The 72,089-nt window shown below is 36.8% G+C and overlaps 1 protein-coding gene across 1 annotated transcript; it reads left to right on the top strand.

The window, feature by feature from the left end:
- Positions 1 to 65,113: 65,113 nt before the first annotated feature.
- Positions 65,114 to 68,924, top strand: LOC141609190 (RNA polymerase II C-terminal domain phosphatase-like 4). The gene is made up of 3 exons (XM_074428351.1): positions 65,114 to 66,426; positions 68,279 to 68,628; positions 68,761 to 68,924. Exons 1-3 carry the CDS (start codon positions 65,257 to 65,259, stop codon positions 68,780 to 68,782), a joined length of 1,542 nt encoding a protein of 513 aa, XP_074284452.1. The 5' UTR covers positions 65,114 to 65,256; the 3' UTR covers positions 68,783 to 68,924.
- Positions 68,925 to 72,089: the final 3,165 nt, after the last annotated feature.

The raw sequence follows: 72,089 nt of genomic DNA, 5'->3' as shown, positions 1-72,089 counted from the left end.
ACAAGGATTAAGAGAATTATACCTATGGAGATTCCAAAATAATAATGCAACGAATAATAGAAGTATTTGGTGATTGATGGAAGGTTGTCAATCTCCCAATAAACCCAAATGATCTTATAATTACCCAATAATAAACTTGAATTACTCAATAATAAACTTGAACAATAATTAAGGAAAGATTAATGTGTAATTTTATGGAAAGATTAAAGGATAATCTATTCTAATGTACTCCTAATCTAATCTAAGAGAATTTCCTACTATGAGAACTTTATTAAGAGAGCTTTACAAATGGGGTATATATAGTAGTACATCATTAGGTTAAGCAAGTGTAAAATAGTAAATAATAATGCTAATTGTTGAGTAGGGAAAAGCTCCTCTCAAAGAAAGATACTAGTCTCCTTTTTGCTAGTCTTTCAGAAATATGCGCATCCCGAGTGGGCTGGAGGAGAGACGGTTGCACTGGAAAAGGATCCGAGCGGATTTGTGTCGTGACGCTCGGATCACAAGGCCTCAAGACGAGCGTCTTGAGCATGGGACGCTTGGATCACAAGGCTTGAAGTCGAGCGTCCTGGAGGGGGGGACGAGTGTCTTGAGTCTTGGGACGAGCGGATTGGCGGACAGCTTCTTTGTTTTTGCTCGGATTGTAAAAAGGACGTCATTTTCTCATCCGGACTCCTATTGGAGTGATTCAAAATCCTAGATTACTTTATTTTTCGACGCCGTTTCATCTACCATACTTTCAGAGCCAAATGAGCAACTCTTGATATGGGTTTCGAGCAATTTCTTCTTGTAATGTCTTCCTTCTCGTCATCCTTGCTTTTAACCCTATGATCCTTCTATATACTCTTTATTCCTACATCCTTGGTCATCATTCTTGCCTCCTCTTCATACTTAGTCCATCAAATATCGTCAAAAAGCTTCCAAATATGCATGAAAGATGGGAATTTCCGCCATATTATCTTCCTTCCTACAAAACATACAAAATGCACTAGGAAAGCAAAATAGAAAGCATTTGACGGATTAAATGGCTATGGAATGTTATAATAGTATGCAAAATAGGCTCAATTAGGGGACTATATGTATGCAAAAAATGTTCACATCAAATATCCCCAAACCGAACCTTTACTCGTCCCGAGTAAAGAGGTGACTAAAACTAGACCTTTATGTAAACTAACCTACTAATATAGCCGATGTGAGACAATTAGCGGGTCTCACTCTGCCCCTTCAACTCACAACAAGACAACCATGAGGTAGGATGCCTTCTTGCAAGGCAAGGTGGGGCTTGCCAAAATGGCGACACATCCAAGCATTAAAGCACACAAATTCAAGTAATGGATGCATCTACAAAAGAATAACCACTTTCCTCATCTAAGTGGCGGAAATTATCTAAAGGGGAAGCAATTCAAGGGTACACACTCCTTCATAGATATGGTTTCTTCAAACTACTAAACCTAGAAGGATACCAATAAATCACCTCGAAGTTGTGTCAAGTTAGGGTACCTTTATCCTCAAACGTTAAATGCTTTCGTCAAGAGTAGACTCCCTATGGTGTTAGAAATACTGGAGGATTGCGGAATTCCCCTTCTTTCCTGGACAAGAAGAAGGGTCGTCCCCTCTCTACCGTGCACAAAAGTGGATACGATGGAAAAGGGATCAATAGAATTTTGAGTTTCATGTGGGAGTTTGCTTTTGTTGTTGTTTCCCCCCCAATTTCTTGTGGCATTTGACATTTGAGAACGCTTTCTTGCCATTTCTTTTGATGTTTGACATTTCAATACTTGACAACTTTCAACTTTTTGCATTTTGTTTTAAACATTTTCAAAGTCACCCTATTTGTAGTGAGGGTGCTTATATTTGAAGCATAGGAGTTTTCATTTTTGTTACTCCTCTTTCTTTTGATGCAATTGCAAACTTTTTCAACTTTTCATTTCAATTCTTGAACTCAAATTTTGAATAATTTTTGTGTCCATTCCCTTTTTTATGACAAAATATGGTAGAACATGGATGATGGTTGCATGGTTTAAAGGGTCACCTAGGAATAAACGGTAGCCAAGGAGTTATCACACCACAAGGTACTCTTCACTAGGCTTTAATCCATGGGTCAAAGGATACTAGCATGACATATCCTAGGGTGTTTTACAAGTATTCTAACAAGCAAAGTCTTAAGAAGAAAAAGTATCTACATGGCCCTATATATACTTGTCAAGCTTCCCAAATAGATGGTTTTACAAAAATTTTCCTAAATGTAACTATATGCCATGATGCAACTAACATTTATACATCCTAATGCATATGCTTCTACCAACTAGTATGCCAAATAATCTAAATGCAATCCTATAATCATATTTTTTATACCGCATCAATCAAAATAAAGCCACATAGTCATTAACATAAAGAGGAAAAAGGAGTTTGGAAAGATCATACCATGCGGTCTTCTATATCCTCATGTCTCGGATGTGGTGCAGTCGATCAATGTGAAAAAGATATGGACAAGCACAATATATACAAAACAATATATACAAGACTTACAAAGGAAATGAACATGTTTTTGGATTTTTGAATGTTTCAAATTTTTATGGTTTTTATGATTAATGAAATAAAAAGACATGTTTTTGTATTTTTCAAAAATTTTCAATTGTTATCATTTTTGGAATATAAATTCCCATCCCCCACTTTATTTTGGACATTGTCCTCAATATACATGTAGGAGTAGGAATGAAAAAGAAAGTACATGTTTTTTGGATTTTTGAATAAATGCAATGATATGAATGAATGCATGCTCTAACTAAATGCAATTCTATATGACATATATAACAAATGAATGCAATCTAAACTATATGATGCATGATTTCTAGTGAACTATGGTCACCTATGATCAAACCTCCCCAAACCGATTTAAGCACTATTTCTAGTGTAGAAAAGAATAGGATTGGTCACTAGTGACTATGCATGAATCCTAGTCTATCTGCAACTATCTACATGAATCATGTGAGATATAATACAATGCAAACTATACTATATGAACTAACTAATGCAAATGCAATATAATACAAATGCAGGCTAAATGTATATGTATATAACTAAATGCAAGTGTAAATGTAATGCAAAGTCAAAGTAAAGGATATCTTACAAATGGTGGTCTGAGGGAGGACTCCACCAAACTCATTACTTGTTGCCATGGTTATTGATGTTGTCCATGTTACTCAATGCTCGCAATAACCGGTTAAAGGCTTGAGCACAATCCTCAAATAAGCAAAGATAGAACCATGGCCACTTCAAAATGCAATAGAGCCAATCCTCCACAAGGGGCTTTTCATTGAAATTTCTCCCCTGCACCTTGGCCTTTTCATCATAACCTTTTTGGCTCTCCAAATTAGCAAGCTTAAAATTCTTGTCATCGGGAGGCTTCCATTCTCTCTCGTCTTCCTCAAATATGTCGATAGCATTTGGATTTATCAATCCTTCAAGAGTAGAAGGAGAATTCTCATAACAATGATGATGATGTAGCTTTGGAATTGAGATTGTGGGTGCCAAGTCTCCACAAGTAAGCTCATTTGCAATTTTGTTTTTGAGTTTTTCCACCAAGTACCCTTTATCTGATGATTTGAGTTTTTGGAGAAGATCCACCATATCATCTCCAAAAATCATAGGTTCCATGGTGGGTGCAAAAAGGTCTTTATGGTCAATAGGAGATAGGAATTCATCTTCTTCATGGAAGCATACCTCAAACTTCTCAAGGATGGGCTCCTCAAGTGAGGCAATCTCACAACTCCATTCCTCTTCTTCATTCCATGAGTCATTGCAAGACACATATTCCGCACAAGCTTCTTCCATGGGCTTGTCATCATCACTATCTCCATATGAATCATAAACGGGGGCTTCATTCCTCCTCATCAACTCTTTATCCAACACCTCAATGTTCACATCAAAGGACACACCCTCATACTCACAAAGGTTGAGAGTATTTGGCTTACTCAACCTCATGTCCTCTTCATCAAATACCATACTTTCATACTCACAAGAGCTCAAGGAGATTGGCTCTTCCCACTTCACATCTTCTTCATCACAGGTCATTGCCTCAAATTCACATTCATGTTCAATGCTCAAGGATTGGTAGGGAGTGTTCGTTTGGGTTGTTGCTTGGGTTGCTTTCATTTGGGCAATTTGAATTGCGAACTCCTCACCATGGATAACAATGCTTTGGAGAACATTGTTTCTATTTTGGCTCTCCTCTAGCACTTGTTTGAAGAAGTTTTGTTGATCTCCCATCATTTGGAGAATCACATTTTGAATGGGTTCATTTTCTTGTTGTGGGTGGGTGTGAAAGTGGTTGTATTGTGGCAATTGAAATTCATTATAAAGTGGGTATTGGGTGGGTGGTTGTTGTGGATATTGGATGTAGTGATTTTGGTGGGAAAATTTGGGGTAGTAGTTAGGATTTTCTTTGCATGAATAGTAAGGTAGGTTTGTGTTGACTTGCTCCTCAAACTCCCCATACCCATAGTCATACTCAAAAGATCCACCACATACTCCATATGTCAAGTCTTGAGCCATCATAGCTAAGACAAGGAAACAACTACAACCAAGGAAAATACACAAAAATGGTAAGAACAATCCTTGAGGAACAAGTTCCTCAAGGTGAAGGCAAAACTAAAATAGAAAAACAAGTAAGAACTTAATCACATAGCACCATCCTCGGCAACGGCGCCATTTTGATATGGGTGATGTCGTCGGGTCTCCCAATCAAACACATTTATAATTCTCAACAAACAACTAGTTAGTGGTAAGTCGATGTCGATCCATGGGATGGTGTGCTTTGGGTTCTAAGTCTATCTATCTCAATTTAGCAAATGTCACAATTTGTTTGGGTTTGTAGTTGTGTTCTAGACTAATGCAAGCAATAAAGTAAAACAAGCAATAAAACGAAGGATGTAAATGAATGATTAAAAGTGCTAGGATATCATGGGTTCATATGGGATACATGGGATACATGGGAGTTGATCATACAAACATGTTCACAAAGTTGCAAGCAATTAATGTTGTAAAGGAACCGAGTTGGTTTATGTCTTACGGTTCTTAGGAAGAGTTGGGTCCCGGAGCCGAATCGATTAGATTGTACAACACCTACAAGTCGACTTACTTTTCTCCTAATCACTTCTATGCATGGTCTAACAAGACTCGAGTTGGTTTATATCTTACAAGTCAAGTTGAGTAGATAAGAGATGAGTAAAAATACAAGGATTCATAGGCTTAGAATTTCATCAAACATAACATGTGCATAGGTTGACATTACAACAAGCAAGCAAACTAATTATGAAAACATATTAGATTAAGCATGAATCATTCCCCATGTTGGTTTCCCCTAATTACCCATTAATCCTAACTAAGAGACTACTCACTCATTATCAAGTTTAACATGCTAACAAGGTTGTCAATCATATTAACAAGGCAAAACATGATGAACAAGTAAGAAAGATTAACAATAATTAAAACAAGGATTAAGAGAATTATACCTATGGAGATTCCAAAATAATAATGCAAAGAATAATAGAAGTACTTGATGATTGATGGAAGGTTGTCAATCTCCCAATAAACCCAAATGATCTTCTAATTACCCAATAATAAACTTGTATTACTCAATAATAAACTTGAACAATAATTAAGGAAAGATTAATGTGTAATTTTGTGGAAAGATTAAAGGATAATCTATTCTAATCTACTCCTAATCTAATCTAAGAGAATTTCCTACTATGAGAACTTTATTAAGAGAGCTTTACAAATGGGGTATATATAGTAGTATATCATTAGGTTAAGCAAGGGTAAAATAGTAAATAACAATGCTAATTATTGAGTAGGGAAATGCTCCTCTCAAAGAAAGATGCTAGTCGCCTTTTTGCTAGTCTTTCAGAAATATGCGCATCCTGAGTGGGCTGGAGGAGAGATGGTTGCACTGGAAAGGGATCCGAGCGGATTGGTCTTGGGACGATCGGATCACAAGGCCTGAAGACGAGCGTCTTCAGCACGGAACGCTCGGATCACAAGGCTTCAAGTCGAGCGTCTTGGAGGGGGGGACGAGTGTCTTGTCTCAGGGGACAAGCGTCTTGAGTCTCGGGACGAGCGGATTGGTGGACAGCTTCTTTGTTTTAGCTCGGATTGTAAAACGGACGTCATTTTCTGATCCGGACTCCTATTGGAGTTATTCAAAAGCCTAGATCACTTGATTTTTCGACGCCGTTTCATCTAGCATACTTTTAGAGCCAAAGAAGCAACTATTTGTATGGGTTTCAAGCAATTTCTTCTTGTAATGTCTTCCTTCTCGTCATCCTTGCTTTTAACCCTATGATCCTTCTATATACTCTTTATTCCTACATCCTTGGTCATCATTCTTACCTCCTCTTCATACTTAGTCCATCAAATATCATCAAAAAACTTCCAAATATGCATGAAATACGGGAATTTCCGCCTTATTATCTTCCTTCCTACAAAACATACGAAATGCACTAGGAAAGCAAAATAGAAAGCATTTGACGGATAAAATGGCTATGGAATGTTATAATAGTATGCAAAATAGGCTCAATTAGGGGACTAAATGTGTGCAAAAAATGTTCACATCACAACCACCAGAAGCAGCCTGAACACCATAGAGGAAAACAGGCCACTATTACAAGACAGTCTGACCCTGACTGAAGAATTAAGAGATGCAACCAAGATCAGGATAGCCTCCTACCAGCAAACAGTAGCTAGAAGCTACAACAAAAATGTAAACATCAGGGTGTTTAGGGAGGGTGACTTCGTCCTAAGGAAAGTATACCCTAACACCAGGGACAAAAATGCCGGCAAGCTAGCTCTCATATGGGAAGGACCATACCTGATCGACTCAATAGTAGGACAGGGAGCCTACAGGTTACTAACCCTGGACGGAGAAATGATCCCCATATCTTGTAACATTTCCCACCTAAAGCTATTTCGTGTCTAAACCAAAACCAAGTAAAATTATTAACTCTATATGTGCCTGACCAAATTTTATAGCAAACCCGGAAACAAAATCATGTAACCTTCATAAAGTATGTTTTCCTGCTACTTGCTATCTTTCTTGAATATTTGCCTATTTTTCTTGCTGCAAAGTCTATTACGCCTACCTATTTAAATCTTAGTATCTTGAATCCTGAAAACTTGTTTTACGCCTTTCTTCCATTAATTATGCATTACACACAAGCTTAAACAAATATTCAGGACTGAGGGCCACTCCAGCCAACCTGAATAGCATCCCCAAAACTGCTCTACAATAATTAGGCACCTGCCTGCCTGACCCAAAAAACACATACAAAAAACTGAGCTCAGTACAAAAAATAAAAAACAAGTACAATGGTGGAATAGACCAGACCACTTGTCTAAAAAGCCCTCCTGACAGGCTGAGGGCCATAAGCTCTCCTGACTAGCAACCACTCCTCTTACTAAGAAGCCCTCCTGACAGGCGAAAAAGCCATCATTCCCTAATAAGGATTGCGGACCATAAGCCCTCCTGACAGGCATCCTCCTAACAAAATATTTCAAAATGTATTTTTTACAGGTACAAATTGCTCAAATCAGGCCACTCAAAGAAATCGGAAGAAAAGATTTATTCAAAAGCACAAATACTGGCCAGGGAACATCCCTCCTGGGTGGACCAAAATATCCAAAAAAAAATTGTTTGTCCAGGGAACATCCCCTCCTGGATGGGCCAAAACAACTACTTCAAATATCTACTTCAAAAACAAACCAAAAACAACTAGCCTGCCTTGGAAGCAACAGTAGAGCCGATCCCTTCATCAACAGGCTCCTCATCCTCATCTTCTTCATCATCCTCCCCTTTACCAGCTTCACCACTCTTTTCCTTGGACGGAGGAGAATCTACCTCCTCATCAGCATGCAGCTTGCAAAGCTCAGGGTAATTGGCGTTGAGGTTAGCTATCTCATGGTCAGGATCCCAGAAAGGCCTGATTTCAACAGGCTCCTTCATAGCATCTACACGACCCCTACCAAAGAAATAGAGAGCAGCATCCTTATACCTACCCTGCACCAAGTCCCTCTCAACAGCCAACTCCTCATTTACCCTTTGTTGTCCATGCATAGCCTGCTTCTCAGCCTTCAACTCTTCATGAATAGTGTCAAATTTGGCCTAGAGAGCTTTCAGGGCATTTTGAGCAGAACCCAGCTTGGACGACTCCACCACCAACCGAGCCTTCCCTGCCTCATTATCCTCCTTCAAAGAATGATTCTCACTTTTTGCCGCTTCCAAATCAGTTTTAAGCCTGACAACCTCTTTCTTCAGGCACTACACTTCCCAATCCAAGGTATCTTTGAGGTTGGTTACAGAATCTAGCTGGTAGGCACCCTTCAACATATCGTTTACATTCTGCCAAAATATCATCATTCAGGCAAAGCAAAACAAAAAAAACAAAAAAAAACACTCAAAACAAAACCCGACAAAAAAATTACCTCTTGTAGCATAGTGATCAGATTCGCAGCATGATCCATGGTACGAAACATAGAAGCCAAAGCACGAGCAGAAGAATCCTCAGCCTGGTATTTATAATAAGGGTTGTCAACCATAAAAGATTGAGCCTTGATTTTTTCCTTGGCAAACTGAACTTCATCAAGCCGGGCTCTAACCCCTGTAACCTCATGGACCCCATCTGAAGCCTCATCAACCCTATTCCTCTTTTCAGCCCGACCAACCTCATCCACAACCTTTTCAGAAGACGCCAGCTATACCTCCTGAATAGGCGCCTGAACCTCCACAGCACTATCACTCCTTGTAGCCTCACTACTCTTGGATTTCTCCCCTCTAATTTGGGAAACACCTGCCTTCACCAGGGATAAACCAAAACTAGTTATCCTAGCAAAAGCCCTAGTAGCTGCACGATGAGGTTCTACATCAGCAATATAAACACATGTTCAAACAAAAAACCTGCAAAGCAAAGGCAGCAAAACTTACTGCCTGGTGAAGAAGCCCCTGAAGCTTTAGCACCCTTCACTGGTTTGTAGGTGCTCAGTTTAGCTTTCTTGAAATGAGGCATAGGTTCTTGCCCCAGACAGGCAGGCCATGTCCTTTCCTCTTCAGGCAATGCCATGAAAGTTGCAATTCGGCCAGCCGATCCCTCAGCATCAAGATCATTTGCCTAGTCAGTCACTATAAAGACAAAATTAAGTGAGCATTTTTTCAAAATAGTATGAGTCATCTCTAACCAGAATACAATGCAGGAAAAGAAAAATTACCTCCCTCAACAGTAGGGTAATTAAGATAATCCAGATCAGGGGCAATGGTGTCAGCCCTGATGAACATGTAGGTCTATGCCCATCCTTTATCATCTCCTGAATCGAAGTTGGTAATAAAATGAGCCATCTTCGACCTGACTCGAAGATTAAACCGACCAGGGGAATGACTCTTCAAATGATAAACATTCTTAAAGTCTTCCAGAGTGATAACCAACTTATGCTTAGTACACCAATGCTCAATTGAATGGACGATTTTCCAAACCATTGGCATGAGTTGAAATGGAGGAACCCTGATAGCTCTAATAACCTCAGCCATGAGTGGAGAAAGTGGAAGCTGACATTCACCCTTGAACGCCCATTCAAAAATGAAAAACCAGCCTAGACTACCCCAATTAACCCTGACTGAGCCACTCTCAGGACTCCAAACATCAGCTTCAGCAAGAAGAAGACCCATACCCTTCAGATAATGTTCAAAGGTTGACTTCAACTTATTAGCCTCATGAAAAGAGGCAGACAAAGCCTTCACATGGGTATATTCAACCCCCTTATATGACAGAGACAAAATCTATGGGGGAACAGTTATCTCCACAACTTCATCCTCAGGTATAACGTCTGGGACATCAACAACAGGAGCTTTCTCAACCTCAGCAGCAGCAGCTTTGGATGCAGCCGTCTTTCTTCTCCCCAAGCCATATTTTTAGAGACTTAATAGAAGACTGATTTTCTTTTGCAAAGAGAATTTTGGAGAAAGAAGAGTTTGAAGATTGGGAATATGAAAGCAAAGGCAAACGAGAGGAGATAATTATAGCCGGAAAAATAAACGGGCAAAAGCAAGTGGACAAACCTAATCATAACTCTCCTAGAGTTTTGTGAATTTACCCCATTAATGGCAAACTAGCCGTTATAGAAGTTGAACCAAACACAAACTCTATTCCGGTAAAGTAATCCCATACGTTTCTTTTGCCTGGCCCGGATTTTTATCATCTTATTCCTGGCCAGACCCATTAGGGAAGAAGATAAGAGGCAAATGTTGGGCCCAGAATTGCACTGACCCATCAGGGTAAGGTCAGGCAATACTTAAGATTAAGCCTGCGCAGGAAATATCTAAAGCAAAGCAATTGAAGCGCCTGGTCAGGCATCAAGCAGAAGGGAAACACAAGGCAAGGCAGCCAATAAGCCTGGCCTGAGAAGACACTATGTCAGGCATAGGAATACCATCACCAAAGCCAATCAAGCCACGATCAGAATGTTGGAATATGTGTCCTCTGACAATAATGCGATCACAACTGTTGATCATGATGATCACATGTTTAAGTCTCATTTTAAAGAATACAATTGGGAAGTAATATTTTACTGTCAACTGGTCCACGCATATCGGTAATGATTGGCTAACTAGAGTTTGACATTACTGTCGTGAGACGGTGGTGACCAGTTGATCCCCTTAGGTCATACCTAAAGGGTAACATTCTTAATTGATCATTTAATTGATCGTATGACGATACGGGTCAATTAAATTACTTAAAATTGACGGACGATTTTGGAAGTAATATTTATGTGTCTCATTGTAATTTGATTAAATAAGATACGGTCTAAGTAAACGAATTGATTTATTACTTAGATGAAATTATTGTTTAAGGAAACAGTTGCATTTGAATGAATAAATTATTATAAATACAAGATGTTGTGATTTATATTTGGTAAAATATTTTGGTACAAGTAATTATGAATTACTAAGTCGATTTTGTATATGACATACTTTTATTAATGCGTTGATTTTTAATATGTTAAAAATACATAACAAATTTCATATGACAAATTGACAAATTGACAAAAATAAAATGGAGTCCATTTTATCTATATGTACCGAAATTAAGGGGAGGATTAGGAATATATTGTGTTGATTATGTTAGTGGTAAACATAATCATTTCCTTCTAAACCTAGCCATGCAACCTTACTTAATCTTGTGAAGACCACCTTGTGCATGCATTGGCCCCTTCCTCCACATGCCACCCGGTTTTTCAAAGAGGAGAACACAATGGTTTTTCTCATTATTTTTACCTATTATACACTACCTAAAGAGTTTAGTGTATTATTCATTTTCATTCATCTAAAAATTAGAATTTTAGAGAGAAAAAAAATCTTCCTTCTCCTCCCTCTCTCTTAACCGAATTATTGAGAGTCCAAATAATATTTTTGGGTCAATTTTTATACAAAATTAATATTGTTCTAGTAATAATAATATTAATTTTATTAAGTTGTTATCTTGGGTATAAAACCTTGGGAGGGATTCTCTACTTGAATCCTTGTTCATCCAATTAAGGAGAGCTTAAGAACAAGAGAGTAGGAGAACTCTCTTGTGCCCTTTGATCCGAAATATCAATGTAAGAATGAAGATTTCTTCCTTATTTTACTTATAGTTTGCATGCATAAGATCATCTTTTAATTTTATGACTAAATTAAAATCAATACATATATGAATATGTCAAGTAAAGAGATATAGATTTCTAACAAGCGGTATCAAGAGCTTTGGTTGTTTGCATGCAAATCGGTTATAGTTTTTCCGAGTCATACGATTAACATATAAAACTTGTAAATTTGTGTTATTATGATATATAACGAAATAACTTTATGCATGTTAAATTTTCTGGTCCTAAAATGTATTTAGGATATTTTGGTTAATTTATGGATTTTTATTGTTCATCTTATATTATAATGGCATTAAAAATATGATTTTATGATTAAAATGTCATTTTCGGACTAATATTAGCTAAACTTGGTATTTTGCAGAGATTTTTGGATATGTTATCACATGTCTTATTTTGAGAGGACCTGTAAATTTTTAGAATTTTTGGAGTTTTTTTGCTCGAAATATGGATTTTTCATGATAAAAATCGGATTTAAATGAAAAATAGGTTAATATGAGATAAATTTCGAATATGGTCATAGAAATTTATTATGTTGTTATATGAAATTTTACAAGATGTGTGTAAAATAATAGGCTATATTGAAGTCTTTATGCATGATTTATGATTTTTTGATGAAAAATAGCATAAATAGTGACTTAATTAGTGAATAATTACTAAAACATACTCCATGACTAAGGAAAAACGTCACATGTTGCACTTTATTATCTTTTTCAGATCTAAAATTGAAATGTTGATGAATATATATTTTTCTCATGTTTTATGATTTTAGTTGATAAATCCCATATACCGCAACATAGTTTTTCCGATAAATTTTCGAAATTTTAACCTAAGTTTTTGAACATTATGATTGTCATGGTATTTTTCCAGAATGTTCATAAGTTTAAATTTCAAATTTCAAATTTCAAATTTATTTGAAATTTTTGTGATTTATTTGAAGTTTATAGCATTTTATTGTAATTTTGGGTCCATTAATGAACAATTTTAAGAAATATGAGTTAATTATAGTCAAATAGTTAGTGGAGACTAATTTTGATTCCTAAGAGGTTAGGGTAATTAACTTATGCATAAATATGAATTTATGTAATTTATTGTGATTTTAAAAGGTTGAATCACGCAAATCCATAAAAACCGTTAAATATACGATATTGGCTACTTAAAGGCGATTTAACATAAAATTGGGCATGTTCATACATATAATAATGTTGCATTTTATTTATGATTGTCATAATTTTATTTTATGTAATTTTTGAATTATGTAATTTTACTTAGTATGGCCTTAGTTTTTAATTGGTATTACCCGAAATGTATGGGAATATCGATTCGGTTGTAATTTATTGTGATCTCGTATCACCGTTTTGTAATTTAATAGATTTATTTTATTTTATTTTAATTACAAATGTATAATAGGAAGTTATGTAATTTGTTATGTAATTTAATTATTCCGGAGTTCCTTGAAGACGGTGTCATTCAAAAAGGCGATACATAAAGACGGTGTTACCTCGAGATGCGTGCCAAAACCGAAGTTCAAGGGACCAATGGAGTTAGTTTCCGAATATGTAATAGTTAATTAGATTTTCTATTTTAGGAAGGCCATACTAGGATTTATTTTATGCTTTGCATTTTATTTATATGTCGCATGCATCGCTAAATCGTCATAACTAAAACATGCATCTTTCTTTAATCGAGTTTATCGATCGTGTCAATTAGAATTATCGTAGTTCACCGCTTTAGTTCACTTAAAACGTGATAGATAATAAATTGACATGACCTCTCGCTAAAATAATCAATTGAGACATAGTCTTACCAAAAAGTAGAAACCATGAAAACCTATTTCGTGAGGGAGTGCACTCGGCCCTACCGGGGTACAAACCTTGTTACGTAGGGGAAGTGGGTGATAAATGTATATCCACCGAATTCATGTTGATGAGGTTTCATCGGCCCTACCGTGCCCAAGTTGATGTGGATTTGGATCATGGACACATTTATTCGAAATTTGGATTGAGCTCAACGGAAGTATTCGTGACCATAGTCGCATGTGTTCCGGGCTAAAGATAAAGGTTAATGTAATTTTATCGACCAAGAGTTCTAGATAGAATCGATTAAAGCGTTAATCCACCGAGTTATATTGATAAGGGTTTCATCGGCCCTACCGTGCCCGAGTTAATATGAATTTGGATCTTGGAATCATTTATCTAGTTGGGTAGAGGTCACTAGAAAAATGCAATAAAACTTGTTTAATTTAAAAATTTTACGAGTATTATTATTATGAAAACGACATTTGTTTTACTCCTTCTATTCTGTTTTGTAGACCACTTCTATTTCACATAATCAATGGCTACTCCAAACCCAAACGCCACACCTCTCGCTAATACTTCATGGCTCCGATCCTTCATGGATCGTTGTAAACTTGAAAAGAATGGGTCAAATTTCTCCTATTGGGATGCCCAACTCAAACTAGCCGCCCAAGGTGACGACAAGCTTCGTTACCTTACCGAGGCCTCTCCACCCGAACCTAATACTAGGTCGACCGCCGCCACTAGGGAAGCATATGAGGCTTACCATAAGGAGTCCGCTGCAATGAAAAGTGTATTGATCTTTGCGATGGAGGCGGATCTCCAAAGGAGAGCCTTTAAAATGGGCACCGCTAATGAAATCTACTCCAAGCTTGTGACAATGTTTTCACAAACTCCGCGGATCGTCCAATATGAGGCGGCCGCGGCATTCTTTGATCTCGACTTCAAAGAGGGCCAAAAGGTTAGCCCTCATGTGCTCAAATTAATGGAGCTAGTCGAGACCTTGAAGATTCAAAAGGTTGAAATCCCCAAAGAACTCATTGTAGATAGGATTCTACACTCCTTATCCAAGGTCAAGGCGTATGTTCAATTCCGGGTGAATTTTAACATGCAAGACAAGGACGTGTCTCTTGAAGAATTGCACAAGTTACTTGTGCAAGCCGAAAGAGACATGGGGTTAAATGTTAACCCACCTAAGGATGTGCTTAACATTAGCACCAAAAGCAAGGGGAAGTTCAAGAAGAATGGGAAGAAGAGTAAGAAGCAAGCTCCCACTTTCACCAAAGCTAGGACTTATGAAGCTAGCACTTCTAAAATCAAGAAGGGTCCTCTTGATAAATGCCATTATTGTAATGGTGTTGGACATTGGAAAAGAAATTGTTCCAAATACCTTGGTGATATTAAGGCTGGAAAGATCACTCCAGTAGGTAAATGACTATCCTTTCTTTTATGTTTCTATTTTAACTATGGTAGTGTGATACAAAGTTGTGATAATGTATCCCCTTTTTATTGTAAATAGGGCCTCCACCAAGCAAGGACAAGGGAAAAGAAAAGCAAGCTTGAGAAACCATCGAGAAGCTAGGAGTAGCTTCCATGAAGCTTGTCTTTTTATTGTCTTATTTTAATTTATGTTTCGGATTTTAGAACCTTTTGATTTCCGTGTTCGACATGGAAATGTATTTTGGATAAGGGTGGCTTGGTTTGCAACCCAAGTCACCCGTTTTATCGTTTTTATCCTTGTTCTAAAATTCGTCTTTATCCGCTTGCTCATAGAAACATATGATCATTCACTTAAAGTGATCTAATAGACAACTATAATGATGCGATTCATTATATGTCCACAAGCTTAAGGCTTGTGTATGATCATTTATAAATTGATATTGAGTTAATGTACTCTCTTAAAGGAATGTCAATCACCAAGTACACTTACAAAATCTAAAACAATTAGTCAACCTATGAGATAGTTCTCCTTATACTTCAAAATCATTATTTATGTCTCATATACTATCTTTGAATTTCTAGTGTATTTATTCTAAAGATAGACTGGGAGAAAAATGAGGACACAACACCAAGATAAATTTGTGTACTTGTGTAAATGAGATCTACACAAGGGAGAATGATTTGAATAAAGGTATATCTATTTATATAGTATAACCAATAGATAAGATCTATGGTCTCGAATAGATCTACATGACAAAAGAGACCAAGTGAAGAAATCAAAAGAATATGTTCTCAAGATAACTACACGAGGAGACCAAAAGAAAGTTTTGGAAGAAAAATGACTAATGTAAAGTCTTAACTGACTAGTTTATGATATTTTTGACCAATAGTTTCAATATTGATATTTACTTAAGAGCCTAAATGAATCAAAGTAACATCCTAGAAAATAAACGAGATTTATGACTAGAGGTTGCAAGGATTGATATACCGATATCTTCAATAGCTAAGTTAAGTATTAACCACGCAAATGTCATTACTTAACCTCATTATGAAAATGAATTGGTTAAACCTCCTTCCGAAAAGGGTATTTTGAAGGACGTGTATTAGATATCATTCATATTTAAATAATGACATTGCTACGCATCATTATGATATGAATGAGTTAGAGATTAAAATCTCTTTCCATAAGGTTAAGATGAGACCACTTCAAAATAGGCATTTTGAAAGGATATGATGGGAACATATATGGTTTTATCTCAATAACTTAGCAAAGCAATAAATTTCAATTCTTGAAATGTTTCAATTGAGTAGTCAATTGCGAAACATGTGGAATTAAGTGGGAGTTGGAAATTATCATGTGAAGACATGGAATTTAGTGGGAGCAATCATCTTGTAAAAGTTTATAACTCATTACTCATTGAGAATGACGAGCTAATACTTTCTTTCACAAAGAAGTATTTGAGTTTTCAATTCTGGATGAAAATGGACTATGATGAATCCAATCACATCATGAGATGTTGGATAGGTATTGCGACATACACATCGAATCAACGAGAAATATAGGTTATTCATGTAAATGAAAATGGAATTGCCATAAGCAGTCATGGTCGTTCATTGAACCTAAGAATGGTTGATCTCATGATTATTAGTTACTAATGTTTCCGCCATTAGAATAATCATGCACATGTCCAATAATGAATCATATGCATAAGAGCATGATGAATCATTGGCAAGCCATACAAGAAACGTCATGAATTCTCGAGGAGAATCCGATGAGCGATTTCAGTGTTTGACAAAATACTCTGTTGTGTGTCAAGAGGTTGCACATATTGCAGTTCGAACACATGTAAGGATTTATGAAAATCCTAAGCTTTTTAAGCTAAAAGGAGAAATAGGAAGTTTGGAAAAATACTTAGTTGAATAAGAAGTTACTCAAAACTAATTTTTCCTAATATGCTAGGACTTGTGAGTAGTGCTAGGCTAATCATCTTGACAATTGTTGCAAGACTCTACAAAACATATACCTAGTGCATTGTGTGTGGATGGAGTACTTGATCAGTACAAGTTATATCATTCACCACAAATTCGTTTATTATGTGATAATCGACAAGGAAGTTCTTTCAAGATAAAGAACCGAAACCGAGGTTGGGAACCTAGATGTGTACTTGGTAAGGTTCATGCTATGAGAGATAACATGAATGTAAAGGAAAATGCGATTAAGAAGTTTGAACACATGGACACATGGTATGTTAAACTTCTATTGCAATCAACAAGTGTTAATACACTTACGATATGCATCACAAGGTTGTAATACGTATTGACTACCTGAATGTGATGTTGACATTTGTCGTTTGAGTTATTATTAACTCACCTTATACTTTGTTACATCCAAACGGGTTATAGAGACAATTGAACTCCGTTAAAGTGAACACGGATTAACATTGTATTCGCCCATAGTTACTTACAGGAGGTGACATCTCGAAGTAACTAGAGTGTGATGCGATTGATGGCAAGTTCAAGTGCCATAGAGTCATGTGAGATGACTAGTCGATCACATAGGCAGACTGTTAGGAACACCTTGTCGGGCCTTATGACCGCTTATAGAGTTCTGGCAAATTTATATAGCCTGGTCGTGGCGAGAGCTACTATAGTATTCTAATGAGTCGATTCTTTTGACTAAAGACTGTTCACCTAAGATGGCACAGTTTTAGATTAACTTTGATTTGTGTTACTACGACCTTCGTAAATGGGGTCAAATGGGCATATTTTGGGTTATGATGGTTGTGGCTAGTCGAAGGGAATGAGTGCGATAGGAATTGTCCACCCTTGGTCAGGGTTATAACAATATCTCAAGGCCACTCGAGGAGCAATGAACTGGAAATGCGTGGCCACGCTCGGAATTTATCCATGGTGGATAAATCCGGACAATCAGTTATTCTCCAGATCGAGGAAACCACTCTCGATATGATCACTTCCAAGTACGACCTGAAAGACACCTTGCATTGAGTGGGAGATAGTAATGGGACAAGAGAATTGGTGACGCACACTTGTCGAGGACAAGTGGGAGATTGTTGGAATATGTGTCCTCTGACAATAATGCGATCACAACTGTTGATCATGATGATCACATGTTTAAGTCTCATTTTAAAGAATACAATTGGGAAGTAATATTTTACTGTCAACTGGTCCACACATATCGGTAATGATTGGCTGACTAGAGTTTGACATTACTGTCGTGAAACGGTGGTGACCAGTTGATCCCTTTAGGTCATACCTAAAGGCTAACATTCTTAATTGATCATTTAATTGATCGTATGACGATACGGGTCAATTAAATTACTTAAAATTGATGGACGATTTTGGAAGTAATAGTTACGTGTCTCATTGTAATTTGATTAAATAAGATACGGTCTAAGTAATCGAATTGTTTTATTACTTAGATGAAATTATTGTTTAAGGAAACAATTGCATTTGAATGAATAAATTATTATAAATACAAGATGTTGTGATTTATATTTGGTAAAATATTTTGGTACAAGTAATTATGAATTACTAAGTCGATTTTGTATATGACATACTTTTATTAATGCGTTGATTTTTAATATGTTAAAAATACATAACAAATTTCATGTGACAAATTGACAAAAATAAAATGGAGTCCATTTTATCTATATGTACCAAAATTAAGGGGAGGATTAGGAATATATTGTGTTGATTATGTTAGTGGTAAACATAATCATTTCCTTCTAAACCTAGTCATGCAACCCTTCTTAATCTTGTGAAGACCACCTTGTGCATGCATTGGTCCCTTCCTCCCCATGCCACCCGGTTTTTCAAAGAGGAGAACACAATGGTTTTTCTCATTATTTTTACCTATTGTACACTACCTAAATAGTTTAGTGTATTATTCATTTTCATTCATCTAAAAATTAGAAGTTTAGAGAGATAAAAAATCTTCCTTCTCCTCCCTCTCTCTTAACCGAATTATTGAGAGTCCAAATAATATTTTTGGGTCAATTTTTATAAAAAATTAATATTGTTCTAGTAATAATAATATTAATTTTATTAAGTTGTTATCTTGGGTATAAAACCTTGGGAGGGATTCTCTACTTGAATCCTTGTTCATCCAATTAAGGAGAGCTCAAGAACAAGAGAGTAGGAGAACTCTCTTGTGCCCTTTGATCCGAAATATCAATGTAAGAATGAAGATTTCTTCCTTATTTTACTTATAGTTTGCATGCATAAGATCATCTTTTAATTTTATGACTAAATTAAAATCAATACATATATGAATATGTCAAGTAAAGAGATATAGATTTCTAACACATAATATGAAAACAAAGTCCCTACAAACTAGGAAGACCTATTCAAAGGAAGAATATAAAGGAAAGAATCAACAGCAACGGCTGGAATGAAGAACGGGTCAATCAACTACTTCCGGGTAAATAGGGCATGAGTCCGATTTACCAGGAAACCCTAAAACAACTTGAAGAGACCGTTTTAAAGCTATTATAAATAGAAGGGAAGACTACATAAGAAGGAGATATACTCACTCACTCGTACTCTCATACTACTACTCTAATTCTTGTATTCAACATATAATTGAGCATTATTCCTAGCCTGTCATGCCCGACATACAAATTCCCTATCAGGTTACCTAAAATCATAGTAATAATCCCTCCTAGCTTGGTGCCCGTGGTTTTTTCCCTTATTCCCAGGGTTTTTCCACATATAAACCATTGTGTCATTATTTTCTATTTTATTTACTTATTTAGCAATACTAGTCAGACAATTCAATTGAGTTAGATCAGTCCCTTTAAACTTCCCTGGCAGGACATTTTCATTCAGCGAAATCCCTGCTAAAACAGAGATCAAATGTAATTATGTTTTAAAATTTCTCATTCAAGGGGGAAACCTCTAAAATCGGAATTGGACTTAAGGGAGATGGATCCAGGTTCAAGGTCGCTGTTTTTTAAGAAAAACAATTTATTTATTGTGACAACATTAAAAAAAAAAGCTGACACAACTCCGTATTTTAAGCTATCGCCATTATGGATTAAATAACACAAACTCTTAATGCCCTGCTCGAGTTACAAGCTGGTTCTCCTACTTGGAGGGGCCACGGATATGCACCAATAGGCGAAGCAACTTTAAATTCTATTTTGTCTTGTCTTTTTCGTTAGTGTCATTGTATTTCTATTAGTCATTGCCCTAGGAATCTTAATAGGATTGCTTACGACTTAGCAAAACGTGCTATCTTCTAAGTAATTTTATACGTGCCTAATGTATAGTCTTTTTAGCCTATTTCAGCACGTATTTCCATGCATTTTTGTACTGTTTATATAGTATTATACCCCGAATTGGCTACTTTGGTTTGTTTTGTCCGTTTTGTAGAAATGAACGCGAAAGTAGTGGAATCGTACCCTTTTCTGTCCTTTTTGCATGCATTTAGAGGAGACGGGATTTTCCAGAGTGAGATACTGCATTGGGAAGCGTGAAGGCATGGACTACGAGGCAGTCGGGCGTGGATTTGAGCTGAATTGAATACAAAAGACTCGATCGAGTAGTTTTACCACTCGATCGAGTGGTTTTCATGGCCCCAGTTGGTCGATCGAGTACTTTTCTACTCGATCCAGAAGTGTTGAAAGAGAGGTTACTCGATCGAGTAACTATTCTACTCGATCGAGTAGATTATGCTGAGTTTTGATCGATCGAGTGGTTTTATTCCACTCGATCAAGTGGTTTCTGTTTTCATAGGCTTTAATTAGCCCGTGAGTTGTTTTATTTCGAAAAACTTAATTATTTCCCTATTTAATCACGTATTAGCTAGGTTATTGGGGATCTGATCATTCATTACTTAGCTTTTATTTATCATTGAAGACTACGTTACTTTTGGCTCTACACTGTAACTTTGTTTTGGGATTTATTTCGCTCGGATTTGATTGTTCTTTACGTCGGATTCGCACGATTGTAATCTCCTTCTCCTTTCTTAATAATAAACTTCATTTTGTTTGCTTCAATCCCTTGTTTTACTTCGTTTATTCTTTTGCCCTAATTTACTCTTTATGCAATTTAATCATCGCTTTAATATGTTGAATGCTGGTAATTTATCTGCTGTTAGTTTTGATAGAATTAATAGAAATATGAGTAGCTAAATCTAATTCATGTTGGGATTAGGGGATCTACGGTAGAAATGTGACGATGTAGTAAATATTTTAGATGAATTAATTGAGAGACTCTGTCACCATAGAAATTTAATTGTATTTTACCGACTTAGTTGAGTGCACGCTTCTGAGTCACCTTTTAATCTGGCTAAAATTAATCCTAGATCGAGAGATTGGACTAAATAGGCCTGCTATGAACAGTAGACTACCCTGATGAGGATGAAAGTTAAGTTAGTGGTATTTTAGGATAGAAAGTGGATCGAAAGGACATTTCCCATATCTGTCTCGCATTAATTTGTCTAAGCTGTTTACAGTTGAGTCACTGGACTACCGTAGTGAACCGAATTCCTGACATGATCCCTCTCTATCAGATAATTTAATCCTATTTCCTGCTTTTACTGCTCTTTTCTTTACTTCTCTTCCTTTAAACCTTTAGTTTAGAAAACAATTCAAACAAACTCCTCCATTTGTGACCAAATAGACGGACTTCTACAGATATCTTGCCTCCCTGAGGAGATCGACCTGACTTCCCTAGCTTTATAGTTAGTTTAGTTAGTTTATTTTTGATAGGTATACGACAGACGTATCAAATTTTGGCGCCGTTGCCGGGGAGGCAATTGCCCTATCTGTCTTTGTTTCGTTTATTTTATCCGTCTCAAGGAATTTTTGTTCCTTGAGGTAGTTCTTATTTATTTTCTTTCAGTGTTGTTTATGCCCAGGTCAGACAGGTTTGAGTTAGTTTCAGCTGATTCAAAGCCAGAAAGATTATTCAGGCATAGACTCCGTCTGCAGAGAAAATCACGAAAGGAAGACTTGAGTACTTTCGAGCCAGAGCTACATCATTCTATTTTTGCAGAAGACATTCCTATTTTTGCCGACCAACAAGTAAAGATGCCAAAGCTTTCCAGTCACTCAGTGCCTAAAGCATCCTCAATTCCAAAGGGTTTCAATCTCCAGACTGAGGATGGGAATACATTCGACATCCGTCCTGCCTACATCAATCTGGTGGAAAGAAATCTCTATAGAGGTGTGGCGGGTGAAGACCCGAGGAAGCACATGGAGGTCTTCACAGATTACTGTTCTACTATCCCCGCCACAAAGGGGGTAACTCAAGACACGATTAAGCAGGTTTTGTTTCCTTTTTCTTTGACTGGCTCAGCCAAGGAGTGGCTGACTGATTTGGACCGCAAAGCTACAGAAGTTACAGATTGGGAGTCTCTTGCTCTTGCCTTTTACAAGAGATATTTCCCTCCACAGCGCACCAATCAGCTGAGGGCCAAGATTACCAGTTTCAAGCAAGCTCCCGATGAGACTTTCTATGAGGCATGGTCCCGATTCAAGAAATTGGTGAGGTCTATTCCTCACCATGGTTTTGACCCATGGATTATATCTAACCAGTTCTACAATGGGCTGTACGATGACCACAGAGCCATACTTGATGCGTCATCTAATGGGAGATTCCAGGAAAACACCGACGATGATAAGGGATGGGCCCTTATTGAAGAAATGGCGAATCACAGTGCTGAGTATGGAAACCCGAGGGATAGTATTAGAACAGTTCATGCATTCGATAAGCAGGTTGTGGCTCAGCTGGAAGCCATGAATGCTAGATTTGACAAGTTGGAGTTACATTCTGCTGGGGAGCCTCAGACGGTCCATGTGCTTACTAGAGGTGAGACCGTTACATGTGAGAGGTGTGGGAGCAATGATGGTCACACTGCTGTTGGCTGTCTTACGGAGAAGAAACAAGTCCTTGCCTTTCAACAATATAGGCAAGGAGGGGGTTCCTATTACAACAACCACGGGGCAGTCCATCCTAATTTGAGGTGGACTAGTCAAAATGTGCTCAATCCTACCCCTCCTCCGCACCAGCAGCAGTCATATGTCCCTTCACATAAGACTCAACAAGGCTTTCAGAAGCCTCCTTCCTTTCCTATACCTAATCAAGATGCCTCGTCTTCTGGTGGGGTAAGTGAGATAGGTGAGTTGAAGACTATGTTGCAGTCTTTGACAAAGCAGTGGAAGTTATGCGATAAACAAAAAGATGCTTCTATCGAGGCACTTGAAACTCAAGTTGCCCAGTTAGCCGCTAACCAATCCACAAGGAAGCAAGGTCAATTACCGTCTCAAACTGAGAAAAATCCACATGAGACGGTAAATTTAATCAATTTGAGAAGCGGTCGTTCTTATGAGGGACCGGAAATGCTGAAATCAGACCCGAGGAAGGTAAATATAGCTGATGAACAGTGTTCTGCCAAAGGAAATGAGCTGACGGCTAAGGAAATACTCGATCGACTAGTTTCTGGAGGTCGATCGAGTAGATCTGAAGAAGAAAATGCTCGATCGAGTGGAAATTCTACTTGATCGAGTGATCAGGAAAAAGAAAGTGCTCGATCGAGTGGAAATTCTACTCGATCGAGTGAACAGGAAAAGGAAGTTGTTCGATCGAGTGAATTTTCTACTCGATCGAGTGATATTATTCCAGAAACTACTCGATCGAATGGGAATTTTGGTCGATCGAGTAGTATGGACGATGGACAGCTTAGTCGAGAGCCTGCTAGTGCTTAATTAAGTGAGAAATCGCCTGAAAGACCTCGTTCGAGAGGTAAGAAGCGTCCAAAGGATACAGAGCTTGCTCCGGCTGACACTTTGGAAGAAAGAAACAAGGGACTCGAGATACCCATCACGGTTCCCTTCCCGAGGCGTCTACAGAATACTAAAGCTAATCAACAATTCGGCAAATTTGCCGAAATATTGAGAAGTTTTCAGGTCACGGTACCATTCGCCGAGCTGCTGACACAGGTACCCTCTTACCTTAAATTTATGAAAGAAATTTTAATGCGTAAGAGGCATATTAGTGATAATGAGACGGTAGCCTTGACTGAAGTAGGGACGGCCCTAGTTCAAAATAAGTTACCTCCAAAACAGTCAGATTCGGGTAGTTTCTCAATTCCATGTCATATAGGTACCCATTTGATTGATAACGCGTTATGCGATCTAGGCGCTAGCGTGAGTGTCTTACCGTTGTCTCTGGCTAAGAGACTTAGTTTGACAAAGTTTAATTGCACCAACATGACTGTCCAGATGGCCGACCGTAGTATATCACGGCCACTAGGTGTAATAGAAGACGTACCTGTTAAGATCGGGAGATTCTTTATTCCCGTTGACTTCGTTGTTCTTGACATCAAATCCCCGAAGATGCACACACCCCTATTATTTTAGGGAGACCATTTCTGTCTACTGCACGTGCAGTAATAGACGTCAGGGGGAAGACATTGACCTTTCAGGTTGGGGACGAGGAGCTGATATTCCATCATTCTAAGTTCCGGAGGGCTCCTATGCAAGCTCAGCCTTGCAATGCCCTCTCTTCTATTGACCTTATTATTGACACTCCAAATGAAAATTTGGAGCATTGTGCTGCTATTGTGACCCCTACGCCTCAAGTTGAGAGCAAAAAGGAGGAAAGTTCGTCTGTTTTCCTTGCTGCAGGTACAGATGAAAACAAAGAAGGAGCTGTCAAAGGGCAATGTGCAATTAAAGTCAGTCAAGCTGGGAGTGATAGTGCTACAGCCGATGAGAATGGAGCAAGGGTGAGAAAAGTTCGAGCATATGTGGATGTGAACTATTCTCCTCCGAATGATTCTAGTTCAAGCTCATGGAAGCTGAAGAGGACGATCAATGTTGCTGAGGTGACGTCCTCCAGTCAAGAGCTCTCCGAGGGGCTACTGAATTGCATTGGGAAGTGAGCGGGGAAATGCCCCGTGTAACACCTTGTAAAAACAATTTTTGAATTTTCCGTTGAATTTCTTTTATTGCTTTTAATTAGGACAATTAGATGTTAGACAATTTTTAGCGTAGATTTAAGACTATAGACTGTTACTTAGCGTATTTGGTATTCTGGGATATTTTTGCACGTGTTTTTATGCAGGTTTGGGGAATTTTTACGCACATTTAAAGGAAGAATGACTAATTCAGGAGCTTACACGAGAAAAAGAGCTCGATCGAGTACTTTTTGTACTCGATCGAGTGGATTCTGGTCGATCGAGTGATTCCAGTTCAGTCGATCGAGTAAAGCACAAATGAGGAGTTCTCGATCGAGTAAAATTCTACTCGATCGAGTAGATGGATTCATGAAGTCCTCGATCGAGCAGTTATAAACCACTCGATCGAGTGAAATGGGAAAAGACACGAGGGAGTTTCCTTTAACTTCCTTATTTTTCCTTTCTATTTCATTTTTTTCCTACTTTTCGTCCTCCCCTTCCTTTTGCGATAAAAAAATCCCCAAATCCCCATTTTTCTTGCTCCAATACCAAATCCGTCACCTACATCTTCTTGCTTGCTAATTAATCATTCAAAGCCCCTTATTTTCCCCTTAATTTGTGCCATTTTTCACGGTTTAATAGCGGGTTTAGGGTTCGCGGTTTTCAATCGAAAAATTGCCCTTTTTGCTTGTTATTTGAAGATTAATTGCAATTTATAGGTTATTCTCATCATGTAAGTAATTCCTCCATCCTCATTGCATTTTAATTTCATTTTTTTCGAATTTTATGAGGTAAATTGGAATTAGGGGTTCGAAATTCGCTGTTTAGTCGAGTTTTTCGACTTATACTGTCATTGCTTGCCCTTCTTTGCCTTACTTAATGATCAATCCCCATTCCTCGTTGCTTTTACATTTTTAATTTCGAATTCTGCGAGAAAGATGCGTCAAAGGATCAGCCCAGTCGAAATTTTTCGACTGTCATACCGGTTCTCATGCTGTCAACTGGTTTTCATGCTTTCATGTTTAAATTACCTCATTTGTTGCTTAATTGCTAAATTTGATACCTGCTATCCCGATCCTATCGATGTTTTCATGCTTCAGTTCGAATTTTTTAGGACAATTGGGAATATTTTGTGCTGTAAGTCGAAAAATTCGTCTGGTTAGGGGAGTTTCTTGCTTATTTCCATGCTGTTTAACTGTCACCCTTATCAAATTCCCCTACCCTTTTTATTCAGGATGGATTCTAGTTCGATGCCGTCGTCGAGTTCTTCTGCTAGTCCATCTTTGTCTCTGTCTGAGACGGTAGTCCCTGCTGCTACTACCGTCTCCGCACCGGCCAGCACCTCTGTGTTCTTAGTTTCAGCTGTCGGTACCGTTTTTATCCCAGCTAGCTCTGCTGCTAGCTCTGTTTCGGCTGCCACTTTCGTTACGGCCACCACCACTGCTAGCACTGCTGCTAGCCTTTCTTCGTCAGTGGTAGCCACAGCAGCCACAACTTCTACTCCAGCCGCCGTTTTCACACCTGTGGCGGACTCGCCGGCAATTGCAGCTGCCTTTAGAGCGGCCCTAGTCCCTCGCACCGTCACTGAGCGAGCTTCTACTTTGGGTTCTAGAGGCCGGGGCCGAGGTCATGGACGTTCCCGTTCTGCACCAGCTCCTGTTACCTCTACTTCTGACGCTCCCTCCACTTCAGCTGCTTCTCCTTCCGACACGGTTACTGTCCGAGGGGACACCTCTCTCGACTCTCACCCCGACTATCCGCAGGTAATTTTTATTAACGCCGTACATCGTAAGAGGTTTTATCACCTCCTAGGCTGTGAGTTTGTTCCTTCCCGGTTTTTAGATAAACCGGCACTAGAGAGACTCGGTTTTTACGAGTCAGTTTGTGAGCTTCTACGGGGCACGGGGATAGCCGGACTCCTCATTATGAGCGGCCGTATCTTTCTGAAGCTGAGCCTTGAGTTCCTCAGCTCCTTCACCTTCTCCTCCGGGGCACACGATGCTGCCCCCACTAGTACTTCAGTGTCTTTCCGGTTGTTCAACCAGACCTTTCCGATGACTTTGGAGGAGTTTGGTAGAAGACTTGGCCTTTCCTCTACGGGTGACACTACCGCCCCTAGGTAGGTCATCCATCAGCTTTGAAGGACCTTGGCCCAGACCACCTTTCCCGAGCGAAAGCTCCCCCATGTCAACCTTCCCCCTGCCCGTTACTTTCTTCGATTGATGAGGAGCACCATTTTCGGCCGAAAGGAGCCGAACAACATCACCAACACCGAGCTCTCCATCCTGGGCGGTTACCTGAACATCGACTGTGAGGGTCCCTTTACCCTCAACATTGCCTACCTGACCGCCCAGTACTTTCAGGCCCAGGGGCTGAAGGAGACGAGATCTATTGCCTGCGGTGGCATAGCGACCATTCTTGCCCGTTCCCTCTTCCCCGTCTAGCCTCGTGACTTGCAGTACCTCGAGGGAGAGAGGTTTCTGAGTCTGGATGCCATGCTTTCTCAGCATTGGCTGACCCCAGACTGCCAGACATGGAAGGTAGACGGTTCCTTGTCTGTGGACTTACCCTGTGACACTCTCCCCCGTCTAGCCCCTTTGACTACTGTCGCTAGGGGCGACCGACTGCCACCTCCACCGGACTACCACCTTTCACTCCGACCACCTCCCACTTTACCCGCCGCCAAGAAGCGGTGTAGACTTGAGACTGGAGAGGGGTCCACACCTACTGGGAGAACCAGCCTTGCACGGCTAATCCCATCCCGACCCCTACTCCCACTCTCACTCCCACCGACCAGACACAGGCACAGCCGGTTTTTCCGGCTACTTTCATACCACCTCCACCCTTTGTGGCGTCCGCGGTCATGGACCAAGGGCACCGTGACGGTTTGTTGCTTGATATTGCAGAGCGACATGCTCGTATGGAGAGGGACTTAGCTCTTACCTTACACCCTCTGTACGAGTACCACTTGAGGCGACATCGTCCTATCCCAGAGGGTTGGCCACACCCTTCCTTTTTCCGGTACCCAGCTGAGGGGTACCCGGAGTCTGCTGAGGAGGAGGAGGACGACGAGGACCCTGAGGTGGCAGTGGAGAGAGCTCGCGCTGAGGAGCGGAGGAGGCTGATCCGGAGTTCAGGGTGGAGGACGTCCGTGATGAGGAGGCTGATGAGTAGCTACTGGTCTACTCACTTCCCCAGTTTTCTGGCTGGTTTGGGGAAGTTCGTGTTTAGTATGTATCTCTTACTCTTTTATTTTGTCTCCTCTTTAATTTATTGTTTTTATTCTTTATTGGTTGTATATTCCCGTTCCCTTGTATATATCTGCTGGTGTATGCTGGAGGACAACGAGGGCGTTGTCCGTTTTGGTTTGGGGAGGGTATTGCATCCTTTTAAGTCTGCATTTGCATTTGTTTTGCATTCACGTTTATTTATTTCAGCTTGCATTGTTTTTATTTCATTAAAAAAATTCAAAAATTCAAAAAAAAAAATAAAAGAAAATTATTCACGTTTACTTTTGCATATAGGTTTAGTCAGAACGGTAGATTTCCGTGATGAAATTGCAATATAACTTGTCATTTTACTTGAACCTTGTACTTTTGTTGATAGTTATTAGCTTTGTCATACGCATAATCTACGAGTTTCTGTTCAAATATGGCTGACTGTTTAGACTTGACCTGATAAATTGGCAAACTACTCCATAATTTCTGAGTTTTAGAGCCTATAACTGGTGACATTCATGACCAGTTCATTAGGAATTGAGAGTAGTACTCCTTGCATAGCATGTTCATCATTTTTGCACTTTTATGACATTCAATTTCTTGTCAAATGCACACATTCGGGTTTGTGGTTGGTGTCACATGCAGGGAGGTGCTTGCAAATGTTTCCCTTTTTCTTATATTTGCCACCCATTTAGCTCCACTTAAGCCAAAACTTACCTTTTTGACCCATTAGCTACATCCAAAATTAACCCTGCCTTGTCAATCTAGTTTAGTATGTCTTTTGTGGTATGATTTTTCGTCTGCAGTTTGGCCCGTGTCCTTTTGTATGGAGTTGGTGAAAATTAAGGAAGGAGAAAAAAAAAAGAATTGGAAAAGAAAAAAAATAATGAAAAACGTGGAAAGAAAAAAAAATGAAAAAAAAATGAAAAAAAAAAGAAAAATTCACGTGTACAGTGAACGTGAAGAAAGAAAAGAAAGAGTTGAAAAAAATAAGTTTGATTTGTTTGTTGTGATTCATTTAGACGGTGTTTAAAAAAGGAAAGTTTGTGACCGTCTAACTCCTCCGTTCTTATTCTATACTCCCTCCGACCCAGACCAAAGGTAACAGTTACCTAAAATGGATGAACCATACCAAAGGTAACATACTATAAATGGCATATTTTTGGACAATATAATCCTTATACCTTCCTCATATTTACACAAATGTCATCATGTGGCCCACCCACTAACTCCTTATTTAACTCACCTAAACCCATTTAATAATACCCACTACCCATGTGGCCCACTCACCAATCTTTCCATCTTTGCCCCTCCTTTTTACCTCTTTTCTTAAATAACCCATTTTTCACCATGTTACCTTTCGTCTGGGTCGGAGGGAGTATTTTTTAGGAGATTGTGTTTGAGTCTAGCGAGCTGTGTGCCAAATGAAGGGCACTTGTACTTAGTTTTTCAGTCAGTTGAGATTCGGATGGTCTTATATGGTCCTGTTTAGGAACTAGCTTGACGCTTTTACCTCCACTTTACCATAACTTGTTTTGCCTTTTCTCACATAAACCTCACTATTCCCATGTTATTTGTAAGCCCTCGGTTGTGACGGACTTTATTGGTTGGAGTGTGTGCATTAGTACTTGAATTGTCTTTCATTTTTGTTGCATGCATGCTATGTAGGTCGCAGTTAGGAGAGTGACTGTCTTTTCTTCTCTCTTTTACATTTAACATTCACCCTTTGCTTCATGAGAGAAGAGTGGCCACGAGAGAGTCCGATTTTGTTGGTCTTACAAGGTCGATAGGTTGGCTATATTTCTGAACAGCTTATAACTCGTTTGCGTATTGACTGCTTAGCTTTAACTGTTAGTTTTTGTTGCATTAAACTGGTTCAAGTAGACAAGTTAAGCTAGCTCTGAGTTTTCATTTCCGTTCCATTAGTTGCATTTTAGTTTACTCGAGGACGAGTAAAGTTTCGGTTTGGGGAGATTTGATACGTGCCTAATGTATAGTCTTTTTAGCCTATTTCAGCACGTATTTCAATGCATTTTTGTACTGTTTATATAGTATTATACCCCGAATTGGCTACTTTGGTTCGTTTTGTCCGTTTTGTAGAAATGAACGCGAAAGTAGTGGAATCGTACCCTTTTATGTCCTTTTTGCATGCATTTAGAGGAGACGGGATTTTCCAGAGTGAGATACTGCATTGGGAAGCGTGAAGGCACGGACTACGAGGCAGTCGAGCGTGGATTTGAGCTGAATTGAAGACAAAAGACTCGATCGAGTAGTTTTACCACTCGATCGAGTGGTTTTCATGGCCCCAGTTGGTCGATCGAGTACTTTTCTACTCGATCCAGAAGTGTTGAAAGAGAGGTTACTCGATTGAGTAACTATTCTACTCGATCGAGTAGATTATGCTGAGTTTTGCTCGATCGAGTGGTTTCTGTTTTCATGGGCTTTAATTAGCCCGTGAGTTGTTTTATTTCGCTAAACTTAATTATTTCCCTATTTAATCACGTATTAGCTAGGTTATTGGGGATCTGATCATTCATTACTTAGCTTTTATTTATCATTGAAGACTACGTTACTCTTGGCTCTCAACTGTAACTTTGTTTTGGGATTTATTTCGCTCGGATTTGATTGTTCTTTACGTCGGATTCGCACGATTCTAATCTCCTTCTCCTTTCTTAATAATAAACTTCATTTTGTTTGCTTCAATCCCTTGTTTTACTTCGTTTATTCTTTTGCCCTAATTTACTCTTTATGCAATTTAATCATCGCTTTAATATGTTGAATGCTGGTAATTTATCTGCTGTTAGTTTTGATAGAATTAATAGAAATATTAATTCATGTTGGGATTAGGGGATCTACGGTAGAAATGTGACGATGTAGTAAATAGTTTAGATGAATTAATTGAGAGACTCTGTCACCATAGCAATTTAATTGTATTTTACCGACTTAGTTGAGTGCACGCTTCTGAGTCACCTTTTAATCTGGCTAAAATTAATCCTAGATCGAGAGATTGGACTAAATAGGCCTGCTATGAACAGTAGACTACCCTGACGAGGATGAAAGTTAAGTTAGTGGTATTTTAGGATAGAAAGTGGACCGAAAGGAGTCTAAGTTGTTTACAGTTGAGTCACTGGACTACCGTAGTGAACCGAATTCTTGACATGATCCCTCTCTATCTGATAGTTTAATCCTATTTCCTGCTTTTACTGCTCTTTTCTCTACTTCTCTTCCTTTAAACCTTTAGTTTAGAAAACAATTCAAACAAACCCCCCCATTTGTGACCAAATAAACGGACTTCTACAGATATCTTGCCTCCCTGAGCAGATCGACCTGACTTCCCTAGCTATATAGTTAGTTTATTTTTGATAGGTATACGACAGACGTATCATAATTCTGGTCATACTGTCAAAAAAAAAAAAAAAATTGCTGGATGGGCGCACTCAAAGGGTAGAGGGTCGGGAGAGTATTTCTATTTGAACAAATGTGGGCCGTGGAAGACTGGGGAGAGGATGCGATTCGAAGGGCTTGGGATATAAGATGGTGACCTGTGCTTTCTACCATTCAAAAGGGTCACATTATCCTTACCTAGCGATTTACAGCAGCGAGATACTAGAATAATGTTATTGTTGATTTATTATCTATTCTTTAAGGGGGAAGAATTTAGGTAGTATTTAAAAATGCAAAATTGATTTCGATTTCATGATTTTATTTGTAGAAATGAAAATGCTTATTTCAAGTTCAAATTAAATTTCTTCAAATTGATTGGAGATCAAATGTAATTAAGTTTCAAAATTTCTCATTTCAAGGGGGAAACCTCTAAAATCGGAATTGGACTTAAGCGAGATGGATCCAGGTTCAAGGTCGCTGTTTTTTTAGAAAAATAATTTAATTATTGTGACAACATTTAAAAAAAAAAAAAAAAAAAAAAAAACTGACATAACTCAGTATTTTACGCTATCGCCATTATTCATTAAAGAACACAAACTATCAATGCCTTCGCTCAAGTCACAAGCTGACACAACTTAGGAAATTAATTGGTATCAGACTTGTATAAAAGAAGATGATATACTGATTTGTTGATGTGGGCGGAAGATTCATGCGTTTTAATGGCTTAGTTGGTTTTATGACAACGTAGGTTTTTTGTACTAAATCATACCGTAATTTCAATGACTCCTCAAAAGTTAGAAATAACATATGGATTGTAACTTTTAAGTTTGTTGGTACACCTTACGGAGTAGTAATAAAAAAAATAGAGGAAATGGGCATGTTTAAAAACTTTGTATTTCGAAAATATATTTTTAAGATAGACTTAGTTTGAAACCTCATTGGTTATATAGGTTTAAAGTAACCAATATTATTCATGGAAAATAATATTTTATATTAAAAAGAAATTAGGCAGGTAAGCCCTGCTCGGAAAAGTGGTGGTTAATAGGATATGAGGCCTAATGCCCCAATGCCTGTACTTTCACAAACTGACGTGAAAGCCCCATCTTTAGCAGAACCTCCAAAACTTGGGTACAAATTTCATGCGTTTTAATGGCTTAGTTGGTTTTATGAGAACGTAGGTTTTTTGTACTAAATCATACCGTAATTTCAATGACTCCTCAAAAGTTAGAAATAACATATGGATTGTAACTTTTAAGTTTGATGGTACGCCTTACGGAGTAGTAATAAAAAAAATAGAGGAAATGGGCATGTTTAAAAACTTTGTATTTCGAAAATATATTCTTAAGATAGACTTAGTTTGAAACCTCATTGGTTATATAGGTTTAAAGTAACCAATATTATTCATGGAAAATAATATTTTTATATTAAAAAGAAATTAGGCAGGTAAGCCCTACTCGGAAAAGTGGTGGTTAATAGGATATGAGGCCTAATGCCCCAATGCCTGTACTTTCACAAACTGACGTGAAAGCCCCATCTTTAGCAGAACCTCCAAAACTTGGGTACAAATTTCATGCGTTTTAATGGCTTAGTTGGTTTTATGAGAACGTAGGTTTTTTTGTACTAAATCATACCGTAATTTCAATGACTCCTCAAAAGTTAGAAATAACATATGGATTGTAACTTTTAAGTTTGTTGGTACACCTTACGGAGTAGTAATATAAAAAAATAGAGGAAATGGGCATGTTTAAAAACTTTGTATTTTGAAAATATATTCTTAAGATAGAGTGAGTTTGAAACCTCATTGGTTATATAGGTTTAAAGTAACCAATATTATTCATGGAAAATAATATTTTATATTAAAAAGAAATTAGGCAGGTAAGCCCTGCTCGGAAAAGTGGTGGTTAATAGGATATGAGGCCTAATGCCCCAATGTCTGTACTTTCACAAACTGACGTGAAAGCCCCATCTTTAGCAGAACCTCCAAAACATGGGTACAAATTTCATGCGTTTTAATGGCTTATTTGGTTTTATGAGAATGTAGGTTTTTTGTACTAAATCATACCGTAATTTCAACGACTCCTTAAAAGTTAGAAATAACGTATGGGTTGTAACTTTTAAGTTTGTTGGTACACCTTACGGAGTAGTAATAATAAAATAGAGGGAATGGGCATGTTTAAAAACTTAAAGCTGGAATTATATTTTTAAGATAGAGTGAGTTTGAAACCTCATTGGTTATATAGGTTTAAAGTAACCAAAATTATTCATGAAAAATAGTATTTTATATTAAAAGAAATTAGGTAGGTAAGCCCTGCTCGGAAAAGTGGTGGTTAATAGGATATGAGGCCCAATGCCCCAATGCATGTACTTTCACGAACTGACGTGAAAGCCTCATCTTTAGCAGAACCTCCAAAACACGGGTACAAATTTGCATTTTTATTAACATATTGTTACTTTACAAGCTACTCTACACGGGTACCTCCAAAACACGGGTACAAATTTGCATTTTTATTAACATATTGTCAATGACCAACGAATTTTATCATTGTGGGTTTTTCTAAAAATCAAACGTAGTATTTTCAACACATTGATAGTGAAGTTGCTTAATTAGTCTAAATGCCCTTTCATGTCATGAATGAAATTATATCTTTATGAGTCACTTGAACTGTCACTATATGTCTGGACAAAAACCCTCTTATATTGCTGGTACTCCGATAGATTATTAAAATCGAGGATTCAAGTCATGGTCGCCGCTAATGTTTTAGCCACTACATGCTTAGGCAGTAGGCTATATGTGAGAAAGAACGTGCATTGCCAATTGATCACGTGTATAACTAAATGCTTAGGCGCCCAGCTGTTATATATTAAAATGTTCTCCCATTTTGATCTATATAGTTCTCTTTTATTTCAGAATAAAGTCACAAAAAGTCAATGAGATAATATGGAGGAAGTATCATGTATAGGTGTAGCCCCTTATCACATACAATTTAACATTTAATATAGAGAAAATTGTTGATTACAGCCTTATTAAAATCACTTTTTAAAAATTACAGCCGTATGTAATTTTTTTTGAAAATTACAGCCGTATGTAATTTTTTTTGAAAATTACAGCCATAATATCATTTTTCTTTGAAAATTGCACTACGGTGACGTTTCCGGTGAATTTTGTCAAAAAATGACCGATATACCCTTGCTTACTTACTCAGATTTTTTTCACTTTACCTATCATTTACCTCTTTCATTTCACCCCAAACCCTCTCATCTTTCTCACCCATATTCTCTACAAGTTCCCAAAATCTTTCTCTAATTTCTAGTGTAATTAATCTCCTTTATCACATAACGACTCTAGATCATGAGTGGCAAAGTTATGCCATCGTTATGATTTTAATTTATGATCAGAAGTAATTTTATGGCTGTAATTTTCAAAAAAAATTATTTAAGACTGTAATTTTCAAAAAATGATTTTTATAAAGCTGTAATCAACAATTTTCTCCTTAATAAAATCATTACAATCATTCAAATATTTTACTTAATGGTTTCACAATAACTTGTGAGCTTTATTGATTGCCCGCGTTGTGTACGCTGGCTTGTAAGCACTAATTAACTTGGCTAGCTTTACTTTTTCATAAAAAAACGTAAAAAGACAAATTCGCTAGTGATCGCCGGGCTCATTAATGGGGCAAACAGTAAATTAGCTTTGGTTGAATTCAAAAACAAAAGAGGTGGTTGATGGGAGATCATCTGAATCAAGCCCGAAAGTGGGAAGTGTTATTATATAACTACTTGCGCGCAACTGCTATTAGTTGGCGGAAGGTGACTGCTCTGTAAAGCCAGACAAACCTTCAGAAACAAGTCCTCGCAAGCCCGCCTCTTTTTTGAAAATTACAGCCATAATATCATTTTTATAAAGCTGTAATCAACAATTTTCTCCTTAATAAAATCATTACAATCATTCAAATATTTTACTTAATGGTTTCACAATAACTTGTGAGCTTTATTGATTGCCCGCGTTGTGTACGCTGGCTTGTAAGCACTAATTAACTTGGCTAGCTTTACTTTTTCATAAAAAAACGTAAAAAGACAAATTCGCTAGTGATCGCCGGGCTCATTAATGGGGCAAACAGTAAATTAGCTTTGGTTGAATTCAAAAACAAAAGAGGTGGTTGATGGGAGATCATCTGAATCAAGCCCGAAAGTGGGAAGTGTTATTATATAACTACTTGCGCGCAACTGCTATTAGTTGGCGGAAGGTGACTGCTCTGTAAAGCCAGACAAACCTTCAGAAACAAGTCCTCGCAAGCCCGCCTCTTATATAGCTCAATTTGGGCCTTACATGAACCCGGAGGTCAACTGCCCAAGTCTGGCTGTACTCTCGGCCATTATCTGAGGGGTTATAAACCACCCATTTAGATCTCGTAACCCAATCCCCACAAATTTATTGCCCTCACTTGAGTTACAAACTGATGTTAGCCAGCTCGGCAGTAGAACTTGGTATCTTTATACTTATAAATATAATTCTTGTTTGCCATTTTGTCGATATGGGACAACATGTTCATTTGTTATCAATCATTTTGCTTAGTCTGGTTTTAAGAGGAACGGACACATTATTGAACAATATGGTGAGATTTCTTGCTCCTCTATTATCAACCCATCTGTCACCACTGGTCTCCTCGGTCGGAAAATTTTGATGCAAAGGGACCCACAATCTCAAACAATGTTTACGCTTTTTTACCACGTAACCAGGTACTATACTTGAATTGAAATGGTTAACCAAGCTTGTTTGTTAGATTATTGCAATTTACAGTTTGTCCATATTTGACACTCTAATACGGAGTACAGGTTAACAATAAAAAGAGTAGCGTCTTTATCTTATAAAGTACTTCATAATAATAGTTTTCCTCTTTTATCAATGTGGGACAATTACTTATACAAATTATATCAGTTTTTTCACATAATCAGAAAATAATGCAAGGGAATATTTGACATTGTCTTTGTCTTGCTGTGAAATACGTATTCAAATTACAAGCGTTTGTGAGAATTTCTGACAAGTGACAATGAACGTATTAAAATAATCTAGCTTGACGGCTAATTGTAAAGTTGAAACAGATTTGAATAAAATAGACTGCATTAGTAACGAATGCAGATTACGGAGTACATTTTATTATAAAGCAACATAGAAAATTAATGGTTAATAACTTGTGTAATACCAATCTAACAAACAAGATGATTAGCCATCATTATAAAATCAAAATAACCCCTTATTTATTAAAGCCACAATCAACAGATTGCTGTAGTTGATTCTCAACCAACATGTGCTAGAAGAAATATGGAGTATAGAAAAGCATTAGGTACAAAATACGTGTATATGTAGATATCATAACCCAATAACCCATCACATTTACTTGCTCTTGTACGTTAAATGACGCATACATTTAGGATTAAATCGAGCCAGGTTCATTAAGACTCATATTAACAAGAAATTATTAGGCATTATTCCCTAAGGGGTTTGGTAAAGTACGTTGGTAATGGAGTTTTGACTAAGTACGATGGTAAGTGAGTTTTGACCGAGGTTGTTGGAAGTAATGCCTTGGAAAAAGGCAGAAACAATATTTTGTTGCTTGTCCCACATAGGTGGGCAACAATTAATTTCACAAGTTTATATATCTTCCTCGGGCTCGTGTACTTGTTGTGTTGGATATGCCTTGTTATTATCGTTTCTTTTTTGGTCCTTTGTGAGACTTTTTAGCTAGGTTACACGACATGGACATGGAATACGGCACTCATAATTTTTTAGGACACGGTAAAAAAAATCAATATACATATTGAAATAAAGAGAATTTGAAGACCATTATAATCAACATCTAAATTTTGGTCATTTAAAGGCTACAAATTCATAAAATGACAACAAATATCTATATCTATATAACATTATTAAAAGGCTAGTCTAAAAAAAGCCACGTAGACAATGCCACATGGGATGAAAAAAAGCCACGTATGAAATAACAATGTGACTTGGCAAATTAATATGACATGGATTATCAATTTATTATTATATTGCATTAATTTAATTCACTTATTTCCTTTACAAATCCATCCATATTCCATTAGCTTTAAACTTAATTAACTAAAAAAAACTACAATAAAAAAATACGCATTTATTATAAGTTAATAATTTCAAGATATTTCATATGGAGTAGTATTATATGTATTTGAAATAAAAACGAATACATGAAATTAAGAACGAAGAAGAATAAATGAAGTTGAAAAAAAAAAAAATTGTACCTATACAATATAGTTAAAAGGCTACTAAAAACATTTAATTTTAATTCACATGCCGATTTTTTATTGGTAAATACTAATTCATCTATATTGATTACTTGATTATTTATTTATACAATATTATAAAAGTCTGGATTATGTATTAAAAAGTTATCTTTAAAACTGTCACATGCTTATAAGTAAAAAAAATTAAAAAAAATATTAATTGCAAACACAAAAAATATATTAATACAAACTCTTTATTTTCCTCTCATAAATTTGGTTATTAATCTACTTATTTATTTAAACTTTAATTTCTTTTATTTAATAGGATGGTTTTCTGGTTTTCTCTCACCATCATTATAATTTGTAGTTATCATAATTTTTTTTATCTCCCTTTTAATTCACAAAATCGTTCCTCTTCCCTCGAATAAATTGAATAAATTGTTGAATTTAATCAATAATTAATAACAAAAAGTTTCCTATATAACTATTATAACAATCCTAATTTTCATTTTTATTCAAAAAGTTGGAAGGTAAAGTATACATACATAGATAATTAAATGAATTCTTTCGCTTTTTATCCTTATTATGTTTTAAATTTATTAATAGTAAGAATGTTATTTAGTTATTGTTTTTGTGTTTGTATTGAAATTTCAGGAAGATGACATACTCAATTATCAATAACATTGCATGAAATTTATACTATCTAATTAAAAGGGTAGTTTAGAACATTCAATTTCATTTCACATGACATTTTCACATCCCATTAATTCTTATTCATTTTTATTGATTATTTAATTATATTGACAATATAACATGCATGGAATAATATTTGAATTTATAAAACTATAATCTATAATTAAAAAGTAAGCCAAAATATCTACCATCATCTGAATGTCATATTTTAAATTTCATAAGATAATTTCTAAACCACTCTTATGCAAAGTAGATTTTGTAAAAAAAAAAAAAAAAAAATAAGAATATGAATAAAGCAAATCTTTTACATTCCATTTCTCCTTTCTTCCATATTTATGTCTATATTAAATTTCATAATAATGAGACAAATCTATAACTCAATAATCTAAATATAAAATATATAAATCTAATTAAAAGGCAAGCGAAACTAACTATCATCATTTACATGTCATATTTTAATTACATAATAAGACAACATCTTAAATAATTCTCATTAAAGTGGATCTTGTAAAAAAATAAATTATAATAATAATAATAATCAAGCAAAACTTATACATTTCATTTCGCTTTATTCCTTATTAATGTTTATATTAAATTTCATAATAATGAAAAATGATGCTCAAAAGTCGTGAACCTTGATTGATATTTATGCCTATATTAATTTTGATAATAATGAAAAAAGGATGCTCAAAAGTCATAAAACGCATCCTCAATTCTTTATATATTTTTTATGGAAGACAAAATTTATAAGCCAAAATTTTTCTTATCTCTATCGTCAGTAGAACTAAATGTATCATTAAACTTTCCTATTATTCCATTAACATCAAGCCAAGTGTATTAAGGTTTTAAAATTATTAACTAATTTATTTATTTTTTATGTAAGTTCCATTGGATTATGAAATGTTCATCACATTTTCAATTTCATCGTTTGTGTTTGTTTTGTTCTCATTTAGGGGATATCAAGATTTGTGGTGTTGAGCTATTCAAAGGTAATACTCATTCTCTACGACTTCATTCTCATTCCCTTTTTCTTTCACTATTAAAGAGGAAACTTAAATTAACAACGATAATATTGTATAAAATAAATTTCACAATTTTGTTGGTTAATTCAGACTAATTATTGAGTTACTTTTTTTATTATAGGGTCGATTCGTTGGAAAAAGAAGACAATATGAAGAAGTAAAATACTATGATAGCTTAAATAACTATATATTGGAGACTAACTACAAGATTGACGACATCAACGTGAATGACTAATAGTTTTTTTTTTCTTTTTTTTTTTCAAATGTATATTTTTATTTTGGTATTTGTTTGTTTTTTTTCCATCATTTTACCTTCGAAAAAATAGCAATATTCACCTCCTTTGGCTTATTTAATTTATCGATTTTGATCTTTATGTTAACATGTAAATGCCCGTAATCTTAGTACGCAATCAATGATGAATTATTCATAAGGTGAGCTTACTATATGATTTGATATTTTATAAAATTTCAATTAATAAAAACACCAGAAACATCACACTCAAAACAAAACATCCCGTGAATTTCACGGGCCACAAAACTAATTATTGTCTAATACATTTAAGTGAGTGGACCAAAGAGGTTTTACTTGTGTGTTTTAGGCATGTGGGCTTTGTAGTCTCTCTTAGGACTTTGTGACTGTTAGCTAGGTTACACAAATACGGAATACGGTACTCAGAATTTTTTAGGACACGGAACATGGCAAAAAAAATCAATATACATATTGAAATAAAGGGAATTTGAAAACCATTATAATCAACATCTAAACTTTGGTCATTTAAAGGCCACAAATTCATAAAATGACAACAAATATTATTGTCTAATACGTTTAAGTGAGTGGACCAAAGGGACTTTAGTTGTGTGTCTCTTAGGATTGTGGGTTTGGGTCAAAACACATGCGCGCTGGCCCGAAAACGGACACGATACGGACAGAGAATACGACACTCAGAATTTTTTAGGACACGACAAAAAAAAATCAACATACATATTGAAATAAAGAGAATTTGAAGACCATTATAATCAACATCTAAACTTTGGTCATTTAAAGGCCACGAATTCATAAAATGACAACGAATATTATTGTCTAATACGTTTAAAATCTAACATGTCTGATAAACTAGAATGTTCCAAATTACAAATCCAAATTAAACCAAGTAAATCCTATAAACAATACGGAAACTGAGCCAAGTAAATTGAGTAGTGGTCAAATTAACATTTGGCAAGTAGAAAGTTGAACCACAATAGCCCTTCATCCTTTGTCCTCAATAATCCACTAGAAAGTTCCAAACTATTTCAACACCTTCGTCCTTTTTGGTTAAATTGCCATTTCACAAAGCCACAAAGTTCAAAATGAAATACAAACACCTTAATAACTCATTTTAATAATGCCCCATTTTATGTCATAGTACTTATTTAGGGTTAGTGAAATAAAATTCTAGTGAGATAAAATTCTACCGATTCATCGAATGTCACGTGTCGAGCAATGATAATTTTCCGAGTGGCAAGGTCATAGCACTTATAACCGCGATGGGTAGACGGGTAGCCTAAGAAGACACAAGGAGTAGCACGAGGGGCAAGCTTATGAATGGTTGATGGAGGGGTATGAGGATAGCATAGACACCCGAAAGTTCGAAGATGGTTATATGACGGGACTCGGTGGTATAGACTCGAGGTGGGAGACTCATTGTGATTGGCTTTGCTGGGTATGATATTATGTAGGTAAGTGGCCATAGCTAAGGCGTGGTGCCACATAGATGGAGGCATGTGAGCATGAATAAGAAGGGTACGGATGGTGTTATTGATGGTTCGAATTTTACGCTCGCCCTTACCATTTTGGGGCGATGTATGAGGACATGAAAACCGGGATAACATACCTTTATCAGCAAAAAATTTGTGAAGAGGAGAGTTATTAAATTCACGACCATTATCACATTGAAGGGTTTTAATGAGACAATTGAATTGAGTATTAATCATTTTATGAAAAACAGTAAACACATCACATACTTGAGATTTATTTGTGAGGGGATAAGTCTATAGGAAATTAGTGTAATCGTCTAACAAGAGAATATAATATCGATGACCTATGGTACTTAAAACCGGAGATGTCCATAAATCCGTATGCATAATGTCAAAAGCATGTAAAGTACTAGATAAAGAAGCATGAAACGGAAGTTTAACATGTTTTCCCAATTGACAAGAATGACAAATAGACAAAGACTTGAGGGGACGACAATCAACATGTTTATTATGACAAAGAGAATTAAAAATAGCAGAGCAGGGATGTCTGAGTTGGCTGTGCCAGGTGGTGGACGAAATGGCAGCAAAGGCATGAGCAGCGGGTTTGGGTGCGGTTTGAGACGCAAAGATGGGGTAGAGGTCACCCGTGCTATGGCTTCTCATAATCGGCATCCCCGTCTTGAGATCCTTCACAGTAAAACCAAACGGATCAAACTCAACAGACACTCGATTGTCGGTAGTGAATTTTCGGACTGACACAAGGTTCTTAATAATATTAGGCACGTTTAAGACATTTTTTAAAAGAAGAGAATGATGTGGGGATGGGAACGAGGCAGTACCATAACCAACAATCGGAATCGTGTTACCATTACCGACAATTATATGACGATTACCACTCAAAGAAGAATAAGAAGAGAGTGTACCCGCATAAGAAGTCATGTGTGACGAAGCCCCTGTATCCATATAATAAGTATCGTCTGGTTGTTGAAGGGTAAGAGTCTGCATAGCTGCTGCGATATCGGTCGGAACGAAAGCCCCTGGAGTTGTTCCAATATTTCCGGGTTGAGCAACAAATGCTTGCTGCGGCTTGGGTCCAAGGATACCCTTGGAGTTGCCGTGAGAAGACCACCCCGTGGTGGGGTAAGGACAGGGAGGCGGTCCCCACCCTTGCTGCTGCAGCGGCTGCCAAGGTGAGAGTGGGACCCACGTCTAGGAAGGTGCACCGGTGTTCTGCTGCTGCTGGCCATGGCGTGAAGATGGTTTGTTGTAGCCATTCTGATTTCCTCCTCCACTATTTTTGCCTTTATAATATCCCCTGTTATTATTCCCCTTGTTCTTTCCCTTGGAATTATTATAATGAGTGGAATTTGAGGAACCCTTACCTTGATTTGACGAAGATCGATTACCCGACTCAGAACCATTGTCCCCCTGAGAAGACAAGAATGCCGTGTTAGAGGAGGGAGCAGCAGCCTTAGCACGCCTGGTCTCCTCCAAAGTGAGTATTGATCGGGCTTTGTAGAATGGAGGAAGTGGGTCGCTTTGTTGAATAATGGTGGCGATCCTATCGTAGCCATCAGAGAGATGAGTAACAAGTTGCAGCACAAGACGCGTTTCAGAAACCGGTGCTCCGACATTAGAGAGCTGATCAGCGATCATTTTGAGAGCCTGACAGTAAGACGACACATTTGGGTAGTTATCCATGTGAATATTGGTGAATTGTTGTTCAAGCATGACGGCACGAGAATTCTTATTGTCGTTGAATATGTCTTTGATGCGATCCCAGGCTTGTTGGGCAGAGGCGCCTGGTTCGAGGATTGTGTGTAGGAGATCAAGTGATATGGTACTATAAATCCATTGCTTGACAATGGCATCAAGGCGATCCCATTGAGCATCCTTTTTGAGAACAGCGCCCTCAGGAGGAGCGATGTGATCAGCGACATCGAATGCTCGTGATGTGTTGAGAAACAATTCTGCCCACAATGCATAATGAACGTTTTCGGTTTCAAGGGTGATTGGGACGAAATTTTTGACATTGGAAACGGAGTAAGCAGGATGAAAGGCTGGTTTGGAAGATTGGGAGGATTCAGTGGTTGTGTCGATTGTTATGGCGAGAGGTTGAAGAAGGAGTGTTTGTAGCGGAAGAAGAGATTGGATCGAAGGAAGACTCGTGATACCATAAAAGAGTTTGTTCCTTGATCTGCATTAGTGAGAATTACGTACAATATATACATTCTAAGCTTCCTAAGTTAAGGGATTACAATCCCACTGATTGAGGCTAAGATACAGGAAGTCAACGCTTAATTAGCTACATAATCTCTAAATTAGGTACTATAGAATATTTGCAAATAATATAAAAGATATGGGAATGAATATAGACATATTCATATTCTAATAACTCTCAAATGAATCAATTTATTTGATGTATCAACTTGTTCTTCGTATCATTAATCAACTTACTTTAATTCAATAAAGATTAAATTGAAATTTTTAAAATAGTACCTAATTCACCCCTCCCCCTCTTAGTTACTTAGAATCCTAAACTCTTCATTATGCATAATATTAAATTGGTAGGTCCACAAGTGCGAGCCGATGACTATGACAAGTAGTACTAAGATGACCCTGCACACACCGGTCTCACCCAAAAGAAATCAATAATGTACCGTTGAATTTAAACTAAGTAAACGATAATGCCTAATTAGTTTTTTTTTTTTTTTTTTTGACAGTAAAATGCCTAATTAGTTGAGCACAAACACTAGTATAAAAACGGAACTTCCCATTTTCTTCAAGACTATGAAAATAAGTGGAGCATAATATCATAATCAAGCACAAGTCCATAGCTACTAATTTATTTGGAGTTCTTGCTTCTTCAATTTACAATAATCAATATCCCTAAGGTATAATGTTGTAACTTTCGTCTTTTAACGTTTTATAACTTTGACTGTAAACGGTAATAGTTTGTGAAATTTTACAATGTCTTAGATTACTTTTATAATATATTTATATACCGTATTAAAAGTATTTTATACCATGTTATCAAATATGAGCAGTCATGTGTGAGTAGAATGTGTCTTAAAATTATTGTTGATGTTGTTTCTACCAACTTTATGTTGAATTCTTTTTAATTGAAACTATTGTTTCCCCAAAAAAAAATTAGCAACCTTATATTTCAAATAACGGTTTTTCTAACCTATGCCCACTAGGCATAGGATAAGAAACCCAAAAAAGGAAAGAAATAAATGATATTTGTATGGGAAATTGCAATATCAACTACTTTTACTTTGATTTACAAGAAAATACATTTATTACTTTCTATTTTGGGTTTCTTATCCTATGCCTAGTGGGCATAGGTTAGAAAAACCCTTCAAATAAATATAAGTTCTTATATTAGCGCTTGATAACATAATCATATATTAGATAATACCGACAATTATAACTGCTTTTAGTTTGTTTTCCACTACTACAAATCCAGGCAACTACAACGCCCCTTTAACAACGCTTATTCACGAAAATCACCATAGACGTTGTAGAACGTATGACGCGAATTTTACTAAAATTAATTACAATGGTTATGGTTATATAACCGTTGTTATAAGTTTTAACAACGGGTCAAACATGCACAACCGTTGTTAATAATTTGGCGCAAAATTGCCGTAAAGTTAGTGAAAAGTAATCACAACGGTTTTTGTTTTACAACCGTTGTTAAAACGTTTTAACAACGGTTTTTGTTTAACAACCGTTGTCAATACTTTCCATACTATAAACCACACAAACACAGATCATGCTGCAGCCACAAAACACAAACCTTAACACAAACACAGACAAACACAATTAACACACACTTTCTCATCGTCTCTTTCTCTCTTTCTCATCGTCGCTTTATCATCTCGCCGTCACTGTTGGTTTCATCGTCTCTTACTTTCTCTAATTATCAGGTAAATCTCGCCGTCACTGTTGGTTTCATCGTCATTATTTTCTTTTTTCTAATTATTTCATTTGCATGTATGTATTTTTATCGATCATTATGTTATTTCTCTAAGTATTATTCGCTTAATTAGCTAGTAAAACAAATTAAATAAAATAAAATAAAGAAGAAGCAAGATGATAGAGAGGAATGCATGATAAACTTAATTAATTAATATATATATATATATATATATATATATATATATATATATATATATATATATATATATATATATATATATATATACATAAATAAAAAAAAAAAGAATTACATTAATAAAAATGCAATTCTTATATTTTCATAGACAGTCTTATTCTCTTCTATGATATCCGTCCTCTCCTCCTTAGCTATTTGGAGGTTCCGTTCAGCAGTTGCTATATCGTCATATAGCAAAAAGAATCGCCGCTCCGCCAAGCCATCTTTTTTGGCGTCCTTGAGTGCGGATCGAGCATCCACAAGGTAGCTCCTGAAACTATCATCAATGTGGAGCAACCGGCGGATGAAACTATTGTTGTTCTCGATCATAGTAAGAGTCTTAAGGATGATATCATTCATTTTGTTGATGAAGTTTGGAGTTTGTTTGAAAGATTAATTAGGGTTTGGAGTTTGTTTTAGCAGTTAGGGTTTGGAGATAGTGAGATAATGGAATGGTGGTTGAGATAATGCATGTATTTATACTAAGTAATGTGTGGTTTGAGTTGTTTTTTAATTAATATATGTTTAGGAAGTTGTGCCATAATCATCATCATTTCTCTCTCTGTTGCTTCAAATCTTATTATAACCCTTCTCATTCCATATTGTCCATTCATATGCACAGGGATGACAGTAATAATGCATGCATCGGAATTATAACGGGCCGTAATTATGCATGCATCTAGTAATATTTTATTTAATTTTTTTTTATTTTTTAAAAACAAACAACAACGGTTATTGAGAAAAAACTCGTTGTCTTTAGTTATAACAACGATTTTTTATATTACAACCGTTGTTATAACTTTCCTACCAAAATTGAGTCACACTTTCCACAACGGGTTTTTATACTTAAAACCGTTGTTAATAGGATTAACAACGGGTTCCTTAAGAAAACCAACCGTTGTTAAGACCTTTTACAACGGACGCTTTAACAACGTCCGCTTTTTTATATAACAACGGTTTTTAACCGTTGTTATAGCCTGTATCTGTAGTAGTGTTCATTGCAAGTATAGTTGTAATACTCCGTATTTATGAGTCTTTGGGTACTCTATCGAGTAGGCCTTACTCTGTCCAGTAAGGGTGAGTTGCGTTTTAAAATAGTTTCTGACCTGTTGGGTACTCGATCGAGTAACTAGGATACTCGATCGAGTAGGGGGCACTCGATCGAGTACCTTAGCTACTCGATCGAGTATCTCGGTTAGCGAGTGATAATTCGACGGGTTTTGTTAATAACACGGATTAATATATAAATCTTTCCGTCACTTTCATAATACACTTTTACAAACCTAATAGCATTAAAAGGGAGATTCAAGTTACGTTCTTCGCATTCATCCGTGTTGTTGACAAATCCCGGAGCTTGAGAGGTCGGATTCCATCGTTCTTTATACCTTTGTGATCCTTGCGTCGAGGGTAAGATCTACATACCAATTTTATAGTATTTCGTCAAGTTTCGTTAAACCCTAATTTTGGGATTGGGGGTTTTGTGTTAGTTTTGTGATTGTTAGTAATTATGTGATTATATGTTAGGAGGAGGATTCGTAGAAAAGGATTTGTGATACAGCTGTTGAGACCGTCTGATTGTGTTGCTGTTCCAGGTAGGATTTCCTACTCAGTATTAGTCCCATAATGGGATGATTGTTGATGTGTTGAGATTGATTGTTTGATATAGTAATTGTATTGTGACGATTGTGATTGTGATTGTGGTTGTTGTCTATGGTTCTCGAGGCGTGTCCTCGGCTGAGTGAGGTCACTTGCGGGAGTGGCTTCACGCCCTAGTTTCTCCTTTTGTGGAACCCGCCACAGAAGGGATGTGCACATTAATGGACAGGGTTATCGCTCATTATGAGGAGCGGGGATTTGGTGGGTACGGTGCGGTCCCCCATTTGGCGGTGGTCCCGGTGGACGATCGGTGATTGAGATTGTTGGAATTGGTGTGGTTGTGTGTGTGACGGTTAAGGTGTCTGTTTATCTTATTGTTGATATATATTGAGTTGTGTGATTAGTCTCGACCTCGTTTAAATGTTTTAAAAGCGTGGTGATCCATTCGGGGGTGGTGAGCGGTTATTGAGCGGTATGATGTGATGCGTATGGGATAGCCGGGATGAGTCATCACGGCGTTAGAAGTCTTCATTTGTGTCGACGATGTTTTATAGCTTTGATAGTTTTAGCTGTAGACCGTCTGAGGATCTTGTATTTCTTTTATCAGTTTGGTATTGCTATGTAATCACTTTAAATTTTATTTACTTTTAAAGTTGTTTCGTTATTGTCTTATGAATATCATGCCTCGGGTAACCGAGATGGTGGCATCCTTATACCTGAGTGGTCCTGATAAGGCACTTGGAGTATGGGGGTGTTACAAATGGTATCGAGCGACGATCCCGAAACTCGTAACCAATGAATTTAATGAATATAGGGAGTCAATTAAAATGAACCCGGGGTAAAGGTTGTAGGAGCTAATGCAAAGGCTTGGGAGACGTCCTAAAGTCGCGAACTCGCCCTACAATTTGAACCGGTCACCATGGGATGTGAGTCGGGATCGCTATGTGTTTATCTTGTGAATTGTGTACCTATATGGTGATATGTGGCATGAATCGGTGGATGTATGTATGTGGAGAATGGGAAATGTGTAGAAAAGATGGTGATGATGTGATTTCGTAAGCTATTGATTGAAAGCATGATAGTTGGTTTACAATGTTGTTTTGAATTATAGGAAAAGTACATGAGAATGATGAATGATGTGGTAGAAAAAGGAAGTAGTTCATATGTGATAATATGTGATGAATGATGATGTTGCAGATGGATGATTTATAATGTGGCATAATAATAACATGTGCATAGGAATATTGTGTCGTATACGTATGTTTGGTTTGCATAAGGTTGCATGATAAGTTTATGTACTTGTCTACTTTTGTTCATGTGTATATGTGGTAAGAAGTGTGTAGCTGTAATGAATGAATTGGTTGGAAGAGATTAAGTAAGTAATTGCATAAAAATATGAAATTCATGTGTGGAACATGTTTATGTGGGTAATGGATTTTAATAATATGGCAATGTTTGTAACATGTGAATAGGGGATTTTATGTTGTATATTATGTTATTGTGTACGTAAAGTTATAAAATAAAAGCATGTGGTAAATCGTGATTGACAAGTTAAATAATCTATGTGCATGATTAATATTGTTGCTTGGCTTTTGAAAATAGTAACATATGATTATGAATACTGGTTTTATGAGTTTTGGACTGGTTTTGTTTGCTTGGTTGTTGTTTAAGTTGTTTGGAAGTAAAATCAAGTAGTTGTGTTTTTCGATTATAAAGAGGTTGTCTTTAAACTGTTATAACTTGAGATGCGTAAATGATTTTGATGTGATTCCAATTGGAGGTGATAGCTTGTCCTTTTACGATTCTAACGATAGGTCACATGCCCAAAACGACCAAGTAATGAGTGAGTTATGACTGTTTTACGAAAACTGGACAGTGCTGAGAATTGTGGTACTCGATCGAGTAGCCTTGGTACTCGATCGAGTAAGGGGGAACTCGATCGAGTACGTTAGTTACTCGATCGAGTAGCCCTGGTGATTTGTTTTACGTGCTTCTGATCTTCACCTACTCGATCGAGTAAGTCCCTTACTCGATCGAGTGGGACTACTCGATCTAGTGACCCTGTTTTTGGGTCATATGCTTATCTTTTGACATTCGTTGCATATTATGTTTAATTCAAAGTTGTTATTTTACTTCTTTATGCATTGTTTTACATGTAAGTTGGTCTTGATACGTAAGTTACCCAATCTATGGGGTGGTGAGTGGCACCTTATGGTGAGTATGAGTTTGGTGGGAGGAGATGAGCTATATGTGGTTGTGCTGAGAAGTGGAAAAAGAAAAAGAATATTGATGAGCTGATTGAGGCATGGTGCAAGTTTTGGTGAGATGTGGTGAGTGATTTATTCGCGAAATTGAGTGATGTAAAAGTAAGTGAAAGTGGGTAAGGGATGATGTGGGTCTAAGGAACGTGAGAATGAAAAGATTGAAAGGAAGGTTTGGATAGTGGCAACTTGAGATGTGTAAAGAATTATGGAGTGAGATGGTTAGGAGTCGTGTGAGTCAAGAATATATTTAGTGAAAGTTCGTTTTAAAGGGGTTGTGATGAGTGGTATATAGTGAACTTTATGGAGACATGTCGCGAGGTGGATTTGTAGACAGTGAGTGAGTTTGGGAGATTTGGTTTATTAAGAGGTGAAACTACGTGTGATTTCTTTGGGCATTTAACGGTATGAAATGAAGTTGTTTAAAAAGTGAACGTTGATTTTATGGATAGGTTAGTGACAAGTGTGAGCGATAGCATAATAAGAGAAGATCCATGGTAAGAAAGAGTGAGATGATATCGACATGAAATAATGGGATTTGAGCTTTGGCAGAATGAGAAGGTAACCGGAGCACTAAAGAATTAGATAGAAGTAATAAGGAGTTGAGCTATTAAATGGTATTGCTGAATGTGAAGAGAAAAGAAGAGTAAAAAGTAAGCTAAGGAAAATTTTCACCGGAGTTGTGTGATATAAAGGTAAGGAATCATCGAAATGTGTGATATTGTCATGAGGATGTCAGTTAATGGTTATATGGGAGCTTCACGACAACATGATTAATAATGAGTTTCTAGGAATTAAGAGAGTAAGAGTTGGTGGAGTATTTACACGATAAGAGATTTTTGGTGGAAAGTTAGATGACGATACAATTAAGATAGTATTGGGAATAATGTCGAGGTAATTTTGTTGATGGGTTTGATGTTCTTTATTTGGGGATGTTAACCAAAGATAGGAGAAAAACCGTGTTGTTTCGATATGAGTGTAAGAGGTTTGATATACGAGCAGTGGTGGTATTGTGGTGTTGTCACTAGTGGTTAAGGGTGATGATAGATAAGAAAGACAAAGAGTCTAGAGAGGTTGATTTTACAAAGGCCGGATTGATATGTATGGTTGTAAGGGAGTATAAGATGTGGTTATATGAGGCGAGCGCTAGTGGTTGAATATTAATGGTATGGCATGAGGTGATGGTTATGCGAATGGGAAAATATGTTATGAGAGGCATATGAGTTAAGCTCGGGCGACAGGTAACCTTTATCGAGTGGTAACTTACGTGATCAGGATTGACTAGTTGGATGTAATTATGGGTCTATGATGTGTATAAATGTTTGTGTGAGGTTCTGACCTCACGAGAAGCGGTATGGTGTGATAGTTATAAAGATGTTATATGAATGTTTGTGATATATGTAGGGTACGACAATCTGATGGAATGTGGCTAAAAAGGTAATAATTTGATTGATTTGGCATGGCTAGTTATAATTTTATGTGTATTTATAACACATGCGTATTCCGTGAAATGGTAGAGATGATGTTCATGAGGTGCTTATCTGTTTATCCATATAATATGTTGCGTTGTGATTTAATAAAGTGGATTTGAGTAAGTTTTTCTTGTTTGAGAAGTTATGCTGAGTCAGTGTTTATGGGTTTGAGTAAGTTGTGATGTCTATCGGTGCGGTTGTGGTGCCTCGGGTGGTGATCCGGGCACGGTACTTCGTGTTGTGATGCGGGTATTTTCGCACTGCGGTGCGGTTGTTGGTGACGGTGTTGTGATGCCGTCACCGGTTGTGGTGGAGTAGGCGGGATGATTATGATACGAGTTTTCGAAAGTGCATACCAGTTATACATAGATTGTTGTTTTGTTTGCTGTTGTTCTTTGTGAGTTTTGGTTGACATGTAGACTGTTGTTTTGTTTGTTGATTTTTCTTACCAGTTTCAACTCGGGTGTGAGGGTAGAGTATGATATGGGAGAAAGTTGTGTATGTTTTGTTGTTGTGATGGTATAGTGATTTTCTGTTGATAAGGCACAGTTGTAAGAGGTTGTACAGAACATTTGACCTTGTTATAGATGAGACATCGGTGCACATAGGCATGACAAGTGATTCGTAGAACATGTATGGTAATGATCTGAAAGCTGCAGGTGGTTTTAATCTTTCGTTGGGCCAGTGAGGGAAGGGTGTTTGGATTTAGTGTCTTGTTAAGTCATGTATGAGTTTTGCAGTGATGAAAGAAAAGAACTTGAGGATCTTGTGTGAGTGTACGTAACACGTGTGGATCGTGAGTTATGCTGTTGGCGATAGAAGTTTTATATAGTCTATATAGAGAGGCATGGCATGTTGCGGTAATGTGGATAGTTGGAGTATTGGTTATGCTAAGGGTTTTGCGGTATTAGTTAGATGGAGTGCAGAGTGAATTGAAGTATGAGAACTGTTTAAGTAGGAAAGCCTTGGAAATAGGAACGGTTATAGAAATGAGGTTATAGGCGGTTATCTTTGACATGTGGTGGTGATGAGGATGATGAGATGATTTAACTAAGGATTTAGTATTAGTGAGTTACGAGGACGTAACATTTATCTTAAGAGGAGTAGGATGCGATAAAAGAGATTTTGATGGTTGTACATATGGTAGTATATTTGGAAGTAGAGTGTTGGTGTAGCATAAGGTATGGATTTGTATATGTTGTGGTTGATAGTGTTAAAAGGTCATGGACGTGCTTGTAGTAGTTCAATATTAGGAATGCGAGAATACTTCGATAGTGTTGACAGTTGGATGATGAGGTTATGAGTGTGAGTAAACTTCGAGGACGAAGTTCCTTTTAAGGGTGGTAGAATGTAACATTCCGTTTGATGTTTATGTAGTTGGTTATGTATGGAGTTAGTGTCGGGAGAGTTTATGATGTAGTTGATACGACATCGTGAGCGAGGTGTGGAGGTAGGAATAGTTGGTAGAGTTGGTGTTAAGAGTTCATGGTTTCATGTTCTGTAAGTTGGGGTTTTGTTTTGAGTTCTTAGTAGCTTTGTTGCGTCTTGACCGAGTTAGTATGTTTGTTTTTATGTATGGGTTGAACTTCGGGGACGAAGTTCTTTTTAAGGAGGGAAGACTGTAATACTCCGTATTTATGAGTCTTTGGGTACTCTATCGAGTAGGCCTTACTCTGTCGAGTAAGGGTGAGTTGCGTTTTAAAATAGTTTCGACTGTTGGGTACTCGATCGAGTAACTAGGATACTCGATCGAGTAGGGGGCACTCGATCGAGTACCTTAGCTACTCGATCGAGTATCTCGGCAATGAGTGATAATTCGACGGGTTTTGTTAATAACACGGATTAATATATAAATCTTTCCGTCACTTTCATAATACACTTTTACAAACCTAATAGCATTAAAAGGGAGATTCAAGTTACGTTCTTCGCATTCATCCGTGTTGTTGACAAATCCCGGAGCTTGAGAGGTCGGATTCCATCGTTCTTTATACCTTTGTGATCCTTGCGTCGAGGGTAAGATCTACATACCAATTTTATAGTATTTCGTCAAGTTTCGTTAAACCCTAATTTTGGGATTGGGGGTTTTGTGTTAGTTTTGTGATTGTTAGTAATTATGTGATTATATGTTAGGAGGAGGATTCGTAGAAAAGGATTTGTGATACAGCTGTTGAGACCGTCTGATTGTGTTGCTGTTCCAGGTAGGATTTCCTACTCAGTATTAGTCCCATAATGGGATGATTGTTGATGTGTTGAGATTGATTGTTTGATATAGTAATTGTATTGTGACGATTGTGATTGTGATTGTGGTTGTTGTCTATGGTTCTCGAGGCGTGTCCTCGGCTGAGTGAGGTCACTTGCGGGAGTGGCTTCACGCCCTAGTTTCTCCTTTTGTGGAACCCGCCACAGAAGGGATGTGCACATTAATGGACAGGGTTATCGCTCATTATGAGGAGCGGGGATTTGGTGGGTACGGCTGCGGTCCCCCACTGGCAGGGCTGGTCCAGTGGACAGTCGGTGATTGAGATTGTTGGAATTGGTGTGGTTGTGTGTGTGACGGTTAAGCTGTCTGTTTATCTTATTGTTGATATATATTGAGTTGTGTGATTAGTACTGACCCCGTTTAAATGTTTTAAAAACTGTGGTGATCCATTCGGGGGTGGTGAGCAGTTATTGAGCAGGTATGATATGATGCGTATGGGATAGCTGGGATGAGTCATCACGTGGCAGTTAGAAGTCTTCCGCTGTGTCAGACGATGTTTTATAGCTTTGATAGTTTTAGCTGTAGACCGTCTGAGGATCTTGTATTTCTTTTATCAGTTTGGTATTGCTATGTAATCACTTTAAATTTTATTTACTTTTAAAGTTGTTTCGTTATTGTCTTATGAATATCATGCCTCGGGTAACCGAGATGGTGGCATCCTTATACCTGAGTGGTCCTGGTAAGGCACTTGGAGTATGGGGGTGTTACAATAGTATGACATTCTATTATATTAATAAATTTAGTGTATTTATTTGTTCTATCAAAAACAAAATATTATTCTTAATCATTCGTTTGTCTATATAGATTCGCTTCTTAAAGTTACAAAAAATTAGCTACCTGAAAATGAATGATGAGAATTAGAATTAGCAATTGCGATTCACTTACTATCATTGTTGATCATTTTCTCAAAATGATGCAACTTTAACACGGTTGTGAATAATAAATCTGAACTCTAACTTTATTTTCTATCCATACTCTTTAAAAAGTCTAGAGTTGTGTTACTGTTTTTTGTAAAAAAGAACAAAATATGACCGATTCACTTTATTTCTCGTACTTAATTATCATATCCAATTAACTTTATTTTGTGACATTGACCATTTTTCCCATTCTATATTTCAGTTAGAAAAAAGGAAACAACGGGAGCAAGTGCAAAAACTGTAGAATATAGAGTTAGTTAGGAAAGTTAGTTAGATTAACCGACTCAAACTAACAGCTATATAAATACACAAACCCATTGTACTCGAGAGTTTTATCAGACAATTCATTCATCTCTCTTAATTCTCTCTTCTCTCTAATTACATCAATTTTTATTTATTATATCATGATCTAGATTGATCATACTTCATATGGTATCAGTGGTTTAAGATCCAAAATCGCTTCCGCACATAATCAAATCATATTCATTGTTAAATCTTTGAATCTTCTTATCTTCTCATTCAATTTCTTACTCAATCATAACGATGTCACAACCTAAATCAGATACCCAAGATTCTCTTTATTTCCCTCTTGATGATCCATTGTTTCTGTCAACAACTGATCAACCTGGATTGAAGTTATCAGAAACATTGTTTGATGGCCCTAACTTTCTTCAATGGCAGCGAGAGAACATCCAAGCGTTCCTTTCAAAAAACAAAATTGGGTTTGTTTCTGGCGAGTGCTCTCTTCCTAACAAAACTGATAAGAGGTATAACACCTGGATTCGTTGTGATATCTTTGTTTCTCGTTGGATTAAGAATTTTATGATTAAAAGTTTGTAAGATAATTTTCAGTATACTCAATCGTCTAAGCATCTTTGGTCTGAATTAGTTGAACGTTTTTGGCAGTTAAATGTGCTAGAATTGTATGAATTAAAGAAAGAACTTACCAATGTCAAATAAGAAAATGCTTCTTTGTTGGAATATTATGGTAAAATCAAGGGGCTTTGGGAAAACAAAGATCAGATGGATCCTATACCTCAATGTAGTTGTGGAATTATGGCTAAATGAACTTGTAATATGCTCAAACGCTTGGTTGAAAGGGAAACCCGGTCAAAATTAATTCAGTTGTTGATGGGGTTACATGCTGGGTATGAACAAGTTCAATCTTCTTTATTGTCTATGGACCCTCTTCCTCCTATAAATAGGGCATTATTAGGGGTTTTGCAGAAAATTGAAAGGTAGAAATATATTAATGACAATAGTAGTTCTGTTGTTCTTGCGAGTGTTGCTTATGCAACCAAGAAAAGATTTGTCAATCACAAATCTGCTGAGGATTCCACAAAAGGGAAACATTCCAAGGATAATTTTAGTCATCCTGCTGCTCCTGGTCAGTTTGTTATACCTTGTGCTCAGTGTGAAAAATCCAATCACAAGACTGAAGATTGCTTTCAATTACAAACTTGCTTATTTTGTGAGATCAAGGGACATATAATTGAGAATTGATACAAAGTTAAGGCCTGGAAAGCTAAGCAGGCAAAGATGAATGTTAATTCTACTCCTTCTGTTAAACCTGTACCTCACAAGACTGCCAATAACGTAGAAGTTTGTCATAATCAGGATACTGAATATGCTCCTGTATATGGTCCTATTTCTCAGACTGGGGGGGGGGGGGGGGGCATACATTAATCCTTTTTATCCCACTTCATCTGGTTACAATCAACCTGCACGTACTTCATCTGGCTATAATCAACCTGTCCTGCCACTGCCAAATTTTCAACATGCTTCTACATCTGCTGATATTCCCCAAGCTTCTTCTCAGGTTTCACCAGATATTGTCCAGGGTATTGTTGATTCAGTAATGAACAAAGTTCTTCAAGTTTTATCTGAGAGATCCTCCTCTTCTACTTCTTGTGATCCAAATTCCCAGTCTTATAACCATTTTGCAGGTATTTCTCCTCCTTATTCACTTGTTAATTATGGTTTCTCTTTTTATAAAGATTGGATCATTGATACTGGAGCCTCTGATCACATGACCTCAGATATCTCCATCTTACATGACATTATTAGTCTGGCACATCCATTGTTTGTAGCATTACCTGATGGCACATTGAAACCAGTTTATAAAACGGGCACAGTTTACTTAACCAAGCATATTACTTTGTTTGATGTATTGCTTATCCCTGATTTCCAACCTAACCTTTTATCTGTTGGCAAATTAATTTCTAAATCTGAAATGCTTGTTACTTTTTTGAATGATACTTGTTTATTTTAGGACCCTTCAAGCCATAATACAATTGCTGTTGGTAAAAGATGTGGAGATTTGTACACAATTAGGGTTTCTATGCATCATAACAATTGTAATCATTCTGCTTTATGTTCTGCTAATACTGTTAAGAAAATAAATGTAGCTCTTTTTCATTCTAGACTAGGACATACATCTGTTGAGAAACTGAGACATATGAATCCTGTTGTAATGCAAGGAATTAATAAAATGTTTTGTGAAACTTGTGTTTTGGTCAAGCATCAGTCTTTACCTTTCTATAGAAGTCTTTCACATGCTATTCAATGTTTTGATCTTGTTCACATGGATTTAAGGGGGCCATATAAACAGCCTGATAGAACTGGTGCCCAATCCTCCTTAACTATTCTTAATGATTATTCCAGGAGTACCGGGACTTTTTTACTTCAACATAAGACACAAGTTCCAAATTAATTATTAGCTTTATAAACTTGGTAGAAACTCAGTTCAATGCCAGGATAAAAGTCATAAGGTCAGACAATGGTACTAAATTTTTTCAATCACAGTGTCATGATTTCTTTGCATCTAAAGGTATAATTCATCAGAAGAGCGTTGTTGGCAAACCTCAACAAAATGGTAGGATAGAGAGGAAGCATAGACACCTCTTAAAAACTGCTAGAGCTCTTAGATTTCATGCCCAGCTACCTATTAAATTTTGGGGTAACTACCTTCTTACTGCAACCTATTTAATTAACAAGCTTCAATCATTTGTCTTAAACTGGAAAACCCCACATGAGTTATTATTTCACAAACAACCGGTTTATGATGAACTAAGAGTCTTTGGGACCCTATGTTATGCAACTAGACCACCCACTGTAAGAGATAAGTTCTTACCTAAAGTAAGAAAATGCATTTTCATTGGGTATCCACCAGCTCAAAAAGGATATAGACTTTATGATCTGGAAACATATGATGTCTTTGTTAACAGCGATGTAGTTTTTTATGGACATTGCCTTCCCTTCAAAACTGATGTTATTCAGCCAATTGCTGCTGATTTTCTCACTAATCTTGAAATAATAAGCACCTCACATCATGATTCTTCACAAAATATTATAAATACTATTCCTACTACAGTTAGTAATACTACTCCTCAAAATACTCATAGTAATACTCATTCTAGTACTGGAGACATTTGTATACAGTCTATACTATCTTCAGAACCTCCCACTATGAGGAGATCAAGCAGAAGAAGGCAACCATCAGTCAAGTTGGTTGATTATCATTATCCTACAACATCAACTGCTTTTCAAACTGCTGTTCTTGGACAGCTATATGATTTTGATCCCAGTTATACTTCTTCTCTGTATAATGTCATCAAAGAAATTGAACCTAGATATTATAGTCAAGCTAGTAAAGACTCAAGATGGATTACTGCAATGGATCAAGAGTTGTTGGCTCTTGAGAAAAATAACACTTGGGAGTTAACTGAACTTCCTAAGGATAAGAAAGTCATAGGTTTTAAATGGGTATACAAGATAAAGCACAAAGCTGATGAGACTATTGAAAGATTCAAGGTAAGACTTGTGGCTAAAGGCTTTAATCAGGTTAAAGACAAAAACTACAAACACACGTTTCCCCCAGTTGCAAAGTTCACTACTGTCAGGACCTTACTTGCAGTTGCAGCTATAAGAAAATTGTCTCTTTTCCAGTTAGATGTCAATAATGCCTTTTTTACATGGCTATATTGATGAAGAAGTGTATATGAAACCACCTTTGAGTTATACTAAAGCAAAGGTCAAGTTTGTAAGCTCATAAGATCTCTTTATGGCCTGAAACAGGCATCAAGGCAATGGAATCAAGAATTAACTAAGTTTCTGATACAACTTGGTTATGTACAGTCAAAGCAGGACTACTCACTTTTCACTAAGCAAGATCCTCAGACAAATAAATTAGCTCTGGTTTTAGTGTATGTTGATGACATACTATTGACTGGTGATGATTTGACTGCCTTAGATACTTTGAAAGAAGAATTGCATTCTAAATTCACCATTAAGGACTTGGGTGAAATGAGGTATTTTTTAGGCTTAGAAATTGGGAGAAATGAAACTAGTATCATGATGAACCAGATGAAGTATATTTTGGATATCATCAAGGATGCAGGGTTTGAGGATTGTAAAGCTACATCTTTTCCTATGCAGAAGGGCTTAAAACTAGTCATTAATCAGGGAGAACTTCTTCCTGATCCTGAAGTTTACAGAAGACTCATAGGCAGACTTCTATATCTTAGTTTGACTAGGCATGACATAGCTTACAGTGTCCAACATTTAAGCCAGATTCTAAGTCAACCAAGAGAGCCTCATTATCAAGCTGCACAACATCTTATTAAGTATCTAAAAGGAACACTTCAATAGGATTTGTAAGGCTATTTAAAAGCCATTTCAGTTTATCATTGCAACGATTGATTTTAAGAAAAAGAAAAGCTGTTTGCTTTGTTTGGTATTTGTTGTGTGCAATTACTGAGTCAGATTGATGCGTTCGATCCAAAACTAGTGATTAATTAGGACGCGTTTCCTAATTGTTACTCAATTGGAACCAATAGATCTTGGTTAGCCAATCTCGTTCATCAAGTTATAGGTCTAACTTGGTGTCTGCTTATTCCTTGTTTTTGGTATTTAAAAATCAAACAAAAAAACACATAAAAATCTCCAAATGTGTTAATTAAACCCAGAATCGTTAAAACGAACAGTTCGTCTGACCGTTCAATCTGTTCAGCCTTACAAATCCTTTAAAAACTGAAAAGAGCATCTCAAAGGTCTAAATAATTGCCATACTTATTAAGCAATTTAAACCCCCTACTAAATAGCATTTAAGCCTTTTAATTGATGCAATTACTAGGCTAATAAACACCCTAATAATGCTGAAACTTTCAGCCTATTCCAACATTACAAAGTTATAAAAACAAAAGTAATAAGTTGTAGATGGGCTTGTCTTAATTCAACGTGGAACTGTTTGATACCGCTATGCCCATGCCCGGGCTCACCATACTCATATGGAACATGTTCAAGTAAGGCTTACGTCTTCAATGAAAGCTCGAGATGCATTTAATCATTCCCTAGATTCCTTCCACCGTCCCCCAAATTGTAACACCCAGGATTTGTAGGAACGTTGTTGACTGACCATATTAACTAAACAGACCTTAGGAATGATTGGTAAGGGATCAGACTGGTAATAGGAGACATTTTGATTAGTTACTCGACCTAGCGGAGGCCACTCGGCCGAGTACCACCAGTACTCGACCGAGTGGAGTCTACTCGGCCGAGTATTCCTATACTCGACCGAGTATGGCGGCTGTCGACGTGTTATTATAAATGCGAGTTCGCGAGATTCATTTCTAATTTCTCATTCCCTCGACAGTTTCTCCTTCTCTAACCCTAGACTATCACCCTACTCTATCACTCCATAGCTTTATACCTCCAAGGAGTTAGCTTAACCCCTACCATGGGAACGTCGGGACTCGCGGGGCAAGGAAGTCGTGAGTGGTGGTTGTCTATGTCGTCGCTGATGTGCAAGGTTAGGTAAGTTGCTGCCTTGTGTCCTTTTGAGTGATTATTTGAGTATAGTTGTGTAATAGGATATGGTTACCATTGTTAGGGTGCTTTATGGAGTCGCACGTGGCTATGATTGGGAGTCTTGCATGCTTTGTTATGAGGTAGGGTCTCCCTACTCAGTCTACTGTTAATTGAATTGAATTTATAATTGTATTGTGAATCATGGCTATCCGCTGATCATCGGAGTATAGTGGTTGTGGTGGTGTTGACATTGTCATGTGACAGCTGCGATGTTGTGATTGAGATTGTGGTGGAGTCACTTGCGGGAGTGGCTTCACACCCTAGTTCGCCCTCCGTGGAACCCGCCACGGGAGGGGATGTGCACATTAAGGGACAGGGACTGGTAGTCGCTCGTGAGGAGCTGGACTAGGTGGGGATAGGCTGCGGTCACCCACTGGCGGCGAGGGTTACCTGTTGCGATGGGTAATCTGGCAGGACTACACACTCCGTGTGTAGTCAGTGTGTATACCAGGTGGTGAGTTGGAGTAGTGGATGATCAGCTATTTACTTTATTGTCTTGTCTTATATTTGATTAGTCAGTACTGACCCCGTGTTGTTCTGTGGTATCTGCGGTGATCCATTCGGGGATAGTGAGCAGTTGACTTAGCAGGTATTGTTGATTACTGCTGCTGGGATTGGAGGGATCGAGTCATCACGCTACTGGTCTAGAGATGGAGAATCATGATTGTTGTAATTGTAAATCTTTAGAGACTTGAATAGTATATTATTGTGACCGATATTCTATTAATGTAATTTTGTCCTTGAATTGTCTAATTTGATCTACTTCCTCGGGAAACCGGGATGGTGACACCGTCATACACTAGAATGGTCCTTGGTAAGGCGTCCTGGTGTGCGGGGGTGTTACACAAATAATCATCGGGAATGCCTTAAACTGATCTCCGACTTGCATTGAATCCGCCCCTCCATTGACCTGTATCCAACTCGTATCAGATAGCCTGCAAACCCCGTAAATCAGATAAGCCACCTGAGAGTGACGAGGAACCCGCAACAGCTACCTTCGGTGTGCACGGGGTAAATCCTCGGGTATACGAGATAGCCTGCAAACCCTGTAAATCTGGTAAGCCACCTGATCGAGAGTGATAGACTCGAAGTCTAATAGGCATGGACTCAGGCCATAAATATTCTACAATATTTCTCTTGGGAAGGCTTGAACCTGGGTCTCCTAGGAATTTCACCCGAATTTTAACCACTAGACTTCACCCTTACGAGTCATCCCTCTTTCTTACTATCGCAAAATTATATCCTCCCTCCTTACACCCTCAATTCACTATATCCACAATCATTAACAACTCCTTCCAGTCAATAATGTTAGTACCCTATTACCACAATTAATCTATCATTAAATTGAAATTAAGTGGCAACATAAAAAGAATTTAGTGAATTGTCGTGAACCCCCGCAATAACGCGGAAAACATAACTTATAAATTCAAGCGGAAATTACGAAATTTTTGAAACTTTTAAAAATTTAAAGCGCGAGTTCATTAAAATCCAAAACACAAATAAAGATTTGCGGAAATAAAGATTAAATTATACAAACGTGATAGTCAAGGTGAGGAAAATTATATCCCTCGAATGACAAATGATAAAAGGTGAGTCTAAGCAATCCTACTAAAACGACTACTAGTCCAAGGTGCTCGCTAGCTCACACGTCTAAACCCCACAAATGCATCTTCATAAACCTGTCATTCATGTAAACATGAAAGCCACGATCGAGGGGAGTAACTCGGGGTTCTCCCAGCCACATTATGTCAAAACGAACATAACAAAGAACATGAACAAATAATCATATTAGATAAGTTATGAGTGAATCGACTTATAACTAAACATGGGATCATACGTGTTTAAACCAACAAGGATAAAATAAATGATGGAATAAACAAGTAAGTAAGGCATAAGCAACAATAAAATAAATGGAGAAGAAAGACAAGGAAACAGACACGACCACTTAGCCACGAGCCCGTATTTCAAGGAGATATGGCCAAAGTAACCATCCAAATAATGCAAGACATTTATCACTCTTAGACTATAATTTCCCCGGGTAGGACTTCGATAATAATACGGTCCTAGTCTAAACCTGCAGATTCTCGGGTGTACATCTCGATTCGACGTGCGCCAGCACAGCACACACCCAAGACTCGACTACTAATGGAGACCGAGTACCCCAATCGCCAGAACAGCACGAAAGTGGCGGAAAGACTAAGATAAGACTCACTTGCCAGCACAGCACAAGTGGCCAAAACCATACTTGCCAGAACAACACAAGTAGGCCAAACCCGTACTTGCGAGAACAGCACAAGTAGGGCGTAAATGTAAATCAAGCATATATGATAGTACTATGACATTTCTACAAGAGTACGACTCTTACAAGTAATTATTTATAATAATCTTTTCATACTTGTAACACAAAAATAAATATTTCATTTCATATTTAAACATGCCGGTTAAATAAAATATAACAAGCGATAATGAATCATTTACGTTATGTGAAATCTACAGAATAAATGTGACCAACTCAAGCGACTCATTTATGAGCCCATCAAACAAGTCATAAAAACCCAATACTTGAAGTCATAGGAAATCCATCAAGTTAATCATGCAAAGTCCAACCATGTAATCATGTGAAGTCCAACATTTAAAACATAACAAGCCCAAAAGAAGGAAGTATGTAAATTCTCCATATAAATTATAGTGAACCCAATTTATAAAATATAATGAGCGGTAGGTGAATAAACGTTTCATTTCTCATTCACATGTTACTTGAACAAAGTATAAATAACCGATAACAAATGAATTAACTAATATGGACCACGAGGCAAAACGTAAACAAACCAAAATCCGAACTACCTATAAGCATATACGAGTCAACAAGGGAAAACTTTGGTCATGATGCGAATAAAAAGCATAAACAACCATCATACACAAAGGATATATATTTATAGAACTTGAAACGGTAAAACGGGCACCATTTACTCATACGGACTCCGAATCGAGTGATTCAAGTGGCTAAACCACCTAATTTTTCGTCGCCGATCCATTTGTTATATTTTCAGTAGCATTGGAAGTCGCACCAGTCAGATACGACGGGTTCCAGGCCAACACGGGTCACCCAAAATAGTCTCAAAAATGCAACTTTAGGAAGCTAAATGGAACCGTCTCAAAACTGAAACTTTAAGCAAGTAATGATACTAGTGACATATAACAACAACCACATCTAATTACCCGTCTCATAAGAAGGCCAAAGATACCATCTTTACTCAATTTAAGCAAGTAAAACCTTGTATAAATCCATCTTAAGAAACTACACATATAATCTCATAAGAATCACAATTACTAGCTTATAACAACAAAACATACCATATAAACATATAAATGACATAATACCGAGTAACCCATCACCGTTACCTCATTATTTCTTCAAAATGCAAGATTCCGACTCAAAACCATGCCGGTTGCCCAAAAGGAAGCTCAAGAACCGAGTTCCCAAGTAAGACCTTGAAAATCGTGCCATAAAAGTCACGGCCATCAGTAAGGGTGAGGGAAAGTCAAAATATTTCTTACCTAGGAAGATGGATGGCGAGGAGAGGGAGAGATAGGCGCGAAAATCGTTGAAAACCGATAAGAAACGAACGTTTTATGGCCATTTTAGTGAAGGAGGTGGAAATTGTGTAACAATGGTGTTTTATGTTTGTTTTGTTGAGGAAAGTTGCTGAAATTTTAGAGTAGAAGGAAGAAGATAGGGTTTTGAGTGTAGGATTGGTGGAGGGGAAGAAATAAAAGAAAGACCCAATGGTCATCCTAAGCCCAAAACCTTAAATTGAGTCGATTTTCCACTAAAATACGTTTTAAACCTACTACAAACTTAAGACGGATATTTTTTTTAATATTAACATTATTATACATGTAAAGCCGCATTTTTATAAAAACGGATTTAAAATATAAATAAAATAATAAAATGGCTAATTAAATTATAAATGCCAAAACAGAAAATTCGCGGGTGTTACAATTGTGGTGGAAGAGGGGGAAGGATTCAGGTTAGGAAAAAAGTAGAATTTTTTTTTAGGAATGGGATTGTGGAGAAGGAAATAGGGAGACATGAATAAAGGGTGGGTAAGTGTTGAAAAGAATGATGAGAGGTAAATTGGTTGGATTAAGAAGTTATGATGGTAATGGAGAAGTAAATGAAAGAAAGATGGTACAACTAGGTTAAGTTCTTTCTTGTTTAATTTTAACTTATTTTAGTTTAATTTAATTCTATTTTAATTCAGTTTAATAAGTTCTGTTCAGCTTATTTTATTTACCAAAAACTTTTACTTCAGCTTCATTTACTTCAGCTCAGATCCATTAAATTTTGTTCGGTTCAGCTTAACTCCATTCAATTAAGTTCGTTTCAACCGAAAAGAATAGAGCCTTAAAAAGGGTTAAAGATTATTTGTGTTAAGGAGGCGGAAAAGGGATTTGGTTGATGGAGTTAGATTAACAAGGAAAAAATAAGTTGTTATGCCATGTTCTTTTGAATCGAAACCGTCTGAACTGAATTTAATTGAATTTAATGGAGCTGAACTGAACTTAATGGATCTGAACTGAACTGAATTGAATTCAAATAAAGAGTTGATTTGTGAAAAGAAAAACTGAACTGAATTAAACAGAACTGGATAAAGTTGAATTGAACTGAACTGAACTGAATTGAAAAAAACAGGGCCTTAGGATTGTTGGAGGTTCAATGATTAAAGGAGGAAATAAGAATAATTAGCGTTAAGTTATGTTTTTGTCAAATCTTCCGTTTCTTTATGGATATCGTCGGTTTGTTGGGCAAAAGAAAAAAAATGTCAAATGCCTTGGTCTGAACGAGCTCAGATATTAGGTACTTATTGGAAAAAAAAAATATATATATGTTTGTATTTAAAGATTTAAGATAATAACTTATCCGAAAATATAATATTTTACAATAATATTTTGGATTAAAATATTGTATTATTGAGATAAATTAAATATGATAGAGATCGGGGAAATAGTGTTAGTAGTAGAAGTACATAAATCTTAGGGCAAAATAATGATATTTTCACCACATTATTACTATACAAAATTTGACTATTACTAAATCAATAATCCTGAAAACTTATGCAGTGAGTATATAGAAAGACGATCTGTTAATAAGTTTATTGAAAGACGTATCACAATAAGTTATTAGGAAAACCGTCACTCAAAATATTTATGAAACCTAAATAAGATAAAGATTAATTAGGAAAATAATAATAATATTATTACTATAAATTAAAATCTTGAATTTATTTATGTAAATATTTCCTAATACAAAATTACCCCGTTAGAAGTGGGACACCCAAAATATTTTATTTTCCTAATTCAAAATTACTTCCCTAATAACTCTCGGAATTCGAAACGTCTTCGCCGCCCTGTCTTTCCTATAAAAGCCCACGATTGCAAAACCACAACACCTCGCTTCTCAATTCTAACCTTCTAAATTCTCTCCTAAAATCCCCAAATACAAACCCTAATTTCAATTTCTAGTTCAAATCTTCAATTGCAGGTTGAAGATACTCTAGTCAATCCATGGCAATTGCTTTACACAGTAACAATTACGCCGCCATTGGAGGAGATATTGCTAATTCAAGAAGAATCTTCAAACGCGTAATGAAGAAACAGGATTCTGTATCGTGTTCGCATCGTAGAACCTGGAACGATTTCTGCCTTCATTGCGGTAAGAAATTGCGTGCTCATCAAGTTAATTCTACACCGTATTGTAAAAATCGTAATCGTACTTGTTTATCTAGTATTAGTACTAGTAGTAGTTTAGAAAAATCGACGAATTTGCGAGACGGTTGTGATAATAAGAAGTTGTGTTTAGTTCTTGATTTAGATCATACGTTAGTTAATTCGACTGCGATTAACGATTTAAGCGCCGACGAGCAGTATTTAACTAGTTTAGATGATGCTTATAGACACGGTTTAATTCGATTAGTTCGTATTGGTGTGTTGACGAAGTTACGGCCGTTTGTAAGAACGTTTTTGAGTGAAGCGAGTAAGATGTTTGAGTTGAGTATTTATACTATGGGTGATCGTACATATGCTCTTGAGATGGCGGAGCTTCTTGATCCTGAGAATAAGTATTTTGATTCGAGAATTATTTCACGAGATGATTGTGTAGATAAACATCACAAGGGGTTAGATGTCGTGAAAAAGCCGGAAAATTCAGTTTTGGTTCTTGACGATACTGAGAGTGTTTGGCCACAACACAAGGAGAATCTTATGTTGATGGATAGATATATGTATTTCTCGTCAAGTTGTCGTCAATTTGGGTGTAATGCTAAGTCTTTGTCGGAGTTAAAGAGGGATGAGGACGAGATGGATGGAGCCTTGTCAACGATTTTGCAAGTTCTTAAACGAGTCCATAACGACTATGTTGGGTCTCTTGTGGGTAAAGATGTGAGGCAGATATTGAAAAACGTCCGAAATAGGGTTCTTAAAGAGTGTAAGGTAGTGTTTAGTGGAGTGTTTCCTAGAAATTTTCAAGTTTCTGAACATAAATTGTGGAAAATGGCTGAAGAATTAGGAGCAACTTGTTGTGTTGACATGGAGTCGGATGTCACACATGTTGTTTCAAACGATGGAGGAACTGTTAAATCGCGTTGGGCAATCCTCGAAGACAAATTTTTGGTTAATCCAAGCTGGATTAAAGCTACTTATTATCTTTGGAGAAGACAACTTGAAGATGAGTTTAAGGTATGTTACCAAATTACAACATACTCTATTGTAGTCACTCTTTTTACATTTTTTTTTATCGAAGGATCTCAATTATTTCTTTACGTTTTTGTTTATATACGATAGATTTGATATGAATTTACAACAAAACTATTTCCCTCAACCAAATTGGAACCCATGCATGATCTTTTGTTGTCCCTTTAAATAACTTGGCCACAAGGCATGGCCTCTTTGCTAATAAGATATAGAAACCACTTTGAAAAATTATTAATCGGAATCCAAGATCTTTGATTATTATGTGATTAATATGTGTATTAGATTAGATAGTGTGAGGATAAGAAATTGCAAGTGAAAAACAACTTCCCTTCTCTTGATTTTCACCATTCTAAATAACTTCACTTTTCTTGACTACCAGGCCAATGACCACCCAACCAACCACCACTCCCACTCTTGAAAAAGCCTCGCACGCCCTCCTTGAGAAAGGTTGGCCTAAGCTTGAAAGCTTGAAATCAATAGAGGGAACGAATGGTAGAAAAACCATTGTGTCCATTGCCTTGAGAAAGCGATCACAATTGTTGTTTTGCTCAACTCCGTTTTAGACCTCCGTAGTAGCCACCATGGTTAAAGAAGTTTCAAAAAGGGCAATCCATAGCCCTAATAGAGAGACCAGGTGTTTGGCTATTTAACGGTGGAGGGATGTGGGTAGCTTGTTTGGTCGGATTATGTGGGTGGATTTTTTGGTGATCGAGGTTGGGTAGCGATCTTGTATTCTCAAGTACATATGGGAGGTTATGGTATGTTGAGGTTTGGTAGGAGAAAAATAAGTGAAAATAGGTGTCTGGAGGGAGTATCACTTTTGTGTGTTATTTTGCTATTTTGTTTGTTGATAGTTAGATCCACTTATTTTATGTGTTTTCTTTTTAATATTCTCTACATTTTTCTGTTTTCATCTCCTTTAACTACACGGTTTTCAATGCGTTAATTTGCCCTCTTTTTTGGTGCATTTGTATGTTAATTTTATCGTTAAAAATATTCTTTGGTGGAGGACTTTTAATGGTAAATGTAAATATATTAGCAACATATGACAATTTATTATAGTTTTTAAGATATTTAAGGTCAAAATATCAAAATATTGACCAAAAAGTCCAATGGGAAGAAAATTTCAAATTGGAGGGAGTATAATTTAGTGTTTTTCTAGAGGGAGTTTAATTTAGTGTTTGTTTAAGTGTCGCCCTTGTGTTTTACAAATTCTACGTGGTACCCTTGTTTTTTAAAAACATCATTAATAACCCCTAAATTTGGTAAATACGTAGTTTTTTTTTTTGGTTTAAATGAGCGCTCTACTTGTGCGGGTGAGAATTGAACCTCCAACTTCATGGTTGGGGTAAGAGAGCTCTTACCACTTGGGTTAACTCTTGTTCTCTCAACTTAGTAAATAGTTCTTAAAAGAGCATTTTTTTTGTATTTTAAGAGGTTTTCTTTAGTCAAACTAATGAAATTCAATTTTTAAACAAATTATTGTCAAAAGATCAACAAAAGTGCAGAAACTTAACAATTAAAAGAGGCGGATTAGATCATTTTGAATATTCTAAGAGGTTTTAATTAGTTTTGGTGTAACAAAGATGTTTTTGAAAGACATGAAGTAATACATAAAATTCGAATAAACAGAAGTGTACTATGAACAAAAACACAAGGGTGTCATTTTTTTTGTTCTTATATAAAATCTTGTTGACCTCTACATTTATATTTCTGGCTTAAGTGTTTTTTTCTTTCACAATATCTAATATAAATGTGGTGTTATTGTTTGGCTCTGATTTTATTTGATTGGTTATTGATTTGTTTCACTTATTTAATCTCTTTTTTTCTTTATTAGGTTGCTAATGATAAGCAAAACAAGTTCATCAACAAATTTTGGTATATCCTTAAGAAAGATAAACTAAATGGCATTAATTTTCTCGATTGGTATCAAGCTTTGAGAATAGTTCTCAAAATAGAGAGAAAAGAGTATGTCCTTGAGACACCCCTTCCTACCAAACCAGAAGCGAGTGCTCCCCAAGCGATACATGATGCCTTTAAAAGGCACACTAGTCACTCTAGTGAAGTAACATGTATTATGTTATTAACGATGAACTTTGAGTTGCAAAAGCAGTTCCAAAATATGGAAGCATACGACATGATCATGCAACTAAAGAACTTATTTCAAGAGAAACATAATATTGAGAGGTACATTTCAACTGTTTCTTAACTAAATTTTTATTGACATATTTTTAGAATTTTTTAAATGATGGATTCAACTTTGTATGAGTTGAATGTCATGGGAAAGACAAATGTCTAATAGGGTTTTGTGCAATATAGGAATGGAGAGAAAAAACATTAATGTGGGTTAAGAAGGGTGTTTCAGGATGTAACATGGAACTTTGAAGCATTGTCATTCTTCTCTCTATTAATCTTCTGAAACATCCTAAAGCACATCTTGAAAGCACGATTGATAGGAGGAAGAGCACATCTGGAAATCACGATTGATAGGAGGACGGACTCCATTGGGAGTAAGGTTGTCTATTCATAACTTGAGTCGAGACCCATCAACAATTGAATCGATTTGGCTTGAGTTTCTTGATCAAGAAGATCAAGAAGTCTTTTCAGAGCATGTTGTAACTACACATGTTGTAAACACACTTGGACATTGGACATTGGACATTGCACCACATGTGAATTGAGGCATAGGATTCATATTGTCAATCTCTTTCCAAATTGTCCTAATCTTCCTATCTCCAACAATGAAAGATTATCAAGATTATCTTGGATCTTGCACAACATGTACATTAAGGCATATGATTTATATTGTCAATCCCTTCCCAAATTGTCCTAATCTTCCTATCTCCAACAAAGAAAGATTATCTTGGACCAAATTGCTTACAGTCTTCTTCAAATCATATATTTCAAGAACATTTAATTGGACAAAACGTTCAACAATCGCATACCGCAGTGCTTTAGATGAATTTGCATACAACACATTGACCCTCAAGCTTGGAAACATAATTAAGAATCCAACTCAATACCGACAGATCGCAATGAATCCACTGATTGAACTTGTTATCTGCTTCGTCAGGACTCCCATGTGACGCCTCACTTAAACCACCACCAAAGCCTGAATAATCTCTCTCTACCATTGATGAAAATTTGAGCCATCAAAGAGAGTAGGAGCTAATTGGAGATTTGGTTGATCATTAAGTGACAAGAAAGGGGTTCATCTAATGAAGAATAGAACTCTAAGAAGATTCACGAGGTTTGGTGTTTTCAGGCATGTTAATGCGGAAGATGAAGAATTTGACGAATAATGTGCGGAAGCTTAATGAGGATCGAAAATTAGTGGCGATCGATGCCATAGGGATCTTCAATATTTGATGAAGATGATTAATAAATTAAGAGTAGTTGTGAGAGAATTATGAAGAAAGAAGATGTAAATTGTATTAATGAATCACAAGGCTTTTCATATAATAATGAGTATATATATAGTAGTATATATCTATTTTATAACAAATTAACAAACTAGTGTTGTTGTAACTAACTCTATAAGAGCAATTTCAATTGTTGATAAAAAGGACTTGCTTGCAATTTTAAAAAATTACAATTTAGTAGCTCAACCATTAGAGTTGTCCATGTAGATTAACTTTCCTCAAATAATTTTGAGCTAGTAGATCCATGGAGCTACTTACTTAAATGGAACCACAAAAAGAACATAACCAATAGAAAATTAGTGGTCTCATTTATAAAGTTTTAATTTTATATTTAGAAATTAAGAATTGAATAAATAAATAGAAGAGTGTGTTAGGTGGATCTCATCAAGCTACTATTAGTAAATTGGCTTTACTATTGGAGTGTTCCATAGCGTCGGTTCCCGGCCTGATCCAGTGTTGGAATCCGTTCCTTAAATTGTAATTTAAAATTGTTGTATCTCAATAAAATGATGTGGCAAAGGTAAGCTAACCGCATCCTTCCTCGTTCAAACACCAATTCGTTTTTAGTGTCTACGGCACCGCCCTAACAACCCTTCACCATTATACCACCATAATTCATAAACTGTAATATGCACCACAAATTAAAAATAATCATCGGAGTTTCTAATTTAGAATTTAAAATTCCGGCGGCAACAATCTTTCTGTGTGGTGTGGGTACCGGTTTTTAAATACTGGTTTCGACAATTTTACGAGGTGCCAATTTTGAGTGTGGGGTTCAGTTTTCGGCTTTCATGTTGCGGCGGCTTCAACCCGCAAGCAAAAAATTGAAACTCCGTACACAAAATCGGCCCTTAATCGGCCATCGTCACCTTGTTTGCGAAAAATCTAACCTTCTAGTTTTAGGGCAAGTTTTAGGGGAAAGTAAAATTGGATCCAAAATTAATAAATGGGTAGAATTGAGGAATTTGAGAAAAACATAATTGACTGAATCTAACCTTCTATTTTTAGGGCTATGGTCATGGTTTCTAACAACCAACTAATCCTTAACGAAGCCTTTTTAATGTCATCATCACCCGGTGTTTTACCTAAGAGTTCATATACCAATGCTCGCCAATTATAAGATGTTCTACTCACAACATCCCCTCTAATCCTTAGCCCTAATAACACTTGGACATCTTGCAAGGTCATAGTAGGCTCGCCAACATTTAAGTGAAATGAATGGGTTTCCGGCATCCATATCTCAACCAAATCGCTTATTAAATCCACATTAAATTTCAAACCTACTACCCTATGAATAAATAAAAATTGTGTCTCCCTAATGAAATCTACTACACGATTACTTGTGAAGCTCTTGTTGTGTAAAAAGTTTCGGGTTCACCAGGCCTGGTTGTTAACATTATTCCACTAGTCCCGTACGTTGAAAGAGTTGTTACATTAGCATAAGTAATAAAAATGTTGAATTAAAATAAAAAAGAGATAATTGTAAGCAGTAGATTCCCTTCTGAATTGTTAACTCTCATGGTGCAAGTTTTTTTTATTGTGGCCTAAACCACTTGTTAACTACATGACACCTTGTTCTTACTCTTCTCATCCATTTCATTAAGAAATCTCTTACTCTTCCATCTACCGTTTCCCCGTCTATTGAGCTCATCACACACTATTGTAGGCCCATTGTAGGGACCCCAATAAGCCTCATCTTTTAAAGGATGAAATTTATAAGCATATGAAGCCAAGTGCTTCCCGGTAGTGTAGTTGATGTGCACAAATTGGGTTGCATTTAAGCCCTTTTTTTTTACAAACATCATACACATGTGAACAAGATACTTGTATGTTTGAAACTTGTTACAAGTACATGTCCTCTTGGATAAATCAATGGTGTGAAAATGGTTGCCATATGATAAGAGTCGTGAACCTCGATGTGTTGTCACTTGGTACACCCCTCCAACATGGTCAAAAGCTACGACCTTATGGTATGATCCTTTTTTTCCGATTTTCCTCCAACAACTTTGTGATCTTCGTACTACAATGAAACCCTTTCATTAACCGTTTCCTTGCCAACTCACGTCACTCAACAAAGTACGCATTAACTCTAAAAAAGACACACTTCATAAGTGAGGTTATTGGAAGAAAACGTGTTCCTTTAAGCACATTATTAAATGCCCCTCCGTCAAGTTAGTAGTCAAAATTTCATATCTATGTCCACCATCGTGACAAATTGACCACTTC

The sequence above is a fragment of the Silene latifolia genome, chromosome 10 (genome assembly GCF_048544455.1).
Source record: "Silene latifolia isolate original U9 population chromosome 10, ASM4854445v1, whole genome shotgun sequence".
Lineage (NCBI taxonomy): Eukaryota > Viridiplantae > Streptophyta > Magnoliopsida > Caryophyllales > Caryophyllaceae > Silene > Silene latifolia.
This window is presented reverse-complemented; position numbering and strand designations above follow the sequence as displayed.

Excerpts from the sequence above, each read along its gene's own strand:
- LOC141609190 (XM_074428351.1), top strand. The coding sequence starts at position 65,257 with ATGGCAATTGCTTTACACAGTAACAATTACGCCGCCATTGGAGGAGAT. Across the intron at positions 66,427-68,278 it reads AACTTGAAGATGAGTTTAAG|GTTGCTAATGATAAGCAAAA; the intron begins GTATGTTACCAA and ends TTTCTTTATTAG. Across the intron at positions 68,629-68,760 it reads GAGAAACATAATATTGAGAG|GAATGGAGAGAAAAAACATT; the intron begins GTACATTTCAAC and ends TGTGCAATATAG.